The 51,211-nt window shown below is 34.6% G+C and overlaps 4 protein-coding genes and 1 long non-coding RNA gene across 6 annotated transcripts; 2 read left to right on the forward strand and 3 right to left on the reverse strand.

The window, feature by feature from the left end:
* Positions 1-284: 284 nt before the first annotated feature.
* On the reverse strand, positions 285-11,321 carry LOC128246946 (coiled-coil domain-containing protein 63-like). Its single transcript, XM_052965525.1, has 12 exons — positions 11,189-11,321; positions 10,725-10,933; positions 10,364-10,494; positions 9,976-10,157; positions 7,572-7,753; positions 6,983-7,170; positions 6,473-6,593; positions 6,109-6,202; positions 5,444-5,612; positions 4,796-4,959; positions 4,396-4,487; positions 285-1,043 (listed from the first exon to the last, which is right to left on the reverse strand). The coding sequence occupies exons 2-12, from the start codon at positions 10,880-10,882 to the stop codon at positions 863-865; spliced, it is 1,662 nt and encodes a 553-aa protein (XP_052821485.1). The 5' UTR covers positions 10,883-10,933; positions 11,189-11,321; the 3' UTR covers positions 285-862.
* Positions 11,276-21,406, forward strand: LOC128246949 (uncharacterized). 2 transcript variants are annotated; one of them, XM_052965527.1, is made up of 10 exons: positions 11,276-11,384; positions 12,002-12,045; positions 12,393-12,498; positions 16,165-16,271; positions 16,795-16,885; positions 17,859-17,974; positions 18,454-18,687; positions 19,006-19,084; positions 19,671-19,852; positions 20,379-21,406. In XM_052965527.1, exons 2-10 carry the CDS (start codon positions 12,020-12,022, stop codon positions 20,452-20,454), a joined length of 1,017 nt encoding a protein of 338 aa, XP_052821487.1. In that variant the 5' UTR covers positions 11,276-11,384; positions 12,002-12,019; the 3' UTR covers positions 20,455-21,406. The 2 variants fall into 2 exon arrangements, with proteins under 2 accessions (XP_052821487.1, XP_052821488.1); XM_052965528.1 differs by lacking the exon at positions 11,276-11,384 and adding an exon at positions 11,726-11,800.
* Positions 21,407-22,421: 1,015 nt separating this feature from the next.
* LOC128246948 (uncharacterized) lies at positions 22,422-27,311 on the reverse strand. Its single transcript, XM_052965526.1, has 8 exons — positions 27,099-27,311; positions 25,607-25,766; positions 25,197-25,336; positions 24,663-24,848; positions 24,263-24,379; positions 23,905-23,991; positions 23,376-23,538; positions 22,422-23,162 (listed from the first exon to the last, which is right to left on the reverse strand). The coding sequence occupies exons 1-8, from the start codon at positions 27,261-27,263 to the stop codon at positions 23,107-23,109; spliced, it is 1,074 nt and encodes a 357-aa protein (XP_052821486.1). The 5' UTR covers positions 27,264-27,311; the 3' UTR covers positions 22,422-23,106.
* Positions 27,312-27,709: 398 nt separating this feature from the next.
* LOC128245648 (uncharacterized) lies at positions 27,710-36,600 on the reverse strand. The gene is made up of 8 exons (XM_052963859.1): positions 36,145-36,600; positions 32,440-32,599; positions 31,904-32,043; positions 30,774-30,959; positions 30,281-30,397; positions 29,550-29,636; positions 28,750-28,912; positions 27,710-28,592 (listed from the first exon to the last, which is right to left on the reverse strand). The coding sequence occupies exons 1-8, from the start codon at positions 36,238-36,240 to the stop codon at positions 28,552-28,554; spliced, it is 990 nt and encodes a 329-aa protein (XP_052819819.1). The 5' UTR covers positions 36,241-36,600; the 3' UTR covers positions 27,710-28,551.
* A 1,531-nt stretch (positions 36,601-38,131) lies between these two features.
* Positions 38,132-41,361, forward strand: LOC128245649 (uncharacterized). The gene is made up of 3 exons (XR_008263201.1): positions 38,132-38,216; positions 40,038-40,132; positions 41,292-41,361. It is a non-coding gene; the product is annotated as an uncharacterized LOC128245649 (long non-coding RNA).
* Positions 41,362-51,211: the final 9,850 nt, after the last annotated feature.

The raw sequence follows: 51,211 nt of genomic DNA on the forward strand, positions 1-51,211 counted from the left end.
AACTCACACTTGATATCATATGTGCAAGAGCATACCACCCAGTTTCTGTAGTTAGGTCTTGGCTCAAATTTTGCGTCATACAGCAATACTTTTAATTGGACTAATAAAGAAAAGTGTGTCTTCTTCTTGTATGTAACTTGCTTGAGCCGACCAAGGGGGACCAATGCCTAGCAGCGCAAATTGCATTCCTAATAGGACATTTAAACTAAATGCTGGGCGTTTTCAATTAAATAATTAATAAAGGCAAACTACATTGTATAACACGTTTTCCGCCAATGAAAGAAAATATTTGATCTTTAATTCTTAATTATTAACCATTCTCAACAATGTAACACATTTTTGTATTTGACAAAAATATATTCAAATAAAAAGTATCACAGAAAATAAAAATAAAATGCAATACATGTAGTCATTAATACTCGACAAGGTTTTGTTGATTGGAAGAAAGGTATATGAAACAGTGCTTCACTTCATACAACAATTAGGTGTCTTTCTTTCTGAACAGATTTTATGGCATTTTTAAAAATACTTCTATATAAACATGCATCAGTTAAAGAAATACCATAAGTTCGAGCAAACTAAGAGACTTTAAGATGGTACATGTATAACTAAAGTTAAATGTTTGCATATTACAAAATGTAAAACAAATTTTCAGCAGTGTATTAATTGAATTATACAACATCTATAAACAAGTTGGTAATAAATGTTACACATAGTGGCTTAAATATAAAATGAATTGATGTCAACATATATACATGATTTATAAGTCCTTTTTTAAACTATAAAAATAAGCCCTCAATATAACAGCACATCATGTAATGTCCAAAACAGCTAATGAAAATGTCCAATTCAATATCCCAATTTATTTCTTATCCTTTTTGCCCTTTTTCTGTGTGGTGGTAAGGTCATATCGGAATCCTTCTTTTCGCGCTGCAGATTCCCGTTTCTTGACAGTTTTCATAACCTTACGTTGAAGTTCGTTCCGTGTCATTGGTCGCGCATCGTCTTCACTTCCTTCTGAACCTTCACTGTCGTACTCATCTCTGTGAAAACAGAAGTTACATAGCAATTATTATACAAATCTATTTCTCATTAATCCAATTAAGTAATGTTCTATGACACTAGCAGGACCTACAGTGTCGTAGTTTCCTGTGATTAACAAGTACAAGGTAGAGCCAATGGTGCAATGTTATGATGTTATGAATACTTTGAAGTAATTTGCTTGTAAAGCTTGTCAATTTTCATATATAGACTTTAATCGATAACATGACACAGCATTGCTTGGCAACCTGGGCCTTATTATGGAAACTAGGTAGAATGATTAGTCTAAACCAACTCTCCCAAGTTCAAGGATTACCAAATAGAGTCCAAGCAGTTTATATTGAGGGATGAACTAAGTTAACATTCGGCCCAATCTTAAATGGTGTAAATTTATCACTTTAGTCAATTGTATTATAACCTAGGAGTAAAATATTAAGTTGGTATGTTTATGTTTAGAAATGAAGGGCACATGCAGAGTATTGTTGGTCAAACTACAGGATAATAATAATATTCATTCAGACAGAAATGTTTATTATGGAGCAATAGAAAAAAAGTTTTTTTCTTTATATGGATTTATAATATTTCAGTCATATTGTATTTGTCCTTGCATTCCCCAATAGGCATGCTGGGAATCTTAGATTCTCAGACCGTATATTATGCTTAGCCAGATTTAAAACATTAAACAATGAATCTTTTTTTGTGATCGGGTCTCATTTTGCTTAAAAATACCTGTTGATGACGTTAATACAAATTAACTTAAGGTAACAGTTCACTTTTACTTAGGAAAAGGTTTTTAGTGATAGCCACACCTGAAAAATGCCTGTAAGTAGTCAGGCAACATTTTCTTATTTGGACAAATATGGTCTATATTGATAAATATACAATATAAAAACAAAAGACAATTCATGCTCCAAGCATATACAATTTACCAAAAACTTGCATAATGGCAATAAAGAAATGCCAAGTTTTTCACAAGCTTTCATAGAAATACAACAAGAGCTGTACAGAGACAGCGCACTCGACTATTCCGCCACTTTTCAGTGTTAAGGATTGAAAAGTTTTGCCGAAACATGCATTGATCATTGTTAGATTAAATTTCAATGCAATTCATGATGTGCTGAGATATGAACATAATTGTGTTACATGGAAATTTTCAACCAGAATTTTTAAGTTAAAAGGGCCATTATTTGCAAAATACAGTTATATATTTTGGTTATTCAATTACGTTGAGTGGCTGAATACCATTCTATAAAGTCTCAATGCAAAACATCGAGTAGTTACTGAGAAATTAACCTATGTGTGCTTACACGCAAAACCTTAACCAGAATTTCTATGTTGAATAATAAAGGGCAATTATTTGCATTAAATGAAACTAGAGTTATCTTACATGGTTAATTAAGTAGGTTGGATGGTTGAGTACCATTGTATTGAGTCTCAATGCAATACATCAAGTTGTTGCTTTGACATTAAAATAATGTGTGCTTGCACGCAAAACCTTAACCATAATTTCTAAGTCGAGTAATAAAGGGCAATTATTTGCATTAAATGCAAACTAGAGTTATCTAACTTGGTTAATTAAGTAGGTTGGATGGTTGAGTACCATTATATAAAGTCTGAATGAAATACCTCAAGTAGTTGCTGAGATATTAACCTATGTTTGCTTGCACGCAAAACCTTAACCAGAATTTCTAAGTCGAATAATAAAGGCCTATTATTTGAATTAAATGCAAACTAGAGTTATCTAACTTGGTTAATTAAGTAGGTTGGGTGGTTAAGAACCATTGTATCAAGTCTCAATGCAATACCTCAAGTAGTTGCTGAGATATTAACCTATGTGTGCTTGCACGCAAAACCTTAACCAAGGTGTCACGCCAACGCCAACGCTTGGGTGAGTAGTATAGCTCTCCATATTCTTTGAATAGTCGAGCTAAAAATTGGGATGAAGCATGCTAGTAGTAACAGAAAATTATGGTGTGTCACAAAGAGACAATGTTGGTATAAACAGGAATACAATATACTTTATTGACAATATAGAGAAACAATATAGAGAAACAATATAGAGAAGTTACCTGGCACCAAGGTCACTAAATAATTATAGAGAATGTACATTATTTATGTCTAAAGAATATGATTATTTATTTCATGCTTGTTGATGGTTTATTGAAAAGAAAGGGCTGAATAATCAACATGATAAACTATCTGATTGAAAATAGTGAAAAATAAATGAATATAAATCCACTGCTTCAGATATTTTAGATGTTTCACTGTGAAAAATTAACATAAAACGAATGAATGATGTCATTTCCAGTATGACCTCTTTAAGCTTGAGTTTGGGGTCGTTTTACAATTAAATATAAATCTCATATCATTTTTAAGGAATTACAAGCATGAAATAAAAAAGAGAAAAAAAACTATCTGTTTCAGTGCAAGATTGAAATATTATTCACTTTATGAACACCTAAGTAAATATTTCACTTGTGGCCTAGCCACTCCTGAAATAGAATGTAAGGTGCTAACTCAGCTTGGTTGAAACATATTGTGTTTAATTGACATCTTAGACTGAAACAAACAATTGTCCTCTATATCACTCAGAGATTTATTATAAACTGTGTTAGTAATTTTGTAGTTTCTTTTACATACCTTGGTCTAAAAAGAGTACAAAAACAAGGAGTTTAATAACATTCAGTCATGTCAGTCATGTTAATTTTATTTTTCTCTCATTAATAGGAGCATCTTTCTTGAATTGTTATGATTAAGATTTTTTTTTAAAAAGCTGGAAATAAATTTGACTATAAATATGATTTACTGTCCAGTGTTCATGTTAGACTGTTATTATTTCAGATTCAAATGTTATCAGAAACTGTATAAAGAAAATGTATATTAATATAGATTAATGAATATTATTCAAGACAAAATTAATATCATCATTTTAGGATGCAAGAAGCTTAATTAGAAAGCAGTCCCTGACATTAACGTTTCCTTAGCAACCTTATTTCTTTTGTTTCTAAGATAAAAAAAAACAACTTCAATAATTATTTTCTGTCATATATCAAGCTAGAAGAAAACTTGCATGGAATAAACACCTTTACGCATTAATTTTTCTCCTTATTTTGAGCTAGGGTAAAAAAAATAACTCTAAAATATTATCCATTATGTTACACTTAAGGTTTTTCGAGAATTATGAACCAGAGGCACTTTAACTGGATGTGTTCTTATAACTTTTACAATCCAAATTTTCTAATTTTCAAGAATCTAGCTTGATACCTGACCATCAAAATGATCCTTGTCTCGTAAAGTAAAAGCTAACATTTATCCTTTTTTAACAGTTAACAGCGTTAATAAAAGTACACTTACCCAACTGATGGTGGCAGTATAGGTAATTGTGGTGCAGGGGCTGCTGGGCCTTCACCAATCAGACTGGGTCCCTTCTCATACCGATCCATATCCTAGAATAAAAAACGGGAACTAAACATCATCATGAACAACTGTTAGATTAATTTCCGTCAGGGATGGACCCAAAATAAACATTATTAAAATAGTGTGACAATTTCAGAAAAACTAGTTAACAAATTAAGGATTTCGGTGTATAATTTACATTTCTTGAAAAAGAACATAGTTTTTTATCAGTTTGTATATGTTAAAACACAGTTCATCAAATTTTGAGAAACTATGTTAGTCAATATAAATAGTCAATAGCTTAAAATATTTTTACGTGTATTAATAGTTAAAAATACTAATTTAAATACACACTCACCTTTGAACTGACATAGTTCTGTATTGCGAGGAGTTCATTTGTTCTTTGTTCTATAATGCCGAGGTATTGGATCATGTTGCTATCGGTGACGCCATGTGCCGCCCCCAACATCTCATCGATGGCTGAACGGTCGCAGTTAATCTTCCCAAATAATGACTCAATACCTGCAGATAATCAATTGTGTAGATAGATAGTTCACTTTTTTTTCCTGGTGTCAGAGATATCAATAAAGAGATTTTGTACTAAAGAGAAAAAATCTTTTTCTAATAATATTTCAATGAAACATCACCATAAGATACAAGAGTCTGTTTTTTCTTGTTGTAAAAAGATCACTTTTGTTTAATTTCAATATTTGTTAGTGGTGAACCATTTTAAATTTTATATATATATATATATTATTGTCAAATATGTTATCCACTTATATGATTGGTAACATACATGTACATTTCTATCATTTTTTATAACGAAACTTCAACATTAAAACATTTATTTACCAACGTTTTGGTCATCTTAGTCTCAATCAGGTTGTATGCAATACAGGAAATGGCTTCAAAGTACATAAAAAATAAATTATTGTTTTGACGTCAATTGACCTAAAAACAACGGAAAAAAAAACAACAGAAAAATAACTATTTCTATTTGCCATACCTTGTTTAAGCTGATCAATGATCTTGGAGATCTCTGTACATTTCTTTTCGTATTCATCTCCCTCCTTTGAGCTCGTGGTCTGTTTTTCTTCAAGCTCCTTCAGGATCATTTTACGCTGGTCTTCCAGCTCGATGCCCTGCAGCTTGAACTTCTCTATCTCATTCCTGATCTGAAATGGCGAGATATCATGCATAATTATAATTTGGCCCCTCATACAGGAGAAAGAAGACCACCAATACACGACACGATAATTGATTGATAAATAGCTTCATTCTTTATATAAATCTAATTGGAGTTTTATGTTTATGCCACAAACTTGGTGCAGTAGATACCCAAGTGTTCCACTCAGTTGTCTTACTGATATTATTTTCCATCTGATTGCCTAGATATTTAGATGCCCATTGAAAACAGGGACGTTTTAAATTGCTAATAGAAAGTTTACTTAAGCCATGCAGAGGCTGTGCTGTATTCTTATTTTTCCTTGCTTAGATATATTCCTCAATAGGGTAATCTAAAATATGTGTCATTGTATATCAGATAACATTATTCAATGTGATATGATATTTTATTTGTTTCATGTACTACATTGGTATCAAAAATAGTATGTTGTATTTAAATTTATATTTTGGGCTGTATATATTAATGATGTTAAGGTGTTCACTGACCTCTTCAATATCGTCATTGAGTTGTTCACTCTCGTTGTTTTGTTCATTAACGTAATTGAACAGGGCAAAGTTCTTGTCTTCAACCTCAATAAACCTGCAGTACAAAATAATATGTATACATACAACTTAATTACTTAGCATAATTAGTCAGTCCCATTAAAAGCATTTAGTTTTCACATTAAAAACTACCAGTTATATTTTTGTTTGTACATAAACTCACACTTCCTATTTTAAGTCGTTGCCATTTTTTGAGTCCTAAATTTAAAAGACTTCTACTAGTTTTTTTGCCTATCAATAACATTAATATGCAATCATAAAAATAACTTTCCCATGCTTAAAAGTTCACAACACAAGTTGCTCTCACCTTCTGACCAGCTCATCAAGATCCTCTAGCCCAGTCATTTCCTTGATCCTCTCAAAGGCAGCTTCAAATGTCTCCACCGAGTCTTCCTGGCTTTCCTTCTTACGCTCAGCCTCCAGCGCCTCTGTAATGCCAAACAAACAAGATTGATGACTTTGCATTGTCTCCCATGAACTGATATGCTATGCTTAACCATTAACAAATTGTTGCATGCCATTATGATTTTTAGTGAAGTTTTTACCTTGAGGTGGGTATGAAAGTCTGAGAAAATTACTAATTTTAGCTTCTTTTTGCTCTGATCTGTGTTTTTAATTATTGATTTATTATAACTTGAATCAGAAGTAAGGAATGATAAGCTGATAGTAAAATCATGTTCTGTTACCCATGCATACTAATTCAGCACTCAAGCCACATAAAATATCCTTGCTAAGGATTACACCTTATAGGAGGAGAATAGAACTAACACCGTATACCATTACTACATCATCTCACATATCTGCCAATAGTACTCACCCTTCCTCTGCCTCCAGATCACCAGCTGTGGGTCTTCTTGTCGCTCCTGCCCCTTAATGCCCATGAAGACACGGAGTGATCGGTCATGGTCAATGATGCGTAATAACTCCTTCATCTCCGCATTGTGCTGCTGCAGATCCTTATCGGCCTTCTCCTTCAGTATGATCATCTTCTGCTGGGCATCGTCTCTGTTCAGCAGAAAATGTAAGTAAGAGCTATTAGTTTTCAATAAGTTGATTACCTGATGCAGAAAACCTGAGTGCCTGGCTCTATTGTCTTTCTAGGGACCTTCACTTCCAATTAACTACAGGTGCATCCCTGGGCCCCTTAACATAAATATAATCTGCCCAGTACCCTTTGAATTTACCAGAGAAAATTTTTCAACCATAAGGAAAATACAAAGACAAATTCTTGTATGATGGATGCCAATTTATTCTACTTTATAGAACAATATTGCTTATTGTCTGCAAAACATTGTTATATACATACTGCATTGCGCCTATTAACGTCCATTTTGTTACACCAAGGACTGACATGAAAGCATGCCTACAATTCTTTTTCATTAATAGAAAACAAGATAAATCCTTACCTGGCATCATAGGCCTGTGTGGACTCTTCGATCAGTTGTCCCTTATTTCTCCTAAGTGAGGTAAGCTCCTTGTCCAGTTTCTTATACAGCTGGTCGAACCGCGTCCTCTCCACACGGAGACTCTCTATCTCATCTCGCATACGTGCATTCTCAGTCAGGATAGAGTTGAACTTCCTCTTGGACTGTAATAATTATAAACAATATAGCAATAAATCTCATGCTGTATTGTATGACTGTATAGATTTTAACTTGTTTAATGAGTGTCATATCTTAGATTACTGTTCTTAGTAAAGGGTTACTTTAACTAGCAGAAGAGGACTGCACATTTAACAAAAAGTTAATATTTTAGTACATGAAATTCACCATCCATAGTCAGAACCTATGCTATTTTTTTTTAGATTACTCAACATATCAAATACACTTATTGGAGTTATACATTATGATGGGACTGGGTATGGGGGAAAACTATCCTGAACATTATAAAACTCAATTTCAGCATTAATAACAACAAATTAACCAAAACAACTTGCTTTTTCTGCAATATGCTGCTCATATTTGTGCTAGTCATCACCAGCCTTATTGAACAATGTTACACTGCTTAAACAAGTTAAAAAAACAAGAGCTGTTGTAAGAGAGCCGCGCTCGACTACACTGCTTTGACTTAAAAGTGAATACAATAACAAATGTAATATGTGCCTGTCAAAAGCAATAAAAAAATCAAATTAAAAAGTGAACAAGAATCGCAATGTGACAAAACCAGGATTTTAATGATTGGCAGAAGAGATTCATTTTCAACGGCTTTTTTCTATTTTTTGTAATGGTGACCTTGATCCTAAGGCCCCCAAACACATCCCATGGAAGTCCTCCATAAACACTTCCTACATTTAAAGTTTGGTCACAGTATGTCAACCATAACTTAAGTTATTCAGTACCAAACAGTTATCTATTTTTAGTAACAGTGACCTTGACCCTAGGGGGCCCATAAGGCAATCCAATGAAGCTCTGCATACACTTGTCCTATATACCAAGTTTGGTCACACTATGTCAACTCTTAATTGAGTTATTCAGTTCTAACCATATTTCTTTTTTAAGCAACATTGACATTGACGTAGACCATAACTCTTGGGCCCAAAACACAATCTCAGGAAAGGTCTCCATAAACTCTTCCTATATACTAAATTTGGTCACAATAATTATGTAGACCCTTTCAATACCAACCCTTTTTCTATTCATAGTTACTTTGACCTTAACCTAGGGGCTCAAAAGCATTCCCATAAAAGGTCTCCATAAACTCTTTGTATGTACCAAGTTTGGTCTCTTAATGTCAAACCTAGCTAAAATTATTCGATACATAAGGTGACTTTGACGCTGCCCTCCCACCAGCCTGCCAGAACAATGACGCAAGTCATTCAAATAACATGTTTTCCCTTTATGAAAATGTGGTTAAGAATATAAAAATGTGCCCGTCAAAAGAAATTAAAAGAAAAGCTAAAAAAAACAATCAAGGGCCATAATTTGTATTAAGGGTTAAAATGGAGTTATGTGACCTTATTGTGAGATAGTCGTCATAATTTGTGCGAAATATTAAGTCAATTGGATGAAGGGTATAGAAGATTTGTTATAAAAATCCAAACTTGCCCGGAAACTTTAACCTTTGTGAGGTTCCTGAACAACTGTGTGAAGTATTAAGTCAATTGAATGAAGGGTAAAAAAGTAATTAATAAATATCCCAACCTGCCCTAAAACTTTAACCTAAGTTCCATAGTCAATCCGGGGCCATAATGTGTATAAACGATAATACAGAGTTATATAACCACATTACATACATGCCATATTTCTGAGAGACTTCCCAGGGGATTTTGGTCTGAATTCCAGGGGATTTTGATATTACACCAGGGGATTTTTACGCAGCAAAAACTTAAGCAATATGTGCATTTATAATATAAGAATAAATACAGAAATACACTCAAATTACAATAACTTTTGGACTTAGTCATCATGGTCCTTCATGGAATTTCACCCTCATAATATTATTGATGCTTTCCACTGTCAACCTTAAGCAAGTTTTGAAAAAAATAAATATTTTTTTTTTAAATTCCAGGGGATATGGATCCCCCAGCGGGGGACCAGGGGATGGGTCTAAATTCTGGCGTATTTTTCCCCCCGCCAGGGCTGATATGGCATGTATGTCATTATGTGATGGCCCTGAACAACTGTGTGCAGTATTAAGTGAATTGAATGAAGGATATTGGACTTATAAGTGAAAATCCCAACTCGCCCTTAAACTTTAACCCGACGCTGGGGCGAGTAGTAAAGCCCTCCTTATTCTTCGAATAGTCGAGCTAAAAAAAATCAAAAAAATCTGCAGTCTTTTATTTCCAAAATACAAAAACACACATCATACCTGATCAAGCCTGTTTTCCAGTGTCCTAAGGGTCTTCTGTGTCTGTACGGTGTGCTGAGAACTCATGTGAACACCACCCATGTTCTTATGTTGTTGCTTGATCTTTCGTTCCCACTCCCGGATCTTGGCATCAAGTTCTGTTGACTTCTTCTTCTCATCATCAATCTCCTTGTCATAATCCTCTGAAAGTTGTGTGTTTATGTGGGTTAATATATGAGATAGGTATTATTGGCCAACGATTACTAGGTTCAGTTGGTATATTTGGTTCAACAAATAACAAAACATTAGTTTACTCCATCTTGTCACTCATTATTTAATGTCTTTACAATAATGAAACTTAATCTAATCTTATATTGGTTTGAAAGTTCACTTTGAATGTTAACAGTACCTTTGGCATCAGCAAGGGTGACAAGAGTGTCAGTATGGTCCTCATCCATCACCTGGTTACTGCGACTCTCAGCAAGACGGAGCTCCTTGAGAAGCTCTTGCTTTTCAGTCTCCAGCTGACCTATCTCTCCTCTGTAAGTTGGAAATATGAACATATAAATGTCATGTTAACTTATTTTTTTATACGCTTAAGTTTAAACATTTTAATTTAGTTTTTATTTCACTAGCACAATTGGAAATTTATTAAAATGGCTTCGCAAATTGATTACAATGATCTATTATAATTCTGAACCATTTTTTAATCACTTACATCACTACATTGTATGTACTAATAAATAATAATATATTAAAAATCAGCTTACTTCTGTTTTCTGATGACATTTTGGGATTCCTCAGTATATGCAGCCCTGTCCCCCTCCATGATGCGGTACTGTCTCTGCAGTTTGAGCAACTCCTGCTCTGCCAACCCTTCCATATCGCCATCACTGTTGTCTGACCTAGCTGACCTGGGACGCGGCATGGTTCAAGGTTTGGTTAAGTCACTGACAGACGATTAAGTCTTTTCGAATTTCTGAAAAAAATGCAGTAATGTTTTGCCTTCTAAACCACCAACAGTCTACAACGGTCTTCAGTGATTACATGGTCATAGCCATTTCCTGGAGTTGGATAAGAATTCACAATACACACTTTATATATATTTATAAAATATTATTCTGCAACAAGTAGTGAACAAGTAATTTGTTAAATTGGATTATGAAGTCTTTAATGTCTTACCTAATTATGACCAAACGTTGGAGAATAAAGCAAGTTTTAACGAAAACCTTACCTATTATTTTGTCACCTGGATTTCTGTGTACAAACAACGCGCACCTGCACAACGACCTTGGTTACAAATACTTCCGGCAAGGGAAGTAAGTCGAAATTTGCGGAATTTGAATGAAGTGATTTCCCTTAGTTGAAAATATCATCCTCTTTGCGCATGCGCACTTCACCTTCCTTTGCCGGCTAACGAGGACAAGTAGGTAAGCTTTTAGAATGTTTTTTTATTATGCTTACGTCGGAATATTGGCATTGATTTAGATGGAGGATGGATGACATATATCGTGAATACTTTTTGATGTACCATCAGGAGTTTTATTGTTGTAAAACAGTTCGCATGTGATATTTTTTTCCATAAAAAGTGAGAAGTCGAGCAATTTCAGATGGAATGTCTATTTTTGAGTGGTTTGTCTTCTAAGAATATATAAGTATGCTTTAGAAATGTTTATTATTATGAATATTTTGCCCAAAACGTTTGCAACCTCAAAATCAGCGCTTGGCATTTTGCAACACAGCAATTTCCGTGTGACCTTGCGCAAATATCATTCAAGGTGAAGGTCACTAATACATGACATTTATCCTACACTTGTAAGACTCAGAGGTTGCAGGAGAGGTGCAGGTATCATTCATTTCTGCTCTTTTTCTTTCTTTATTATTGAATAAGTTTGGATCACATTCTTTATATGAATTATAATACATTGTGTCAATTGATCATTACATAAATATCTTAAGGGTAAAATGTATGTTTTGTTGGATCCAATTTCTCTTGCACACTATTTAACTATTTATCACCTACTTAATAATATTAAATGCATTTCAGTTAAACCAGACATCAAACATGTCTATCAAAGTTGGAATTAACGGGTAAATATTTTTGCATAATTGTATTATATTTTACATACAATGTTTTGATGATAATTAAGCCGTTTTATTTTTTTAAAAGGTTATCCCAAGTTCAAGCAGAAATTCATTAAAAGTAAAAAAAAAATGATGTGCAAATTTTGCAAATCAATTTACGTGTTCAATTTTTTCATAGACTAAATTGATATGCATTCAATTTATTTGTAATTCTTTATATTTTGGATGAAAACAGGTTTTAACAATATTTTAACCTTATTTTTAAAGCTTTTATGCACTATATCAAGAGCTCTGGAAATGTAAGATTTAAGCATTAAAAGTAAGAAAGTTGTAAGCAGAAGTTTCTGTTCCAGTTTTGGTCGTATTGGCCGTCTGACAGCCAGAGCTGCCCTGGAGCAGTCTGCAGACCAGGTCACTGTGGTTGCCATTAATGACCCCTTCATCTCTCTGGAGTACATGGTAAGATCTGAAAAAATATAGTGACATTATCAAGGGGTTTGGTCAAGGTATATGTTAACTTCTATTTTTTTTATGTTATGACTTGAGTTTAATTCTAATGAGATAACTGATATTAAGGCATAAAAAAGGAGTTTGTTGCTGCTTAACAGACCAGGGCCAGTGTTCGAAATTCACGGTAGCCCGATAGCCCGAGGCTACCAAATTTCAGCTGGGGCTACCGATTTTCCACAGAAACTAGCCCGACCGGGCTACCGTGTTTTCCTTATGTTATTTAAAAAAACCTGCCAATTAAACGCGTTACACATCATGTTTTTTATACGCAAAGCCTTATTATTCAAGAATGCGTCCTTCAAGGCGACTGGAGCGATTAAGTCGCCTTGACAACGGCGAAGTCGGATTCGCTGAAATTTACATTCAGGGCTCAAGCCATGTGCTCAATGTTTGTTTATTTAATCAATAAATATAAACACATGCCAAAATTCATTAACGCCCGAAGTGACAAGTAATCATTGATCAGTTTCTAACCAATAACTGTGTCTATTAGCAGCAGTCAAACTCTATGACGTCATTAACTCCGCCCATTATGTAAATTAACCGATAAAGTCTGCAGTTTTCGACAACAACGATGGCTATGAAAATTGACAATGCTAAAATAGCAATATCAACATTGATATTTTATTTATTTCATTTAAATATATTTTATTTATTAGCTAATATAAAAAGAAAGATATTTAAGTTTTTAATGCGAACAAAACATAATCATTCTACAAAAGTTGTCTTAAATGCGGAGGAAACAGGTGCTCGCTTACTTCCTGACAAATTTAATCAAAGTGAAAGGAGAACTGTCGGATATACAGTCGTTGTCGTTGTACAGTACAGTAAGGTTCTATTTTATACCTTTAAATAGCTTTGCCATTAATTTTTAAAGAACAATTATAGGAATATTGGCAATATAAACATCAATATATTTTTGTTGTTACTTCTGAAACTTGAAAGTGAAACTGAAAGTTGAAAAGAGAAAAATGTCATTGCACAATCGCTGGTGCATATCTGATTTGACAAGGATGCATTGGATAACAGAACTTATAGTACATGCATAACTCTTTCCATTAAATAAAAGATATGTTCAGGAAATATTTTTCTCATATTACCTTTTTGAAAACTTTATTAGTTACTGAACTTTTGATGACTACACTAATATATGTATGACTATAATTTATTATTGACGCATTGTTCAGATTGTGGAGCATTTATTGAAACTGTATCAGCGTGCTTGATTAGATATTCAGAATCGTTGCAGAATCGTTTTTAAACTTCCAAAAAATATTCCGAACGAGTGATACTTTTAAGTGTTTAAGTTTGGGCTAGTGAAATTGGTTTCGGGCTTGTAAAATTTCCTATCTGGTAGCCCGAATGGGCTAGTGGATTCAAAGCCGAATTTCGTACACTGCAGGGCTTTTTCTGCCCATTTTGGGAAAAAGACCCTAGACATTTTGGGAAATTTTGTATTGCAAGAATGTCGAAATTGGGTTTTTTACAGTTAAAAGAACAAGCTGTCTAGTATCCTGCAATGAGGAAATTATTTAAGATTAGTTTCTTTTCCCTTTTAAAGACCCAAAATGGCTGAAACATCAATCCTTGGGGTATAAATATCTATTGCAATAAATCATGACAGATAATATTTCATATTGTTCTCTGAATGTGATGAAAATCAATGATTTCTGAATTCAATTATACCCAAAACTGAACCAGTACAGATAAAAAGACTCATATTTTTTATATACTTTTGATTGGGATTTTTTTATGAAGATTGGGAATTTTTTATGAAGATTGGTAAAAATATCATATATTTTGTGTTGGGAATGGGTGCGATAATGGGTCCCGTGGGTACTATAGAAAAAGCCCTGCAGACTGACTAGTAGTTTGCCACTGACTCTTGATATATATTTCGTGTTAAAAGAGGCCAGGCAAAAAATAATGCAGTATCAGAAAATTTAAGCACCATATGGTTCTTTGCTCAAAGCAAAAATGCCCTTTGACAGTAATTTAACTTGCCTTATCATTTTGGTATACAGTCAAAATAACTGATTGGCGTTGTATTTTGGAAAAAAGATCACTCATTACAATGTCAGTGCAATATTTAATGGCCTCATTTGCTGATAAAGTGATTTTATAATTCTCTCTCCTCTCTCTCTCGTCAACCCCTCTTCCGAGTGTTACTGACATAACGGTGCGCGCCGGCTTGTTAGTGAAAAATAAAATAAAAATAAAACACTGATGAGGCAAATCAGAAAAGTGAGAACTAGGGTATAAAAGAGAACACAATTTAGGTAACATGATAAAAAGTGATTTGTGAACTGGTAAAAGGATAAAAACACTGCTCGCTTATCTAATGCTTAATGGTTGCCACAGCCACCTTGAATGTGTCACCTTAAATTCCTATTTATATTAAACAAGAAATGATGGAGATCATTTTAAATGCTTATCATCCATCATTAATAAACTTCAACGCCTTAAGCCTCAGAGACAAGCAGAAGAAATGCAGGGTTCGAAATTAACTTTGAGGAGCACTCTCAAAATTTTGCGAGTGCACTTTGAGGCAACTCGCAAAATGAAAAATCAACTTGCAATTTAATTATTTGCTTTATTTCCTTATAATATTGTCTAATTAAAGAAGAAATTTACAAAGTATCAATCTTGAGTGGCTTGACTACTGGAACTTGTTGATGGTTTATTCTATTTGGGGGATACGGAAAGACTCATCAGATGTTGGCAGCTTTTTGATAACAAAACTGTACAATAATTTGACATTGTTCTCTTTGTATATTTACCCTCGCCATCGGGTAATTTTATACCCATTCGACAAGCACGCTACAGATTTCATTAAGTCTAAAGTATTAAAAACAATAACATTATAAATTTAAAATAAATAAAAGCAACAGTAAATGTAGCATGGATGCTTTGGACCATGAAATATATAGATCGACGAAGTCTATTCATTTAGACATTTGGACGGAAATATATTCAAAGGTTGATGGGGTTTACATGTAGTTCACGAAAGCGCTAAATTCAGCCAATGATTGAGCTAGGTGATTACGTCATTTGTATTCACTTTGTATTATGCACGCCTTGCAGCAGCCCAGAAAGATTCGAGATAAAACTCGGCCTTTTCCGTATTTGTTCAATTTGGAAAACTTACTAGAGGGTGCCTCCGTACTGTCTTTTTTATACTGGTAGTGTAAACATGCCACTTATAGGCTGTTTACACTCGACTACTTAGGGGAGTTCAGTTCATGTTTATTCTACTTTCCTTTTAACATTTTGTAGTCTAAAAAAAACACTCGCAGAATTTTGCGAGCTTGATTAAAGTCGCTCGCAATTCGCAAATGTCGCTCGCAATTTGCGAGTATGCGAGTCTAAATTCAAACCCTGAAATGTGCATCTCTGATGCACTATTGATGCACAATGCAGAGGTAAAAAATCCCAGATGTACCGGTATTTCATGTTACAAAGTTCAACATCAGTGGTTTAAATAAGGACAAAACCTCAAGCCCATCTCTGGTAAACTGCTGTCTTGGCTTGCTCAAATTATGGATTTTATATAGCAGAGCTTGTTTAATACATAAATGCTTGCATTCTTTGACCACAACTTCCTTTTTTCTTCAGGTGTACATGTTCCGTTACGATACCACTCACGGAAAATTCAAGGGAACTGTTGAGGCTAAGGATGGAAAGCTGGTGATCAATGGCAAAGCCATCTCTGTATATATGGAGTATGTATTTAAACAGTCACAATTATACTATCACTAAATACATATTTATTGTCAGCCCACTTGCAGCTAAGGAGATATTATTGTCACAATGGTGGTTCTGTGTAATGTACGTTTGTCCAGCTGTATCTTGTCCATTTATTATAAGATTTTCAAAAAAATGCGATGGTTGCTAACCATGATGAGGTTTGGTGTTGTGCACAAGACTTGGGTTAAGGTCACACTTAGAGGTCAAGGGTTTAAGGTCAAAGTATAAAATGATCCTTTTTGTATTGTTCAACTCCAAATGGTTCTGTATTGCAATTGCGTGATGGTAGAACATTATGCCCTTTTAAAGTCTCATTTAACAGACTCAACATGTCAACATTTGGTGTGTAGTAATTATTTTGCTAATTACACATTAATTAATAAATTATGAAAAATAGTAAGAAATAGCCAAACCAATTGAAATTAGGAAACTTTTGCTTACTGTCAACTCATTTGTGACTTGATTATTAAAGAATGGGATAAAATGTTCTTATTCTAGGAGGGAAGCAGGTGCCATTCCATGGGCCAAAGATGGAGCTGACTATGTCGTGGAATCTACTGGTGTCTTCACCACCCTTGACAAAGCTGGTGTATGTATACATGTAGTTTGTGGCACAGCTGCCTCTGTTTGCATGTATTTAACCTTTAGCTATTGCAGCAGGTATTCTGGTGACCACATTAAGCATTCTACCATTATGGTATCAGAACTCTCACTTGCCTTAATGTATGTTATAATAATTATCAATAGAAACATGTAGTTCCAGTGAATGTTCTTGGTGCAATTTATTGCCTTTATCAAGTCTCGTTTTTTCCACCCAAATTTTTTTCCTATTAATGTGTTTGACACTAATTCCCAAAAGCAATACAAAAAACTTATAAAACAAACAAGATCTTTTTAAGACCAGCGCACCAGTAAATTATTTATATTTATTAATTAAACAGTTGAAACATATATAACCTTATTCGATCATTTGTTAGGCAGGATTTTGCAGTTCCCCAGTTTCAAAAACATTACTGAGCTTTGTTGAATTGGTTGTTATCAATACACTCATGTGTGAACTATATAACATTTGTGATAGATCATTAATAGTAGGATTTATCATTGGTTTCTCGAATAACTTATCTCAGTTTAGACTTCATATCGAGATCAGTTATAAATACATGGGTTGAATAGATTTGAAGTGTTTGAAATCGTGGTTTTATCCAGAAAGTGTTAAAAATAATAAGGGCAATATAGTAAGTTAAACCATGTATTAATACATTTTATTGCAAAAAATTTCAAAATGTCAAAAAAATTGAGACATTGCAAATAACATTGGAAAATCAAAGTATGATAACATAGTGTTATGCATGTTATTAAAACAGTTAATGGGGATCTCAAACATTGAAACAGAAAAGTTTCAAGAAATGGCAATAGGGCTAGTTTTATTTTGGCAGATTTTGCATTTTAATTAGAATAAGTAGCTGCTGATCAGTGAGGTAACTATTTGAGACACTTCAACTGAAACTTTTTGAGAATCCTGAACTGGTATTTCAAGTTTTTTTTTACATTTCTATTTCCAGGCCCATTTAACTGGTGGAGCTAAGAAGGTGATCATCTCTGCCCCCTCCGCAGACGCCCCTATGTTTGTGGTTGGTGTGAACGAAGACAAATATGTAAAATCCAACAATGTGGTCAGGTAAAAACATAATATACACCTCATTATTTTTTGTTTTATGTTATTTCAAATGAATCATATAATGTATTTTAAGTATGTTGAGCAGAGAAGAAATCGAAGGGGTTCAAGGTAGTAAAATGCCACTTACTTTACTTGACATTATTCTAAAATAGCTTTAAAGTCCACCATTTGTTAACAAAATAATTTCTCAACTCCAACTGAACGTGTAATTATTTGTCTAGAGCTTAGTCACAATTAAAAACCTTTTGCATTTGTTCAACAGTTATTGACATAACAATAAAGCCGGTACAGCATAATGTAATATTTTTGTTGAGAGTTATGAAATAGTGACAAAGCTTGCTGAAATAACCACTTGATTAAACGTTTGGCTACGTTCTTCAAATCTTTAGAAGTTTGTTGGTCCCCTATCAACTCTGGTGTTTATTTGTCAGAAGTATGAAATAAAAATGCAAACTAAGTTAACATGAATTTTATTTCAGCAATGCATCTTGCACAACAAACTGTCTGGCTCCTCTTGCCAAGGTGATCAATGATGAGTTCGGCATTGTTGAGGGTCTGATGACGACGGTGCACGCGTACACCGCCACGCAGAAGGTCGTTGATGGTCCCAGCATGAAGGACTGGCGTGGAGGAAGGACCGCTGCACAGAACATCATTCCATCGTCCACTGGCGCAGCAAAGGCTGTAGGAAAAGTCATCCCAGAACTGAATGGGTGAGTTGAGAATATTTGGCTTTTTGGCAGCTTTTTGTTTCCTTCAGCCAGCCAAAACAGTTGTTGTAATAGCCTTGGTGTCTTTAGCATGCTTAAGCATAACTCTGAGAATAAACAGAAATCCATACAAGATTTTTACATGAAACATTGTACATATGTTACCAGACGACAGTTAATTTCACACTTGTACAATGAACATGGTCAACAAAACATGTATGTTTACAATGACATATGTCAAATTCCTTGTTATCTTTAAGCATTACTTGTCTATCACTATACTGTAAGACTAATTCCATGTGTTGGTGTATTTGTTTTCAGAAAGTTGACGGGTATGGCTTTCCGTGTGCCGGTACAGGATGTGTCAGTTGTCGACCTGACTGTTCGAATTGAAAAGGGGGTAAGTTTGACGTGAAATTATCTTGGTAAGATCTGTATTATCTTGATATGCTGTTAACTTTAATGCTGTAAAACATTAAGGAATGGCATAAAACATTTTATGTTAAGGTGAAGTCAAGTAAATGTTACAGTAGATTCTTCTTGTGATGAGCAAGGTACATGAATCTCTTTCAGTGTTTATTCAACCTTTTTGTGAATTGGGCCAGGTTTGTGAAACTTCTCCCCGCTCCCCTTTTCATTTTTTATGTCACCAGTGTTACAGTGTAAGAATCATGTTGTCCTTTGACATTGTCATTGGCATCCATGGTGCCACACTATCAGGTCTTATATCCTAACTAACCAAACCTAATCTTAATGTTTATGGGCAGAATACTGTAGGTACATGTAAGTTTTACAAACTGTCGGATTAAACTATTCATGCCAGAGTTATGGCCCTTGAATGGTCAATTTATTAAAAGAAAGTCAAAAAAGTGCTTTAAGCATGCCATTTTTTATCATTTTGTTAAATTTAGTGTTAAGTATACTGATAAGATTTTACAGATCCACTTTCTCAGCCTAACCTGTATTCTTACATTGTTGTTTTCCAGGCCAGCTATGATAAGATCAAGGCAGCAATTAAGGCCGCATCTGAAGGAAAAATGAAGGGTATTCTCGGCTACACAGAAGAAGCCGTCGTCTCATCTGACTTCATCGGAGATAACCACAGCAGTATCTTTGATGCCTCTGCCGGCATCTCCCTCAATGACAACTTTGTCAAGCTTGTGTCATGGTAAGTACTATGTGAGTTGTGCTATGCTGTTAATGACTGGTAAGCTTCAAGTAACCTTTGGGAACACAAACATTAGTTTGTTATGACTGTCACCTTTTGACCATCTTTGTGGAAAGGGCTTCGTGGACTTGCATAATACATTTAAGTGTATCAATAAATTCTCTGGTCTCGACTATGTCAATTAAATTTTAACTTGAGATGTTCTTACTAAAGTTTTTTTATTTAATTTCAAACATGCCATTGTCAACAGACAGAGTTACTTAAAAATATCTCACTAAGTAACGTGAAAGACATAGTATACCAGCATTTAAGTGAACACAAAGTTAGTGGGTTTTTTAAAATTGTTGTCATAAAATTTGAGATGTTAATACAAGTTTAGGAGTATTGTAGTGCTGAATGAGAAAACCTTAGATCTACAAAATTAAGAATACCTGGTATCTATCACAAAGGAAAATAGTGATTTATTCATAGCAATTATCCATATATTTGGTTTGAATGCTTTGCTAAAACAGATTGTTTATTTCAGGTATGACAATGAGTATGGTTACAGCAACCGTGTGGTTGATTTGATCAAACACATGGCAAAAGTCGACGGCAAGTAATCAGCTGATGAGCCCAGCCAAGCTGTAGTGTGCTAAAAAATCGCTGCAGATGTTGGTCCTATAGACTAAACTCTATATAGTTTCGTAACTTTGTGTTTTATTTTTAAAAGAAAGTTATGACCTTTAGTCTTAAAATGGAGGGTACAAACTCTGGACTTCCTTGAATAAGATTGTAGTGGTTTTAGAATTTTTTGTTTATTATCGAGTTTAGTGCTATCAATAGTGTTAAGAATTTCGTTGTTGTCATCTAAGCACAAGCCAACAAACACTTTTTTTGAATACAATAAAACCAGGTTTGCATCCGATTTTATCTTACACCTGACTCTTAATTCTCTGTGATTTTACCCCATAATATTTGTGCTATCTTGGAGAGATTGTATTCCACAATTTACATAGCCTTACTTTTCTGTTTCAATTGTGTAAGATTTGTTTTTATAATTATTATTATGTTATTATTGGGTCTTCATTGACCCTCCCAACACGCAAATAGTGCTATAAGAACCATTGTAGCTGTGTTGATTAAAAGTTACAAGGATTTATTCTTTACTTTTTCACATAACTCAGTGGTTTGTTGTTTGTGTTGTATTTTCAACATGTAGAATATGAGATTATAAATGTGGTTTGTGTATGGATTATCATGTAGGAGATGTGAAACAAATTGACGTGGAATTTTAAAGTATTTGTAATTGGTCAAATTCAATAGTATGAGATCTGTTGTCAGTTCATGAACAAACAATGTGCCATAGGTTTAATATTATTTGGTGAAGTATATACTGGTAACAACTACAAAAATAGTATTTATTGCTGTCAAACTTTATAATCCTGTTATCTGGTGTGGATGGTAGTTTGTGTGAAGAACGTGTATGGGTGAGAAGCTTTGTTAAGTTGTGGTGTATTTTAATTTCTTCAGATGCTGAGACTTTTGTTCTTGTAATACAGTAATGCAAACCTGTTCACTGTTGTTTATTTATTGTGCTGAAGAGCACCCTGGATAGGGGTTTCGTGTATGACACTGACTTTCTGCTCAAAGGTAAAGGTCACATGCAGCCCAGAACTTCAAAACCGCTTGAGATACTAAAATGAAACTTGGAACAACTGTTGTCAGAAACATGACGCACATGTAGAGTAAGTCATATCTCTCTGTGGTGGTATTCAATAATGGTCTTAATTTGGATCAAAGATCGGTCTTGATAGGTCTTGTCCGGTCAATAAGTTTAGCGGCCTTTGTCCAACCATCACCTTTGGTCAGAATGGGTATACTATACTATTTCGGAAACAATATAAACAGCCATATCGTTGTTATCAATCGAGAGTTATCGCCCTTTACTGATAGAAATTACCTTCTGTGCACTTGTCCCATCAATAACATAATAAGTCTCTCGAGTCATCACTAAATATGGCCAGAAAATGAATGGGAATAATATCTCACCCATGTTCGATAACCAGTCACCTTAATCAGAGCCACTCGAGAGTATTTGCCCTTTATTGATACTGATTGCCTAAAATCGGTCTTTGTCTGATCCATATAAACCTAAAAAGAAGGCTGTATTCAATCACCACCAAACTTGGTTAGAATGTATAGTGATTATTATCTTGAACCAGTTCGATAACCATCCATATTACTGGAGTCGCACTAGCGTTATCGCCCTTAAAATATAGAAATGACCTCAAGTATGTATTTCCCGATCAATCATTTGAGAAACCTTTGTCCAATCATCACCAACTTTAAAAAAAGTAACAGAATATTTCGGTCAGGTTCGACAGTAAGCCACGACGTATTAGCCACTTAAGAGTTATGACCCTCGAATTGGCAAAACTATTGTCGATGTTTTTAAATTTGGCTCACATACAACTAAACCTGATGCCCTAAAAATAAGCCGGAAGTCTTTTGCGACAGCTGGCGCTCTTGTTTTATTTTAATTCTTAACACAAAACTTAATGTTTCGCAAGCAAAAAGTGTCACCATCCTCTTCTTATTTTTATTTTGTGAAAGAGATTGTAAAACATTTAAATTTGCCAATGCAATGGTACACACCATCGGCATTATGCACCAATACATCTCTGTTGAGGAAGCAAACCGAGCCTCGACCGCCTTCACCTCTCATCTTTCCGGTGCCGCTTTTGCTGATCCCGTTTCCCCTCGTCTCCATTTTACTTCCTCCTCCCTTCTATTTTAATTTCCCTCCTGTATTCAAACTGGCCAGTTGCACAAGTATCACTTTTACCTCTTGTAAACCTTTACATATTTTTTTTTATTTTGTATTTTTCAATGTTTTCTATGTCTCAATGAAATACAAATGGGAAAATAAACATCCTTTATTTGTTTTTTACTATATTGCACATCTTATTTTACCGCCATATTTACTTCTATGGTGTTTAGAATTTATTGAGCAAAAAAAGGAGAGAAGACACGGGACACAATTTGTCTAAAAAATAGGAAAAACGATAAGCTTGTTAAGTAAACAACTAAAGTTAAAGCACCGAACGAAGGTACTCAGTGGCGGTTGCCATGGAACGCCACGCGGTTGGAACTAGAAGATTCTCCAAAATATGCATTTATTTCAACAGTTGAAACACTCTGGAACTCAACTCATATTCGTATGCGTCACCAATACAAGAAATGCACTTGCATACCACGTAAACATCTCATATTTAAAAGGTAAACACAGGTGCGTCGTTGCTAAATGCTGACTGGCAATTTCCAAAAACTGAAAATATAAATAAATATGATGGTATAGACTTACAATACAATACTTTTGCATTTTACCATGCAATTGGACTATCATTATGATCAGATACTGACTGAGTTTAATTCTTGCTCATCCTATCCGTTTGGCATTAAATGATATCAATATCGAAACACAAATGCATTTACCTATTACTCTGTATGCCCACAATATTTTATATTACTGGTACTATACCTTTTTGACGTAGACCTTTCCCAAAGTTTTTGTATGCTCTTATCCCGCAGTAAAGTGAAAGTGACCTCATAATGATGGAAGTTGCACACGCAACAAATAAGACTGCGTAAATTTCCTTTTCAAGTTTAACATCATCACGTCCTCTTATTAAGTCCAACGATGCCTGAAACAGAGGAAATGACATAGCACCGTATGTAAACAAAACCGATTTTTAAGTCATGTTTTTAAATGTTTAAAATACTACAAAGCGAAATGTAAACAGACACTTAAACATGTTTTCAGACAAAGAGTAGTCTTTCAATGAAACCATTCACCAGTGTGGCGAAAATAAAAAGAGCATCGTTTCCGATAAAAAAAGTTTAATGAATGTACATTTGACTACATAGCAATTATGGAAATTGAATAAAGTCTTTTTAAGACAAAGAACCAACTATTTACACACATCAACCTTGTTTTGAAGATATGTAACTATTAAAAAAGTTGTCATTAAACATTTCTAATTGCCACAGACTCAACATCTATACCATACCTGTACAATCAAATACAACACATAGACTGGAATAGTATTCCAACAAATGATGTATGCAATAGCCATCTTTTTGCTTTCTAACCTCATCTGAAAATTAAAAAAAAAACTAATCGCATTAGCGTTTGCATCAAATCTTACACATTTGAAACTAATCGGTGAAGCGATCCGTTCTTGGCTTGTATTACTTAAGTATCATAAATAAGATATTCTAAATAATAATGATAAACCACGAACTGTCGAGGTTGTACAATTTTACGTAATATGTGCTCCTTGTCCAAACATTCCGATAAATACTTGGAAAATACTAGAAATATCATCATTTACATATAGTATAGGGATGATCGAAACATATACTTACACTAAAGTAGCCGGTAAAATAAGTAAAGATGCCAACCAAAAGTGCTAGAGGCATAAGTAAATAATCCTTCAACATCAGACCGTTGGAATCGTAACATTCGAGGACACCAAGCGTTACCTAAAAGCCAAAAGTAATGTGTATACGAACTTATAGATTGTACACTTTGTTGAAGTATATGTTTGTACTGTACGTCTCTTAGCAACGGAATTTACAAGAACACACATAAGTTGGCACAGAAATGTACATTGACATTCACTTTGGTGCTCGAAGTCTTGCAACACCACTTCACCAATCTAGTCATGAAATATGCAATACTAATTAATATATGAGTAAACAATACATTTTTTTTACTTTAATGAAAACGATTTACGTATTTATATCATTAAATAGGTCTACCTACCGACACCTGGAGGTCTGCTTTCAGGACACCAATATACACGTACATCACGTGACACATATTTTGTAACTCTGCATTTGCCCCGACCGTGCGAAAAATCAGATTCTTTGACTGGTGGTATTTTAGTATTAGAATTATGCCCATTGTAATTATTCCGATTCCAAAAAGCGATGTTATGATAAGGCGTACCTGCATCCATAATACAAAACAGTTTCGTTACTACTGTGTTTGATTATGTCAAGTTTACCGTGTTAACACTATAGTTATAAACTGCGCGCAAAAGTTACACATTTCTTATAGTGTTTTTTTTCCAGACATATCTATTAAACAAGTAAAAACAGTAAATATAAGAATTCTAGATCCCACCCAGCTTTCTTTTAGCTTCGTTACCTACTACCAAGCATAAGAATGTGTCTATATTAGCAAATATATATTACTAACTGTAATTGAATGAATATCAAACTATGTGCCAAGTTTTGTATGTTGCTTTATTGTGTAGAACTAAGATTGTGCATGGATTGGAACGAAAAATCCTACCAGTTTGAGCGTATCTTGTGACGTAAAACAGTAATTCAGTGCCAGGTACACCCAGTCGATTGTGGTGCCGATGACCAGGACAGTCAATTCATAAGGACGCTCACAAAATACGCCGTGTATGAGATAATACAGACAGAATACTGAAAATAATACAGGAATAATGTGCAACTAGTAATTCACATAAAATAATCAAAAAAAGATTTTCAGAAATCCTTGATTTTCATGTGTTTTTTTGTTTGTGTTTTAAACAAAAAAGTTTAGTAAGCCAGGTCATTCAACTTCACATATACAATATTTGCATGTTGTTCTTACACACAGGATAAGTTATGCTTGCCATTTATCATTTAAAAACGGGGGATTTTATTTCAATACGCATTGAGCAACATGGAAACAAGACTAGACATACTTACAGATATTAAATGACAGAACCAGTGAAAATGCAAATTCTGTGCTTTTCGGTGTCACCAATGCCATCTTTACCACCAGCAAAACCAAGACAGTGCCCATTCCTACACCGGAACTTATGAGAAATAGTCTTTCCAAGCCTGAAAGACTTCCTAAAGTCCGTATCTGTAAAATAAAACGGGAACTCGGTGAGTATTCACGAATGTATACATGCATACTATAGAAATCAAACATGCGGCCCTCTCACAAAATGTTCCATCAAATATCAAGCAAAGGTGTTTATAAGCAAAAATTAATAAAATCTAATGTGAAATATATTATCTTACAGATAGTTATGGGAATATAAGTATCTATCATGTGTTTCCGGTGCGAATAGAAAAATCCGACCCGAGGGGACGCGCGTAAGCTGGTAACGAGGCTTGCGGAAAAAAACATGATTGATATTTTTTCTTGCATATCTAAAATTATCAATTTGTCGAAAAGTTGACGTAGAAAACGCACTTTTGTACATTTCACCAAAACGCGCGTGTGACGTTGTGTACTGACGTCATAGGGTGCAGTAATTTTAAATCACTATTGACGTCAAATAGTTCCTCTAAAAATCGCGATTTTACGATTATTTATTTTCAATTTTAATTAAAAGTATTGCATACTTATATTTTTATTGCGCTTTATTGAAATTGCATAATATACTTTTTATTAACCATACAATTAAAGAAATAAGATGTGGCGAGTTGTTGCGCGTGACTCATCTTACATGGGGTGTAAGACGAGTTTTTGCAGCACTGGTCACATGACCGGAAACACACGTCCGGTATGCAAGAATATGTCTGAAAAGAAGTGGGGAGATCTAGAGATTGGCTCCTGCTTAGTTAAAACCCTGGCATATCTAATTAATTCCATATTGACGATTGTATATTTCAAAGATGTAAACGTTAATTGTTTATCAGATAATAACACAAACATAATTTACATTATAACTCACAGACATAATTTACCTTTCCAAATAATGTTCTGGTGGCCTCCGAGTGAATAATGAAACACATTCATTATTTACCTTATAAAACACAGACATAATTTTCCTTTCAGAAGAATGTTCTGGCGGCCTCCGAGTGAATTATGGAACACAAACATAATTTACCTTATAAAACACAAACATAATTTACCTTTAAAAGAAAATTCTAGCGGCCTCCGCGTGAATTATAAATACACAGACATACTTAACATTTCCGAAGAATGTTCTGGCGACCTCTAAGTGAATTATAAAACACAGACATACTTCACTTTTCCTAAGAATGTTCTTGCGTCTCCGATTGAATATAAAACACACACATTATTTACCTGTCCGTAAGATGTTCTGTAGACCGCCGATTTATTTATTAACCACATATATAATTTACCTTTCCGAACCGGCCGCGGTTTGAATTATAAAACACAAACATAATTTACATTTAATTGAACACTGATGAAACAATATAGTAAAGCAAAATTATTTACCTTTCCTAAGCAAGTTCTGACGGCCCCTTGTCGGTTATCGATCCCGAATTTAGAAAACGAAAGCGGAGTGCCAGGACTTTCGCCATCTTCACAATGTTTTCCATTGACCACCACGTCAAAATCAAATGAATCGAATCTGGTTATGTTATTATTACTTGACTCCATTGCGACGGTCTATACAATATACCATTGTTGAATTATTATTCACTTTTAAAGTGTTGCTCAACTTAAGAGGGATGTGCTAACTTCCTAAAACAAGAAGTTTCAATGGCCTTTTTTTCGGGACAATCAAATGATCGATTGACGAGAAACGGAAATAATATGCAGTTTACGTTGAATATTTGTATCTGCACATCTATGAGTGACGAAAGTGCGACCCAGTTTTAAACTTCCTTTGCAGTGAATCCTTGTGTATGAGCTTATAAGTGCTTTCGAGTTAACTTTCAAACAATACAAGTATCTTCAAGTACTTTGTGATTCGTGTAAATGTTTCAATGAACGTCCAGTAACTAGTCAAGGATTGAAATAAATGGAAATGTTCACAAACTATGACATATGGCGTACAAAAACGATGGGAAGGGAGTGATACAACATTGATAAAACACTTCAAAGGTTCATAGTTTACTGGAAATGGATTTGATTTGACTTTCGCCATTTACAAAACAATCATTTTATTGCAAAGACACAAATCATATGTACATATATTTAAATATGTAAAATGTATATAATACAGAATTATGATAATGGTATTGTAAATTGTGACATTTACATGCGTACAGTATTTATGTTTATATGCTTAGTAAATAAGTCCATATGTACTGTTTATAAAATATTATTCAAAACACAGTATATAAAACTATTTAAACTAAATATACTGTCTGTACAGGTGAGTATTTCTACGAAGCAGCTAAAGTTTTTAATTGATATTCTCTAAGTTTCATAGCATGGACCACAAATATCGCAATGTTGTTCAGTTTTCTTATTTTTACTCCACATAAGGTACTTAAATTTTGCCAGTGTCGGCGGGGGTGATCTGATACAATATTTATTTCTAAGTTCGTCATTAAACTTACAGCATAACATAAAATGGTATTCTGATTCTATAGTGTTTTGAGTGCATTTCTTTCAAGTTCTATTTTTCCTTACGCTGTATATCTACCAGTTTCTTACTCTAAAACACTGTTGCTGTACATTAATATACATATAAGATCGTACATACTATAATACTGTTCAAACACGTTTATATAATTACGACTTGGAAGCAACAAACAAACCAATCATATAGCATGGAGTTTTTAACCACAGGAAATTAAGAACACAGATTCGAGTCAGTCAGTCCGTCTCAAGTGAAACGAATGTTAGCTTGTTATAATGACATTGTTTGTGTGTTTAATAGTAAGCTCTACAGTACATTAGTGTCATTTCGAACTAGCATTCGCTGCTCCCTCTTCTTTTATGTAGATATTGTCAACGTCAAATCTTCTGTTTTGTACACTAGAAAAAAAGACAACAAACTTATGTGTTTTTTAAAACAACACCATATTAGTCATGTAATATATCACAAGTCACACTCTTTACTAATTGTATTCTAAAATAATTAACGTTTTTGTGAAGACACTTTCAAATAACGTCCTGTAAACCCTGTATGTACCTTTTTCTTTCAACCCTTTCCCGAAGTTGCGGTAAACTCTGACCCCGAACATAATGGACAAAGCCTTCACCACCAATGAGGCTGCAGCAGTCACAAACAGAACAGCGTACAGACCAATCTCCATCTGTGTGTCATCCGATGTGTCGCTTAAATCTTTGGCAGCCTGAAAAAAAAACGATGAGATATGTCATTCTTTTTTGTTTTCTTATTTGATTGCATAAAATGTTTACAATGTTTATAAATCTGTGGCGGCAGATGAGATATAATGCATATATTTACTAAAATCAATGGCTGTTTGAAAAAGTGAGCATGTGATATATCGCATTTTTTATTAGTATATCGCATGCGTAATTGTTTGAATGTCTGTTTTATGCGTATTTTTATGTTCCGCATATTGCTTACGGTACGGTCTCGAGGCCGCAGAGGTTGTACAAAGATGGGCAAGTCACTGTTAGTTTCTAAGCAGGCTGTTTAGGATATTCAAAAGGTATGCTCAATTTATATGTAATTTAAAGTTAATTTAGCAACTTTCTTACGGTTCGAAAATTTTGCTTTTGGTTTTTCTCTGGTTTGTTTTTGTAGATATAGGTCGATTTGAGTATGACTCTTTAGTTGTAAGTAGCTGGACTGGTTCAATATTGGTCTTAATTGAATCTAAGAACAATGCGGTTAACCGGATTGCTCGATATAAATAACGGATGCAATCAATACTGTATGACCATAGAATTCACTTAAGTTGCATATTATATACCACATCTGTTTGATAAGTGGGTTTATTGAATGGTGAATTAAACACTCACATGGTAAATCAAATAAATTGTGTATGCTGGTATTAAACACCACATGGCCAGGTAGACGACTGCAATTTTCTTGTTCTCAAACCGGACCTGCAATAGTGACACATTAATGTAAGTTAATGTTACAGATAATCTTAGAAATCATTGGGAACTAGTATATGCTAGAGTCCATTTTTTGGCAATCTCCTAAAATACAGCGAGTGTACCTCGACACTAGTTTAACAAGTAAACCTTGGTGATAAAAAAACCTGAATGGATATACGTTATGAGATTATTTTGGCGCATACGTCAGAATCGAAAATCAATGATCATATAAATTGAAAAAAAAATCCTCTAATTCACACAAGATAGCAAAAATAGGTATGGTATCTAACCTACTGGTTGGCCGAACATTATGCGATTTTACAAAATAGGTCGAAAATAATTTGGCACGGATGTAGCTGAATGTAGGCACTATAGGCACTATCAATAAATAGATGCATTTAAAACTGAAGGGTAGGGAGTTTATGCATCAAGCAAGCTTATTAGCCAGTCTCTTTATTATAATTGTTTGTTTGTTTGTGTGTTGTTAATTCCAAGATTATATATAAGGAAATTGCACCTAAACGCATCCCGGATTTCAAAAAAAAATTAGCTGTTGAGTGTGCCGCCGACAGCGTCCGAACCAACCCATTGGCAAACCCGACCTACATATCAATTCTTGTCTAAATATACTCCTGTCAGCTGCCACTTACACACAAGTAACCACATACGGCCGTGACAATGCCGATCAAAGTAGTCACAGGAAGCAGTATCTTGTCTTCTTCATTCAACAACCTTCCTGTATTCAGCACCAGGACAGCAAGTGAGATCTGAAGGTACACCAGTTATTTACCATTAGTGTATGATAATATTTGGTAGAAAGTGTCATTTTCCATATAGTTTTCATATCTTTATTGAATAAAACTGTATCAACAGGCTTGATTTTATTAAAAAGAATACTTTCAATAACTTCATCTACCAATGCAAGCCATGTTTGTTTGATTAATATTTTGTACGTCGTAAACGATGAAACCCCCAACAATATGATACTACATGTAGTTATATTAATACTATATATAGCAGCTATTACAACGATAAAACACCTGCAGTTCTTCACAGTTTTGCAATGTCAATGCCTAAATGTACAGGGGCAATCAATTATTCAAAGGGAATCATATGTCCTAGAAGCTATTATAAATCACCCACCGAGAGCTGCAGATCAGCCTTTAAGAAACCCAGGAAGATGTACAGAGTGTTGCACATGTTCTGGTCCTCCTCGTTGGCACCAACTGTCCTGAAGATCAGGCCCTTGGAGTCCCGGTAGTTCTTCACCAATATCACACCAAGAACAAGGACCACAGGACCGAGAACGGATGCAGTGATCAGTCGACCCTGGTAGATAGTGAAAGTTAACGCAAACGTGGCTGTCTTGTATGCTGTTTTTTTCTACTTTATTACGCCTTTGTATTTTGGCGTTAAATTGTTTGTGCAGTTCACAAAATTCCGTTTAAACAGAATTAAGCTTAGCTCACTATTTTTGTTATGGTATAATTAGTGTACAGTTTGCCTTCATGTGAGTATTTAACTTTGAAATGATATTACCTTTAATACCGATTATTTTGACAATCTAACTATTATTCAGAAAAATAAGAAAGAAATTTAGCTTCATGAAAAAAGCGACTTTAGCTTTATAAACATAACGAGATTTTTAACGAGATACGCCAATCGTTTTAACGAGATACATAAGTCGTTTAAAGGAGTAACTTAGTCGTTTAAATGAGATATTCATGTCGTTTTAACGAGATACATAAGTCGTTTAAACGAGTAACTTAGTCGTTTAAATGAGAAACTCATGTCGTTTTAACGAGATACATAAGTCGTTTAAACGAGAAACTTAGTCGTTTAAATGAGATACTCATGTCGTTTAAACGAGATACATAAGTCGTTTAAACGAGTTATTTGTCGTTTAAATGAGATACTCATGTCGTTTAAACGAGATACATAAGTCGTTTAAACGAGTTATTTGTCGTTTAAATGAGATACTCATCTCGTTTTTTTAACTTAATACACAGTTGTTAGAACGAATTAAAAAGTAGTTCGAGCGTGATGCGTAGGTTGTTTTATTGAGATAAAAAAACACGTATGCGACCTCTATGCCAATGTATTTATGGCATAGATTGTGCTCGTTAGTCATTACTATACCAGTGTACATGAGCACTCTCAAGCACCGTGATGTTTACGATTTAAAAAGGGGCCTTAGTTCGCAAAAGTTATCTTAAGATTGTTGATAAGTTGGGCCCAATATTATCCGCATTCCATATGGTGTGTTTAATTACCAGTTTCAGGTCATTCTTGACGCTGATGGAGTAGTTTAGAACGAGGTATATCCAGACTATAAACGTGCTGATAACAAGGATAATCAGTTCGTATGGTCGTTCGAAGAAAACGCCACTGAACAGATAGTACAGAGTTATACCTGAAATATATAAATTAATTTTATGACATCATAAACTATTCTCACAAATGTCTGGCGTTTTTGTCTCTTATAACTGCCATTCATTTCCAACTACTGTGAAACAAAGTTTACTTATGTAATGATCCATGTGGTTCAATATTAATTAGCGTACAAATGCAAAGCCAGTTGGTAAAAAGTTGGAGAGGTAAATCATGAAAAGGATGGTCATTTATGATTGAAACCAATACCTCAAAAGTATTTTTTTAATAACTGCTAAATATTATATTAATAGAATTGAACATCCATAACTAAACATCTACTTCCGTTATCTGTATAAGTTTATTAAAGCACTTATCAGTTTGACTGTTAAAGGTGCTTCTATTGTTTGTTTATTATTTGATACACTTCTGTACTTACATGAATTTATTAACAACAGGAGAGCAAATGTAAAGTCGGCATCGTCTTTTGGAATATCAGCCATCTTTATGATAGTTATGATTATCACCGCTACTAAGGATAGGCTACATAGAATCAAGAACGCCTTTTCTATCTTTGTTAAACTTGCAGGGCTTCGAACCTGAAAAGAAGCAGAAGACAATGCTTAAAACTTTAACGATAATAATCAACCATTCTGTTATATATGCTGAAATTGTACAATAATGGGTTTTATTATATATTTCATTATATTAATTATATCCCTAAAACTCCATTCGAAATACATAGCAAAACTACGGTTGTACGTTTTCCACTCCAGCGCAATACGAACGTATTCCATTTTATTCAATGCAGTTTCCAATGCAACTTGAACTATCAATAGATGGAAAACGTAAAATGTCAAAAGGTCCTCGGGTGCATGTTGATCAGACATTGTCATGGCATACTGATACACATGTTAACACTGTAGTGAATAAGTTTAATTCAAAATTCGTACTTCTAAGAAGAATAGCATTTTATCTAACAGATGAAATTATTGTATTATAATGCATATATCATGTCAAACATGTAGTACTGTTGTAGTGTCTACGGAATTACACATTCCTCAGATACCACAAAAATCACTAATATTGAGAAAAGAGCGATTAAGCAAATAATGAAGTCGGGAGCTAGCCACTGTGGAAACATATTCAAACAGTCAGGGTTGCTATCTTTTGAAGACATATATATATATGCTATTATCATCTTTCATTTCTTGTTTTCAAAAGCATGAAATGTTTGACTCCTTCGTACTTCACAGAATTGTTAATATTTGCCAAAAATGAGCACTATAGCTTGCGTTTTTTAGAAAACAAGGATTTTTTTTATTGTAAAACCTAGAACAAACTATATGAAAAAAACCATTTGCCTATAAAGCAATGAAAATTTGGAATTCTCTTCCTACATACACTAAATGTCAAGATAAGCTACCAGCTTTAAACGTGCATTAAAGGGCTATTTATTGGCAGAATAATATTATAGCTTATGAAAAAATATCTTGACACTTTATTTAATTCACATTATAATAAATAGTTCATTGTTTACATGAATTGTGTTAATGTACGTATATGACATTCTTGCAACAACTTGTAATGGGTACTACCAAATGCGTAAATGTTGAAAATATATTAATTGAATGTGGTGTTGCTGAATATATCTACATTATTTACAGGATGAAATTATTGTAATTTATAATCATCATATTAAAATGAGTTGTGTTTGTCGAAGAAATGTTGAATACATGTATAATTATGTTGAATTACATGAGATAAGTATGATAGTGATAGTGTGATTGTATGTTTTGTATGTTGCTTAATATGTAAGTTAGTATATGTACTTTTGTAATACTTTTTGTGGAAATAAGTAGTATGTCTGTAATGATTGTACACTTAGTATGTAACCTTCGTTAAATAAAGTTGTTATTATTATCATTACATTGTAAACGTATCATTGCGCGATGTAAAAATGACGCCATGAAATAAACTAAAGCGTCATTTAAATGAAATTTTAATGAAATCAAGTGTCATTTAAGTAATATATAATAAAAGGGTTATTAGTACTACGTTTTCAACCGGAATGTCGTATTCGACTCATGTGGATGTTTGCAGATTTTGTTTTCACTCGGCTAGCGCCTGATGAAATCCGAATCTGAAGTCCACTCGAGTCGAATACAAACTCTCGGATCTAAATTCAGTACTAACAACCCCATTTCATTTCATTGATTTCAAACTCTGCTTGAAAGCGTCGCATGGACACGCGTATGTCATAGGCATGGATCCTGGGCAAATAATGAGTTAAAGATAGTGTAAGATTACTTTAAAAGCATGCATGCTGCTTTTTTAAGAATACTGGACCCTCGGGGAAAACAAAGAGTTTGGACTCGGGGATGCGCAGCAAAATAACCCATTGGTGGATGTTGTGTTCTCCGTAGCCACTCTATATATATATGCGCGTGTAATATGATACCGGGACTTCCGGAAAATATATTTTCATGAATAAAGCTAGTGAACGGTCATCTGTTGTTTCTAAGAACATCTAATCCCCGAACACATCAGTGTATAATATAGGATAGAGTATAAGCGATAATCTACGAAACCGTTCCCAAGATCATGATGAATTGTTATTGTTTGGACCTAAAGTGTGTTCTTAACCCATCTCACGTACATTCACTTTATGTCGGAAATTTATCATTAAAAGTAATTGAACTTTCTAAGGACCAGCGCTAAGGATTAAACATATACATGGAATGTGACTGGATGATTGCATTATATATTATATATTCGCATTTCGCATGTGTTTTCATTTATCATTCTGAAAGTATGGTTATATAGTTACATGGCTACGTCTCTATAAAAAAGGAAGTTTAATAGGGTATACTCTGGTATGCTGGACTGGATTTATTTCCTTGTTACACGTAGATCAATGTCAAGTTTGAAAGTAAATAAGACAAATCTAAATTAACTCTTATCTATTTGTAATATAGCAATTTAATTGGTAAATGCTTACATATCCGTCTGATCACAATATTATTCAAACCTGCCATGTTGTCTTAGACCAGACAATCTTCACCAGAGGACAAATGTTTCAATCATACAAAACGTCAGGGGTTCTTTACAGAACTAATTTATAATACATATTCAGCATTATTCTGACATGGTTGTGTTATGTGGGTATTAAAGTTACGTATTTCCCCAGTGAGGAATGTCAATTTCCATTAGATGATTTACAAAAATAGTTACGGTTCCATTTGGCCTTGCCTCAGCACCAATTTTCAAGTTTTAAAAGCGTAACCAAGCACTACACATTAATACATTCTTAAAAAACAACCTCTTAGCATGGAGTAATTCTCTTGAAATAAGAAACATAGATTAAGTCGATAGCGGATTTAGTGGCGCAAGCACTACCTCCCCTAAATCATCAAAGTTTATTTCAATGTAAGAGAGAAAGGTAATAAAATACGCCCTTAATGCACCATTTCGGACTAAATTCGGCGCCATTATTTTAAACGAAATAAATTCCGGTTCAGAGGAACGGGGGCAAGTCAAAAGGTTACGTTCCTAAGTAACGACCCCTCTAACGTCAACTCCTGCAGTAATACCTGAGTGGTTTATTGTCCGAACGCTCGCAGTAAACTTTTATAAACCATAAAAAAACCCTTTTATTTCTCGAAAATATTTGAATGTAAAGTATAAAGAGAGGTATTTGATGTGTCAAAGCTTTTTTTTAATATACAATAAATCATATATATATATATACAGAACACTTTTCATTACAATTCAATATTTTTAAAGCGATGTAAATGTGTTTAATTGAACAAAGGTAATAATGTTTACTTGCGACAAGTTTTCGTCGTTGTGAAAATAGCAAGCCGCACTTGCCAATTGTATGACGTCAGCGGTCCATATTACATTTTGGGCGAGGTCCGGAGCGGCCAAAAATATAATATGGACCGCTGACGTCATTAAACTAGATTTTCATCCAAATACAGTGATAAACGGACCGATCGAGTTTATATATACAAAAAGGGACAAATGTATGTGAGGTATAATATAATTATATATTCTTACTGTTACAGACCAATTGAACAAGCTCTGTAGATATACTAACTGAATAGTATTTCAAAGGCAATATTACACAGTTCTAGAGTACCTTTCCAAAACATGTCTCCTCAGTGTTCTTTACCGTCTCTATTCCGAGGTCAGCGAACGTCAAAGGTTTTTCTTTATCTCCTTTAGTTTCTTCCATATTTCAAACACAGAGAATTCAAGCAAGATTAAACCTATAATCCACTCAATTATTTAACAGTTTGAGTTAGAATCTTATCTTTTTATTCAATTCACGTTCTATTAAGGAAGTTTATAATTTCCTCCCCTTTCTTTCAGAATGAAGTACAGCAATTAAAAAAAGTCCATGTCAGACTTAAGTAGTTCTTATAAATATCCAATTTGATATTCGCAGATTGTTTTTAAAGTATGTTGCATATTAGGTCAGAATATTAATGGATTATACACGTTAGTCCATTCTGTATAAACTTCACAATATAGATAGTAGTAACAAAAGTGTAAACTGTTCAGCATGTATTTTAGATTGAGATAGCGTCGATAACATCTGAATGGTATGGGATACTGTCAATGAGGATGTTTTATCAAAATAACAATTGTTAAATAGTGATAATGTGAGGACCCGCTCTAAATATATGAAGCTGGTTTAAGAGTTTTATCAATATTAATCATCCGAACAGAGACATAACATTTCGGTATATTTTTTTTTTCAAAAAGAAAGAAATGGTTTGTCGTCAATACCCATCGATGTCCACGCATTCAGTTGTGCATGTACATTATCTTAAACAAACGTAATGCTGCTAATCTTCTTTTGACTTATTTTTTTTACAGTATATCGATTCAATCGGCCAATAAGAGGCAAGATTTTCAAATACAGAGTCGATTAATATAGTTTGCCAAGACCGTCACACTAAATTAATTTTTGTTTCTTAAAATACATTCGTTACACTATACCGATATTGTTCGTTCATATCTGCATACCAATGTGAAGCAGATATTACTGAATATGAAAACAAGCTAAAATTCAGCTATATAATTGAACAAATAGCCCTTAAACGCAATTAATGCACTATTTAATTATTAATACGCTGTATTAAATTCAGTTTTTCCGAGTTATTTTTTTTTGAAATGTAGTAAAATTAAAGTTTAAACGACATCAAATGATTTTTTTCATTATTACGTGATTTGCATAATTACGGCGAATGTTTATTGTTGTACAAATCAGTTCCGAATGAACCACAGCAGTTGTAGAATGAAAAGAACGTACGTTTCTACAACTATGTTCAAGATAAAACTTTAAAAGCTATTATGCGAACCACTAAATTTAAATAATGAGTTAAGATTTATCAAATGCAGAATACCCATTTTGCTGGGTAAGTTAAAGATGCACTCTTACTCCCAAATAAAATTTACCACAATTAATAAAATTGTTTTAATATACCAAAAAGGATGAATAAATGTCAAAAGCCATGGTTCTCATGAAAGATTCTCAGTTTGATTTGAAAGAAAGTTGCAGAAAACACGGTATTTCTATCAATGAAACGATAGAAGATCACCGTAAATTTTTAGCACTCACCAATCATTTAATATTTGTGCATTTTCAGCTTTAAAATACACGGTTACAATATTGTTATCGGTAACTAATATTTTTCATAAATGCATTTTTAGTAAGTAGTTAGAGCTTTAACACTCAAATAAGAGTGTCGATTTAAATCAAAATGATGAAACAACATCTAAATGTTGAATCGATTGTTCATATCTTGTAATCAGCATTACTTTGTTGTCAAAATCATCATGGCTATGATGTTAGGGGTACTATGTACATTTGAAATGAGGAATTATTATCTGTAAACAGTTACCTGTCAACATGACTATGATATTGGTGCGTGATTAGTACCGAAGGTATGGGTGGAAGCCCTTATCGTGGTAGTGCGGTTAGGGGCTTGGGGCTTGGTTTATCAAGTGTACTCACATCGCACATGATAATATTATAACATTTATTTAATTGAATAAATTAAGAATAAAAAGGCCTTTATTCAAGTTTGAATTTTTATAGATGAATAAGTTGAAAGAAAATGGATGTTGTGGAAACTTTACTGCTGTGGATTTTATCTGGATGTTTATTGTTTAATGAAACTCATGCGCAAATTGGGATAAATGGTGAGTTTCTATAAAATATAATACATTTCTGTTCAGTGAAAAAGTATTTATGGTTGCTAATGAGCGTCCAAATCTTTAATAATAATGTGGTAAAAACGGAGTTCTTTATTTTTAATTTCACCATTTCAAGAGATTTATTTTGAAGTCAAAATGACTTATTTCTTAATTCATAGAATGTATAAATAATACCCAAAATATATAATTTTTTAAGAGAACGTTCGGTTAAACTTCAACGTGTTAAGTAAAAGAAAGTAGGTTCACTTTTCTGTAAATAAAATAAATCCCTGTTGGACACATATGGTCCATCTTTTACACACTTATTGGAACTCTATCATACATGATCCTATAATTTTCAAACAAAAATGGTTGAATTGTCTTCATTTTTTCGAAGTATTGTTATAGCCGGTGTCCTTGATGTCGTAGTCAGTTTGTACAAACTTTGGCTAAGACTATTCAAATGAAAGGTAGTGTACATGGCAAGGGTCCAACGTATATCATTTTGCGTAATTTTAAGTGAGGGTCATGTTCAATGCGGAACAAAAATGACTCGGGTCTTACAGTTATATTAACGTACACGATACACTGAAACGAACACAAATGCATACAACCTTCTTGGCAAACATTAAGTGTGTTAAAAATTTAAAAAAATGGCCATATAGGACCCATGTTAAGTGCACAAGCCGTCGTAAAGAAAAGAGAACATCTCGAGAATAATTTAGCTAGAAAAGGTCCGAGAAAGGTCAATTTTGCCGAAATAACAGCTTCAAGTAATGTCATTTCCTTATTTCCACTATGTAAATAAAACATCGTCCAGCTTTTACATTCTCACTCACTCACTCACTCACTCACTCACTCACTCACTCACTCACTCACTCACTCACTCACTCACTCAACACTCACTCACTCACTCACTCACTCACTCACTCACTCACTCACACTCACTCACTCACTCACTCATCACACACCCACCCACCACTCACTCACTCATCACCATAATTTCACAGCTAGACCAGTACAAAAGGGAAAAAATCGCATTGAATTAATTATGTTCTGTATATCTGAGTTACCTCCCTGTAATACCTTATTTTTAGAATTGTTATGTAATCCTATTCCAATAAGGTCAGAACTGCATGGGGTTTTCCAGTTTATAGGAGTTTTCCGTTTCATATCCGTTCTTTTTAAATGTGTTTATGTAAATATACGCAAAATATTACACACTCTTACCTTTAACCAAACATGAACATATTTTGTAAATGAAGGATTGTTTCATAAATTGATTTTCATTGAAATCTGGTTCATTCATGTATCATTTTCAACTCCACATGTACTCAGTGGAATTTTTGTGGTCTAGCGCTCAAGCCTAAATCGAGAGGAGCTTACACGTCTGGCCTCCGGGTTGGTGAACTTATATTACGATAGCAGTGATATAAACCTTCTAGCCAGGTCATATTATCCTTCGAAAATAAATAAATTAAAAAAAACACAAAAAAAAACAAACAAAACAACAAACAAAACACACACACACACACACACACACACACAAAAAAAAAACAAACAAAAAAAAAACACACACAAATAATCCGCAATTTTGTTCCGCACTGTACCTGTCCCTCACTTTAAAAATCCGCAAAAAAATACTTTACGTTGTACCTCCTGCGTAGTTCCAAAGACAATACACACACGCGTATGTGTTGCAAGGCGCATAACCCTGACTTAAACAATTGTTGAGATGTGTTTATTCCCTTCTGAAGAAAATCAAGCGAGCGTTGACAACCACTTTCTGTGCTGTTGCTTGTTGTTTAACAACCCTCTCCTACACAGGTTGTCCGAGTAGCTGGGTGCTGTTTGAATCTCATTGTTATGGCTTCATCACTGATAACCCCAAAATCTTGGAAGAGGCCGACTCTTCTTGTTGGGTAAGTTGACTTACAATCTGAACATTCGTAGTTTAAGCAAACAGTATTTGGTTATGATTATTATGATTGCTAAATAAACTTTTCGATAGAAATCGATCTGTGTATAAATATTTCGTCAGTTGCCGCAAAGTTGTCCAAGATTTATGTGCCCATTAAGATAAACTCTTATTTTTCACTTACAGTATAATGGGATTTTTAGCAAACTATTTTCAACGTTTATAAGGATAGTTTACTTTAAATGTACAAGTCTCTTACATAGTTTCAGTTGCATCAATGTTGTGTAAGAGTTACGTACCATCTATCTCTATAGCAAGAAGTTTTCTTAGCAGGCTACTTCCACAGTTAAAAGTGATTTTTCTAAAACCTGATACCTTGTCAACATTTATGTTACTAACGATTGATATATTTCTTATAGAAACCCTATTGTCTTAATGTAATGTATCCTTGTATTGTTTTTTTACATTTATGAAATATTATGATGACCCCATTAGCAGTAAATGAGTAAGTCACTCTTTTGAGAAGTGTGATACCTTTATGAAGTTTATGAAGACTTGTTTAGAAACTGATAATATTACCAGTAAGTGTGCTATTGTGGGTCACATCTTTCGTTAGTCAAGATCTAATAGTTTTAGCGTTACGAATATGAATGTTATATTTATATAAACCACAGGCATTCCGCCTTTTTCAACCATCCTCTCCGGTTCACATGCATTTGACTCATAGTTTGTGTCTAAAATTTTCAATTAATTTTCTTGAGGACATGGGGATTTACCAACACAACATAGGCCATTTAATGCCTTACAGATATAATCATGCAGATATAATCATAAAATGATGTAATTTAGTAGTGTATAACCATAATGACCCGGGCGTGATTCGTGATACGGGAGTTAAAATACTTCCTTGTACCGACAAGAGAACATTCGTGTACGATCAACCAACCTTCTTTATTCAATTTAGCCACATGGTTGCATTATTGACCTATAGCAAGACACGATTCAGATAAAATTCATTGACAAATAATGCACTTTGTAAACAAAAGTATTTTTAATTAAGATAAACAAGAGTTTTCAAATCAGATTATTTCCTTATTGTATGATTTCTAGTTTGTTTGGGTTAAGTTGCATTTCAGAGTGGAGCTTTAAAAATTTCATTTCAGACAAAAGGTGCCCGACTTCTAACAGTGAACTCAGAATCCGAACACCAGATGATATCACGTTACCTTACCGAGAATGACATCGTTTGTACGAACTTAAACACATATATTGAAATCAATTTTATTTACGAAAAATACAAATACTTTATGAAATATTTATAAGGGCTTACGTCGACCCATAGTTATTTGGCCTCTTTTTTCTTTCCTGAATATACATTAATATTTAAGAAATTATATTTCTTGATCACTACATTCTGTTTATGCATGTGCATATTTATCATCGTTTTTGTTAGTATGAATTTAAAGAAATTATACCTTTATACATTTTAGACAGTCCACATGGTACACAAGCGGATATTACGTCACCAATGGTATACGGTGGGGGAGTGGTGACGTCATTTTTGATGTTAACATCAACGACTTTTGGAACGCCCCTCCGAATACAATGTCTCGCCTGTATAATAAAATTGCATACAAATATGGTAAATCATTTTATAGTATATACATTCATGCATAATCAATTATGAAAGAATTTTAATCGACTTAAAATTGGAATTCAACCTAATTCTACAGCCTACACATTCTTTGTCTTCAGGCAATGGGCGATGGATCTACGGCTGGGCGCTGGTGTCTGGAAGTCAGCACCACAACTACATCTGTGAAATGCCGCTAGCAGACGTTCATTATATGGACGTGCTCAATCGGGATTATGGTACGTGTTGTGTTTTGACGTCTTATATATTGACGTGCTTGATAGTGACTTTAGTAGGTGTTGTGTTTTGACGTCCAGTATAGACGTGCTTGATAGTGATTTTAGTAGGTGTTGTATTTTGACGTCCAGTATATTGACGTGCTTGATAGTGATTTAGTAGGTGTTGTATTTTGACGTCCAGTATATTGACGTGCTTGATAGTGATTTTAGTAGGTGTCGTATTTTGACGTCCAGTATATTGACGTGCTTGATAGTGATTTTAGTAGGTGTCGTATTTTGACGTCCAGTGTATTGACGTGCTTGATAGTGATTTTAGTAGGTGTTGTGTTTTGACGTCCAGTATATTGACGTGCTTGATAGTGATTTTAGTAGGTGTCGTATTTTGACGTCCAGTGTATTGACGTGCTTGATTGAGATTTTAGTAGGTGTTGTATTTTGACGTCCAGAATATTGACCTGCTTGATAGTGATTTTAGTAGGTGTTGTATTTTGACGTCCAGTATATTGACGTGCTTGATAGTGATTTTAGTAGGTGTTGTATTTTGACGTCCAGTATATTGACCTGCTTGATAGTGATTTAGTAGGTGTTGAATTTTGACGTCCAGTATATTGACGTGCTTGATAGTGATTTTAGTAGGTGTTGAATTTTGACGTCCATTATATTGACGTGCTTGATAGTGATTTTAGTAGGTGTTGTATTTGACGTCCAGTATATTGACGTGCTTGATAGTGATTTTAGTAGGTGTTGTATTTTGACGTCCAGTATATTGACGTGCTTGATAGTGATTTTAGTAGGTGTTGTATTTTGACGTCCAGTATATTGACGTGCTTGATAGTGATTTTAGTAGGTGTTGTATTTTGACGTCCAGTGTATTGACGTGCTTGATAGTGATTTTAGTAGGTGTTGTATTTTGACGTCCAGTGTATTGACGTGCTTGAAAGTGATTTTAGTAGGTGTTGTTTTGACGTCCAGTATATTGACGTGCTTGATTGTGATTTAGTAGGTGTTGTATTTTGACGTCCAGTGTATTGACGTGCTTGATAGTGATTTTAGTAGGTGTTGTATTTTGACGTCCAGTGTATTGACGTGCTTGATAGTGATTTTAGTAGGTGTTGTATTTTGACGTCCAGTATATTGACGGGCTTGATAGTGATTTTAGTAGGTGTTGTTTTTTGACGTCCAGTATATTGACGTGCTTGATTGAGATTTTAGTAGGTGTTGTATTTTGACGTCCAGTATATTGACGTGCTTGATAGTGATTTTAGTAGGTGTTGTATTTTGACGTCCAGTATATTGACGTGCTTGATAGTGATTTTAGTAGGTGTTGTATTTTGACGTCCAGTATATTGACGTGCTTGATAGTGATTTTAGTAGGTGTTGTATTTTGACGTCCAGTATATTGACGTGCTTGATAGTGATTTTAGTAGGTGTTGTATTTTGACGTCCAGTATATTGACGTGCTTGATAGTGATTTTAGTAGGTGTTGTATTTGACGTCCAGTATATTGACGTGCTTGATTGAGATTTTAGTAGGTGTTGTATTTTGACGTCCAGTATATTGACGTGCTTGATAGTGATTTTAGTAGGTGTTGTATTTTGACGTCCAATATATTGATGTGCTTGATAGTGACTTTAGTAGGAGTTGTATTTTGACGTCTAGTATATTGACGTGCTTGATTGAGATTTTAGTAGGTGTTGAATTTTGACGTCAGTATATTGACGTGCTTGATAGTGATTTTAGTAGGTGTTGTATTTTGACGTCCAGTATATTGACGTGCTTGATAGTGATTTTAGTAGGTGTTGTATTTTGACATCCAGTGTATTGACGTGCTTGATAGCGATTTTAGTAGGTGTTGTATTTTGACATCCGGTATATTGACGTGCTTGATAGTGATTTTAGTAGGTGTTGTATTTTGACGTCCAGTATATTGACGTGCTTGATAGCGATTTTAGTAGGTGTTGTATTTTGACATCCGGTATATTGACGTGCTTGATAGTGATTTTAGTAGGTGTTGTATTTGACATCCAGTGTATTGACGTGCTGATAGTGATTTTAGTAGGTGTTGTATTTTGACATCCAGTGTATTGACGTGCTTGATAGCGATTTTAGTAGGTGTTGTATTTTGACGTCCAGTATATTGACGTGCTTGATAGCGATTTTAGTAGGTGTTGTATTTGACGTCAGTATATGACGTGCTTGATAGTGATTTTAGTAGGTGTTGTATTTTGACGTCCAGTGTATTGACGTGCTTGATAGTGATTTTAGTAGGTGTTGTATTTGACGTCCAGTGTATTGACGTGCTTGATAGTGATTTTAGTAGGTGTTGTATTTTGACGTCCAGTGTATTGACGTGCTTGATAGTGATTTTAGTAGGTGTTGTATTTTGACATCCAGTGTATTGACGTGCTTGATAGTGATTTTAGTAGGTGTTGTATTTTGACGTCCAGTATATTGACGTGCTTGATAGTGATTTTAGTAGGTGTTGTATTTGACATCTAGTATTTGGATGTGCTTGACCGAGATTACAGTAGGTGTGGTTGATTGAGATTATAGTAGATGTTGTGTGTTCAAATAGCTGAACAAGTAGTAATAATGATAGCATTCACATTTTATATGTCAAAACATCTTTGGTGTGATATTTTGTACACAACGTTTTGAGGTGTATATGTAGTTTTGCTAACCTCTGAAAGTGTTATTGGACGAGAACGAAGTTTATTTGAAATATCTTCTTAGGAGTCTTTTGTAACTTTTGTATTCCCCCCCCCCCCCCTCTCGCTCTCGACCCATCATATTCGCGCAACCCTAATGGGAGTTTAACATAACTGCGTCAAAGGAATTATTTTAAACTAGTCTGGAGTTCCTTCCCCTAACACTATCGTTATCGGGTACCGTGTGGAATATCAGCAAACCGGAAACCAGACTTTATATTAACTTCTGTTACAACTAAGCATACTACTAATATTTAGTATTTGCATTATTTCATTTTGTTAATACAGTATTGGAGCTAATCGGCTCATGAACACCATCATGCCAAACATATTTAAAATGTATCAAGTCACTATTATTACAGACTATGGTCAGGGTTTAGTAAACACGAAGGACCTATCACGTGGTCCAATGATGACGTCAGAGCCTCGTGATGTTGTGGTGTTCGGTGAAGGAATGGGGACTTCCATTGCCATTGAGTGTCAGGCATCCGGTCAACCTGCGCCGAGATACACGTGGTATCGTGGAAATGATACGCTGACTGCAAATGACAATGAAAGGTGTGCGCACATGGTGCAAACGTTAACCAAGTTATCTGTTTGAAAGCATAGTAACTGAAAGTTTGAAAATTGGATAAATAAAATACAGTTCAAAAATCCGGTCGTAGGAAACAATTAACCTAAAAAAGGCATATTCCATTCTCGAATTTCGAAAAGGACCTCCGATCTTTATTCACTTACATGTATTTTGTTATGCTAATATTATGAATCTTAAAGAAGTATTGACGTACAACAACAAATGTGAAGTTTAATGATGTCATCCATACTTTCTTTGAAGTCGTTCCGTGCACATTGAGGCACGTGTAGGCATATTTTAACAATCGCCTCCATTTTTCAAGGTACACTATATCCGGTGGCAAGTTAACAATACAGAGTCCCCAGCAAGTCGCAGATTCCGGGGAGTATCGATGTAAGGCAGATAATGCTGTCGGTACCATACTGAGTCGACCTGCGGTTGTGCAGTTTGGATGTAAGTTGTTGTGAATGATGCATCGACAATCAAAAACATCCAGCATTCTCGCGATAACCTTCTTGCGATAAATATGAAGTTTCTTTGTAGTTATCCAGACGTTCATTTATAAAGTTGCAAGAGGTCGACAAGTTAATGATAGGATAGCTTTTGAACATACTTCCCCTAAAAACTATATACTGTTATGCTATTGATGTATTCCTTTACGTATACAACACATTTTTTGTCGAAATATGTTAGAACACGTGTTGTTTACGACAGTTAATAGTTGTTATCTGCGTCTTAATTTTTACAATATCAAACGTTACTTTTCAAATACACTAATGAGTGTAGTTATCCTTCATATAGAGTTTGCATATTTTAACCCTGGTAAATTTCTTTTAACTTTTGCAGTGCATTTTATTTATTTTTCTACCTGTCTAGTTTTGCACACTTTTTCCCCTGTACGACCGGACGACCAGGCCGGAACCATGTTTGAGGGTGTTAGAATCAGCTGTCTTGCACCTGCTTACAGTCCAGGTACGATGTTTGTATTATACAAAAGTAATTTTAATGTCAATATTTTACAAAAGAGTTATTTCGTTACATGTCACGACAATAAATGCCATTTAGGTTCTTGATGCTTAGGGCACTCTCACGACATGTACTAGAAACACACACTTTCGTCACATTTTTACATAGCAAAGTTCTGCCTCCGAACATGAACATTACGGTGAAGGTAAAACACGGCTAATTTCCCCGGCTATCCCCGGCATACCCACGATTGGGGGGGGGCGTGGTTACAATTGACTGGTGCATAAGGCTATCCCCGGTATACACCCGAACCTGGTTGCCGTGGTTACATTTGACTGGTGCATAAGGCCTAACCATGTTAAGTAACGGTGATGATCGTGAATAGTGATTTAACTGTGTTGGTTATTATTCGACGACAGAATATACATTATGATACATTTACTCATATATCTTCAGCTGTACGTTTTGGTTGGTTCAAGAACCACAACACTCACAACTACATATTTCCCGGCCACCCGGTCCACTTCATCTCTCAGTCCGGCTACCTCTACTTTTCTGAAGTCCAGCCGAGCGATGACCGGACATACTACTGCGTTGTCACCCTCGTACCGCCCTATGACTACAACGTGGACACAACTCTAGCACCAAGCAGAGTTGGACTTGGAACGAAACTTATTTTAAGGCCCGGAAGTATGTAAAGTCTGCACTTCCTTTTTAAGTTTTGTTTACCCTCATCGATTTTATATTAGCAGTTTAATACACGATGATTTGAACCATGATTGAGGTTGTTTCCTAAGTAGAAACCGGTTCAGCATATCACGATACCAAAGCAACACATATTCGGTTATAACAGTTTGAGACGTTCTAATTGTCTGTATTTGGCTAGCAGACATAGAGATAAGCATTGTAATGTTGTAATTGAACAAAAAACGTTTTTATATTTATGTATACTAGAAATCGGTTTACTATTAAACATTACATTATATAAAAGCATGAACGTATTTATCTTGGAACATTTGAACTCTTTCTTTCAGAGACCGACAACAATTACGGCCCCATAATTCACACCCATACTTTCCCTACACCTACATTGCTGGGCAGTCTTGTTAGATTGGAATGCATTGCTTATGGCTCGTATGTACATAAGAGATGAATTTTTATTTTTATTTGTTAAGAACGCATATCATAAATTAATAAAGTATCCAAAATAAATTTCACGTATAAAGTTTATTTTGTATTGTTTCTTAATAATAAGCAGTTTGCTTAAATAACAAATTATTTTACAAAAGTTTCATTGATATTCTATTTACAAAATTAAAAGTTCGTACTATGAGGCCTTTGTAATTGCTACTTCTTGTCTTTTGAAAATCAATGGACGAATTAAACTTATAAAATCATTTGTTCGTAGAGATGTATTCCCTGAGGAGTATTTACGGTGACTTACTAATGAGTAACGCATATAATAAAAAAATAAATTATCAAAGAAAAAATATTCACGTATGAAGTTTATCTTGCTCTTATATAATATTATATTAATTAATATATTAATATAATGTGAAGTCATATATGCAAAAGTTTGCTTGATATTCTATTTACAAAATTTAAAGTTTGTCATATGAAGCTACTCTTTGATATACGTTTTGTCTTTTGAAAATTAATGAACGAATTAAACTGATATAAAACATTTTTTTTCTAAGAGATATATTCCCTTACGAATATTTACGGTGACATACGTATGAGTAGACTTTGATGCGTATTCTTCAATTAATAAATAAACTGTTATATTATTTATAGTTTCACTTAATTTCATAAGGCTACCACTGTCATATAGCTGGCATCGAGCAAATGGTGTAAGGATGGTAAAAGGAACAGCATTGAGCGATAGAAACCGCGTGTTGACGATTCCCCACGCTCCACTAGAAGCGGAAGGCGATTACATTTGCAAGGTGACCAGACAAGGTGTCAATTCGGAGATTGCAACTATATCTCTGCTGTTAGAAAGTATGTATAGCATTACATTAATGAAATGGTTCCAGGTAATATTAATAAGGACTTAAACCTACGACATTCTGATTGGAAGTCTGTGCCGGATGTCTTAAAGCATCTTAAGTCATTTCCTATCTTACGTCAGTTTCTTAATTAAAGTATCTCATTGGTCGTATGATATTTTTTTCTTGAAAATTTAAAAAACACTTTTTTTCATAAACGTAATTTAAAATGCACACTTTTTGGAAAAAAACCCATAATAATATATATTTCAATTTGACTTTGAACAATTTCAGAAATTGACCTAAGTTAGGAAATGACATAGAAGTTTTATGGACACCGCCCCTGGTGTGTTCATGTCTGCGCTATTTTTGGATAACACTTAGAATCGAAAAAAGTTTGCACAACACGCGATTTTAAAGGCCCAGCTTAGAATCGGATACAAATATTTTTCGGCTATTTTTACAGAGGCATATGATTGGATGACGGAAAGGTCGTCAGAAGGTGGCCTCCTCTGTTGTCTCGCCTTCAGATCTAAATCTATTTAGGATATGTTTTTATAAAGATTGTATCATTTCTGTTTATTATATACTGATTCTTCAGATCCTAGGTAACATTTGAATTTAAATACATACACAGTCAAACCCCGTTGGCTCAAACTCGCTTGGCTCGAAGTCTTCGCTTGTTCGAACTATATGTTAAGAACCTATTTCTTTAGAATAAATGCAACTTAAAGCATTATCGCTTATCTCGAATTTTCCAAGGCTCGAGGTATTTTCGCCGGTCCCTTTGTTCGAAACAATGAAAGTATGTGCTGATTGGCTGTAGAACAGTTTTCCATACATGAACGTTTAACCACTAACCTTTTAAGCAATAGTAACAGTGTCACTCCATTTCTTTAAGCGAAACCATACTTCGCAGACCCGATCAAGAACATGTTGGTTGACCCGAGCTCGGACATTGTTTGGAGATGTAAGGCAGTATCCAGACCGCAGCCACATATTCTTGGTATAAAGATGGTGTCCTCTTGCGAAATGACCCAGGTAAAAAAGTTTCGAAACATAAACTGATATAATATCATATTTCATGAAATTGCTGTACGCAACTGTAGAATGTCTCATCGACCAAACAACGGTATCTACATATTAGTAAGTAGAATTAAACACATACTTATATAAAACGAAGAAAAATGTAATCTTTACTAGAAGTTTTAAAGAATGTTATAACGTTTTGCTTCAGCACCCGACTGAACCCTTCGGCACTTAGATTTTTCTTAACAGCGCACTGGTCATTTAATAGCAATACTGACAATACCGACGAAGGCGTGTTCAAGTTTTGGGCGACTTACGGACACGTGACCATCCTTAGTACTGGGGATTTGAAGAGTATATATGCGTGACGATGATAACACCTTCCCAATATATATCACTGTAGGAAAGTTAGAGGTGGCGGGGAACGAGTTGACCATTAGAAGCGTGGACAGGACCGACCAGGGCGTATATCAGTGCGGGGCTACCAACAGACACGGAACAGCCCTTAGTACAGGGGAACTCAAGATTCTTTGTATGTACCAGTGCTGTTATCAAAATAACGTTCGACACATTTGCAAGTCAAGGGTTATTAGACGGTCTAAAAAATCTACGATTCTTCTGTTAAGTTGCATTCAATTCGAATGTTTTAGTTTCTATTCTGATTTTAACTATGTGTTTGTATTCAATATTCAACTTAGTTAATCTTATGGTCATACATCACTGACTTCGTTCATTTTTTTGGTCAGTTATTAATAACCAGTTATCCGATTAGCTACATCGTTCTTAGATCCATTTAAGAAACATATTGAATACCAGTTCTGCGCTACGAAGACATTCGGTCGAAGCAAAAGAAGCCACTCTATTGAAAGCTACATTTGCCCTAAAATGTGTCCTTTACCGAAGTTAACAGGTACATATGTAATGTTGTTTCCATATATATCTATCTCCTCTTTCTCTTAACAGCGTTTGCGCCTAACTTCGACCAGTTCCCCATGAAACCCTCCCAAATGGCGGCTCTCGGGGGCACCACTTTGATATCGTGTGAAGTGCAGGGTGCCCCACACCCTCGTGTAAGTATCCATAAAGGAACGTCGGCGATGTTGCGAAAAATCTAACATGAATAGAAACTAAAGAATCATTCCAAAAACAGTTGAACTTTTGCGTGTAACTGATAGAATGTGTTAACGGTGACAATACGCACTTGGAACACAGGTTACCGGTGACAATACGCACATGGGGCATATGTTACCGGTGATAATACGAACATGGGGCATATGTAACCGATTACAGTACGCATATGAAAAATATGTAACCGCTGACAATACGCATATGGGACATATGTAACCGGTGACAATACGCGCATGGGTTATATGTTACCGGTGACAATACGCACATGGGACATATGTAACCGATGACATTACGCACATAAGCTTGGTATATGTACTGGTGACAATACGCACATGGGGCATATGTAACCGGTGACACCACGCACATGGGGTATATGTAACCGGTGAGAATACGCATATGGGGAATATGTAACCGTTGACAATACGCGCGAGGAACAATGTAAACAGGGACACTACGCACATGGGGCATATGTAAGCAGGGACAATACCCATGGGGCATATGTCCAGTGATAATACGCTCATGGGGCATATGTAACGGGTGATAATACGCACATGGGGCATATATAAACAGTGACAATACGCACATGGGGCATATGCAACCGGCGACAATACGCACATGGGGCATGTGTAACCGTTGACAATACGCACACAGGGCATATGTAACCGGTGATAATACGTTCATGGGGCATATGTAACCGGTGATAATACGCATATGGGGCATATGTACACAGTGACAATACGCACATGGGCATATGCAACCGGCGACAATACGCACATGGGGCATATATTACCGGTGACAATACGCACATGGACCATATA

Source organism: Mya arenaria, chromosome 9, assembly GCF_026914265.1.
Source record: "Mya arenaria isolate MELC-2E11 chromosome 9, ASM2691426v1".
NCBI classification, from domain to species: domain Eukaryota; kingdom Metazoa; phylum Mollusca; class Bivalvia; order Myida; family Myidae; genus Mya; species Mya arenaria.

Excerpts from the sequence above, each read along its gene's own strand:
- LOC128246946 (XM_052965525.1), bottom strand. The coding sequence starts at position 10,882 with ATGCCGCGTCCCAGGTCAGCTAGGTCAGACAACAGTGATGGCGATATG. Across the intron at positions 10,495-10,724 it reads AATGTCATCAGAAAACAGAA|AGGAGAGATAGGTCAGCTGG; the intron begins GTAAGCTGATTT and ends TCCAACTTACAG. Across the intron at positions 7,754-9,975 it reads TGGAAAACAGGCTTGATCAG|TCCAAGAGGAAGTTCAACTC; the intron begins GTATGATGTGTG and ends TAATTATTACAG.
- LOC128246949 (XM_052965527.1), top strand. The coding sequence starts at position 12,020 with ATGTCTATCAAAGTTGGAATTAACGG. Across the intron at positions 17,975-18,453 it reads AAATCCAACAATGTGGTCAG|CAATGCATCTTGCACAACAA; the intron begins GTAAAAACATAA and ends ATTTTATTTCAG. Across the intron at positions 19,085-19,670 it reads CTGTTCGAATTGAAAAGGGG|GCCAGCTATGATAAGATCAA; the intron begins GTAAGTTTGACG and ends GTTGTTTTCCAG.
- LOC128246948 (XM_052965526.1), bottom strand. The coding sequence starts at position 27,263 with ATGGAGTCAAGTAATAATAACATAACCAGATTCGATTCATTTGATTTT. Across the intron at positions 23,992-24,262 it reads ATTTTACCGGCTACTTTAGT|ATGAGGTTAGAAAGCAAAAA; the intron begins GTAAGTATATGT and ends TTTAATTTTCAG. Across the intron at positions 23,163-23,375 it reads GAAAGGTCTACGTCAAAAAG|TTTTTGGAAATTGCCAGTCA; the intron begins GTATAGTACCAG and ends TTATATTTTCAG.
- LOC128245648 (XM_052963859.1), bottom strand. The coding sequence starts at position 36,240 with ATGGAAGAAACTAAAGGAGATAAAGAAAAACCTTTGACGTTCGCTGAC. Across the intron at positions 29,637-30,280 it reads CCGTATGTGGTTACTTGTGT|GTCCGGTTTGAGAACAAGAA; the intron begins GTAAGTGGCAGC and ends TCACTATTGCAG. Across the intron at positions 28,593-28,749 it reads GAAAGGGTTGAAAGAAAAAG|TGTACAAAACAGAAGATTTG; the intron begins GTACATACAGGG and ends CTTTTTTTCTAG.